The sequence below is a fragment of the Triturus cristatus genome, chromosome 7 (genome assembly GCF_964204655.1).
Source record: "Triturus cristatus chromosome 7, aTriCri1.1, whole genome shotgun sequence".
NCBI classification, from domain to species: domain Eukaryota; kingdom Metazoa; phylum Chordata; class Amphibia; order Caudata; family Salamandridae; genus Triturus; species Triturus cristatus.
The window spans coordinates 1,264,507,725-1,264,579,813 of record NC_140590.1 but is presented as its reverse complement, the minus strand read 5'-3'; positions in this window follow the sequence as shown (position 1 = coordinate 1,264,579,813).

Genomic DNA, 72,089 nt, shown 5'->3' with positions numbered 1-72,089 from the left:
AGGTCATGCACAAATCACTGTCAATATGGTTTCAAGGTACAGCTCATTCACAACAGACTACTAAGGGTCTTTCCCAGCAGTTTCAGGAGTCTGACCTACCCAACTCATGTTATCCTAAAACCCACATGCCACATTACAACAGGAAGGCCCGCGGGTCATAGGTTAAAGTGTCACAGTAAAAGGAAACTAATAAGTCTTTCTTAGTGGAAGGCTCGGTAGGTGGCCTGTCTTGAGGCTATAAATTCTTCTGTAAAGACAATGATGCTGGAACAAAAGAACCCTGGGTGATGATGTTCACCAATAATCCATTATTGGCTGCTGACCTGTGTACCCCAATTCATGCTAATACCCGAGCTTTGCCACAAAACACATATTTGGCCAATTAGAAAGCATCTGGCAAAGCAGCCAGACAAACACACTGATAAACATGCAGGGATGCGCAAGCACCTTGTAGAGGAGACAGAAAATGCAGTGTTAGAGGGGATGAAATGTATAGTCATATGAGTGGGAAGCCTACCCCATATAGAATGTGCAAGGGTCATTCACACCGTTGGCTTCGGCACATCCAATGCCCCAGTGTAACAATGTTTGGCAGACACAGTGACACCCTTAGGAGAGCAAAATGCAAAGATTACAAAAATCTTGTGTTTGGAGCTAACTCCATAATGCGGGACTAAGCTATACAAATAATGTACTATTAGGAACAGTAGAGTTCATAACGTATCATTTGCACTACTTGCTGGAAACCACACCCGAAAAGCTTTAGCACTGTTGAAAGCACCGTGCACAATAGTGTGCCATTATATTACCTCAAATGTGGTCCAATTCTTATACATAGCAGCCAGCAATAAAATTATTGACGTAAATTAAAGTCAATGACACTTCTATGCGGCTGTCCGAGGCCCCCACAGGGGGCCACTAAAAGGGCAGCCCTCTAGTGCCATCGGGGCACCCCACACCCCCATATGGGCCAGGACTCAGGGACGAGTCCCCCCCAGCCTTGTTGCGACACACAAGGCGAGCGTCACTTCCTGTGCGCGAGGACAGGGGGAGGGGTATATATGCCTCCCCCACCATTTGGATGTCCTCTTTCACGCGCCAGGTACTAAAAGGTTTCTTTTAGATCAAAACAGAACCTCCTATATGCTAAGTGGTAGAGTCACCTATTATTTTCAGTAATATTAGTGAGCTGCTGCTGTGTTACCGTATTGAAAACATGTCACCATCCCCGAATATTGTATGCAAACACATTTAGAAATTGGAAGAGTGTGTCCATGCACTGTCAGTAACTTTTCCCACAGCGGGCATGAAAGAGCTGGTCTGTATCAAATTCAAAGCTGTTCCAAACAGGGGCCCCCAAATAGGTTTCTACCAAGGGCAGCTGATAATACTACCGCATGTGCTGTTGCGCACGAGTATGCACTCCTGACCTCAAACCTTCAAAATGCCGTGTTAAACGTGCCAGAGCCCCCCACGCATCCCGAAGAAGGATGTGCATTGTCAACAGAGAGAAGGTATTAATCAATCAATGTGTGCCCAGGCAACATCAGGTACGTCTTTGCTTCCCCAGCCAACCATTAACATTTGCTGCGATACGATAACTAAACATCAAAAGCCGTTCGGTGGCAGTAACCGCAAAACCTTCTCTCCTCCGTAACGAGGATTAAGGGTATGGCTTAACCCGTGCAAGCAAAATTCTTTGCATAGCATGGTGTGTCGCCCGACTAGTATGTTGCTGTTTCTGCCCTTGCATTCCAGGTATATGATACAGCAAGAACATCATACCTGCAACATGTCAGGGTTTTAGGCATTGTCACAGGTTGTTAGTTGCCTAAGATAAATAGGCAGCACTATGGCTTGTATATAATATTGAAAAGCTTTCACTTAAATCCGCTGACACCATGACAATGTTGCCGCTCCTGAGTTTCTAAAATAGAAGGGAAATCCACAGAGAAAATGACTCTCTGCAAAGGATTTCCCTTCCTCTACCGCTCACCTGGCCCCGGCGCATCAGAGCCACCGCCGGGCTCGTCACGACACAACACCCACAGGGGGGAAAACCCGTGCGATTATCGCAGCGTCACTTTTGCACAATATTTCCCCAAAGCCATAAGTCATTGCTTTAGTTGCGCCAAGCGCCGCGTTCAATTCTTCATAACTGCACATCACATGCAAGGCGGCCGCCCTTACTGCGAACGAGCACATCCCTTGAAGGATAGGAGTTAACCTGAAGGCAATCTTGATACTGGTTCTGCAACTTTAACTACCGGACTTACAGGGCACACAATAAGCGCTTAATGGTCACAAACCGGTGCCACAACAAACTGCCCTCTTGTTCCCCCCCAGCAACCAGGGAAGTGGGCGGCACTCTGATGCCACAGTCGCTGTCCCAGCCCAAACACTACACAAACGAGTCAAGGAACCCCAGCAGCCTCAACACTCGACCCGCCATCCAGGTGGCTGGTCGGCCCAAGCAAAGGCCCCTCCTGGCCCGCATTCACTATGCTTAAAATTACTGAGGCTGAGGTGCTCCTTATCTTTCATACCCTTAACGCATGGTGGGGCACAACCCCACGGTACCTGGAGGCAGGAGCCACGCGGGCTAGTAGGTCTCAAAGTGTGCTGCGGTGCAAAAAAGTTTGGTAAACGCTGCGTTAGAGCCTAATGGCGACAGGGTATTATAGACCCTTTGGCATTCCAAATATTCAGGAAAGGGCAGGGATTTGCACAGAATGTTCCCCTCTGGTTCCCACAGGCTTGTCTGCCCCCTGAAAGGGGCATCTTCTGCGACCGGTGTCCCAAACACGTTGATAGTCACCGCTGGGGTAGAGGTACCATGAAGGGCATGATTACTACTTGGGTTGTCCCTAAGTTTTGGGGTCAAACTAGATTGGAGCATTAAGTCCACAGTCCTTAGGAAGCATCCAGCATTCCTTCAATCCAAGTAAGGGCAGTTAGTGATAGATAAGTATCAGCGAGTGGGTAACATACACCGGCTATTCAGCGTCATCGTGCCCCGGGGCACGCGCGCTTCTCAAAAACACATAGCTGCAACCAGAAGGGTGCCATGTGGCAAAAACCAGTAAATAGGTTTAAGATGTGTGTCTCTGGCCTTACAGCTGTGTGATGCCAGTCTCATTGAGAGGTACGCCCAGGTGAAAATTGGGTGCTTCTTAAGGTTCTCATGACCAATGCGGTTTGTGGTATCTCCCAGCGGATCCACTGAAAGTGTACTGCAGCTAACATGAAACTGGGAATCTGGGATTCCGACACTTTTGCGAGTTTAAGCATCCAGGGTAAGAGATGATTAGTAGGTTCTAACTTCTGTGATCCAACGGCAGTTAAGCAAGCGAGGTGCACTGCGTAAGTTGTCACTATACGAAAGGGTGAGGTGTCGCCAATAGCGGACATAATACACATATGGTCAAACCAGATTTCACACCAATATGGTGTTCACCAGGGTTATCACTCAAAGGGGTCTGTGCAATTGTCTGGTCAACGGGGTGCAGTGCACCCCAGAACCAAGGGTAGGTGACCTGAGGCTGCAGTTAAGCTCAAAAGCCCCGCACGGTCAGCTACATTAGCCATGCTTGGTGTGGACGCGGTCAGCCAACATAGTGTGCTGCCGTCTCAATAAATGGGGTAAGAAGGTGTCAAACACAATGGGCTACTATGGCAATAGAACATTTGGCACGTCCAGTGTTCAACAAAAACTAAAATTTAACGGAGCAGGTAATTTTCCACCGCTGGGGATGCTCCGGGTTGGCAGTGGGAACCCCCCCGCCCCCCCTATTTGGCAATATTCAAGGTTGGGGGTAAAGTAGGAATTGGTCAATCTTGAAGGTTAGGCACCATATTGCAGACAGTGCGCACTGTGCAAATCAGACAGATTCTCTAAGCGGGTATTCCTAGGGGGTTTCACCACAGAGGGAGCTGAGCGGGCAAAATTCCCATAAGAAATAAGGGGTGCAGGGGAAGTGCTGGAGGGCAGCCTTGCTCATTGTCACATCCGCCTAGCTATGAACCTTCCTGTGCGTCATGATTTAGCAAGCAAAGGGACTGTACAAATGTTAAGTATAATCCTTCTCGCCCTAATAGCCAAAGTAGGCAGGCGGGTGAAGGAGCGGTCTCCTAACAAATGGGCTGCTGTCCCAGCGATGGGAGACACAGGTGTCCAGGCACACACGGTGCTAGAAGGGCGACAGCTAGGTGAGATCAGCAAATAGATGGGGCAACATGTGCCATAGTGTCTGTATTCGTTCCGCCCAGAGTTGGCACGGGGTGGAGTCATGTGAGGCAGTGGAACTTTCACGCAGAAGGGCGAATAGTTAATTGCACAAGTCACAGGCCAAAGGGCTTTGATTTCATCAGACACGAGCTGATCCAGGCTAACGTCAAGGGCTATCGTGAGATAGATGGGGTTCATTTATCACCGGCAGGGATGTAGCCCTTTCTTTTAGATTTGCAGGAGGCTCTAGAAAGGAGAGGTTGCAGGCAAGACCATAGCTGTTTTGGTGGGGGGCTCTGGCGGCAACGGTGGCCACCTCCAGAGGTGTGGCGGAGTTACAGGGCGATCTGGAAGCAAAGGGGTACAGAAGGGTACCTCTGCGCAGCACTATAGGGGTGCCAGAGCCAAATCCCAGGAGCCTCATGGGAGGTTCCTGGAAAACCATGTCGGCGCCCCTTTAGTCCTTCGGGCGGTTGTGGGCCTGAACAACTGGGGGCTTGCCTTGCTACGCTCCACCCTGAAAGGGGCGTGACTAATAAGGGACCATGTGTCACGTGATCCGGGAAGAGGATCACCAGAAGGGGCAGCACAGATGTGGTGCGCCCCAATGCTGCTTGGCTCATCAGGCGGCCCAGATTGTTGCCTGCCCCGTAAGATAACCCACCATATTACATAACGGTGTATGTAATAAACCTGTAGCAATGTTACCAAAACAGAAAAATGCAAGCTGTTTTCACAATAATACTGTGTGGTTTGTGGTAGATTTTCAAACTTACTACCGCAGTGTACACCAATGCACGTGTTTGACAGTAAGTGTACCCGCGCTAGATTTTGTGTAATATTTCTCTTAGATGTCCATTCGTGCTGCCTTAGTGTGTGAACCTGAGTCTGTTGTGTGGCAGTTCTCACAGATTCGCACAATTTTGCGCCAGCGGATAGAATCTCGCTGGTTTTTCGCAGTGTGCGCTGGTAGGTTTTATTATAGTCCTTCTCTCGTGTTACTTTGGCCCTCCTTTAGAATCGATGGTCGAAGTTCGCTCTTGTTAGTTCAGCGTGTGTGCCGGTATTACTCAAAGTTGCCCATACTTGTTGCATTGAGGCCTGTGCTGTTTTTCCAGGAGATGCCCATACTTATCTCGTGTGTGCGCTGCTTTTCACACAGATACATAGATTTGTTACGTCAGTGTGTATATTGTTAATTCTCCTGAATGATTGCACTTGTTACTTCAGTGCGTGAGATCCTATGTTTTGTAGATTGTCACTCTGGTTATCTTCGTATGTGTGTTGGTATTTTCCGCAGATGCTCACTCTTGCTAGCCCGGTGTGCGAGTTGGTCAGCCACGGCTGGCATGCTCGCAGAAGGGAGGAGGGGGGCGCGACCGCACGGGTGATGAATAATAACAATAAAAAAAAAACCTTAACCAACCGCTCCTGGGCGGTGTGGCAATGGTGCAGCCGGGTCCCGCCGTGTTCTGCTGCTTTCCTGCAGAAACAGGAAGCAGCCAGCAGGCAGTCTCCTTCCCCGGCCCTAAGCCAATCACAACGCTGCAATGGCAGCGTTGTGATTGGTGATGCGCAGCAGAGAGCGCCCCAGCCGGGCCCTTTTCTCTATGTAGGCTGCATGCAGCAGCCTACAAAGAGAAAAAGGGAGAGTGCGCATGACTGGGTTGCTCGGCCCTGGGGGTTTACCGAACAGTCAGTACCCACAACAGTGGGCAAAGCCACTCCCCCACCTGCTCTCGAGCAGGACCGCCTACACGCACGCCCTCAACCAGGCACTTCTGCTTCTCACAGTGCGAGAAGCAGAAATATAAAAAGGTAGTTTTTACCGTTTATGTTTCTGCCGCCACTGGTTTCTAGATAGATAGATGTTGAGTTTAAAAAATAGTCCAATTCCAAATTTGAGCCGGGACGGTTGGTGATATCAGGTCCTTAGTAATTGGACAAATGCTGAAATTGACCAGATGGCCAGCCTCTTTAATGCTGCTCTCCCACGCAAACACTTTGAGGTGTTAGAAAGTGAAAGTGAAAAAATGTATTGTTCAGTTAATAAAAACTTACAGTAAAACACCTTTATACAATTTTCTTACATTTCATACGTAACCAATCCTGTACCCTTATTTATAAAAACAACATAATTAAAAATACTTTTCATCAATTAACCACTGTTAATCAGTTTCCTCTCTACTTTTTCTATGAACTTAAAAAATCTGCCAGTGAATTGTAAACATTCTCGCTACAAGCAGGCTATGACTGCTTGTCGATATGTTCGTATCAATTGACTATTAAAGTCCAGCCTCAGCAGTCGTCTACGTTCAAGTGTTAAAGCTGGGCAGCTACAGATGATATGGCAGATGTCTTCTGTCTTGTAATTACAGAGACGGCACGTCCTTTCACTACTCAGCTTTTTCCAAGCTAGGGTGTCTCCACGAAATTGGCTATTGCCAAATCGGAGTCTCATAAACTTCAGCTTAGCCCTTTGGCTATTCAGATCCCCTAGATAACTCTGAGGTTTGAGCATGCCATAGGAAGCAATCCCTGTCCACGCATGGGATCTCTTTGCCAATACTGCTCTATCCAAGAGCGAAGACATTTTTTTACTGCACCCATTTATAATTTTTGAGGTGTTAGAGAGGTGGAAGGTTTTTTAGAGTAGTGCTCTACTTGGCTCTTTCTTGCTGGTTGTTGAGAAGAGATATTTGGAACAGATGTATTTAAAATGCTTAATTTTAGTTTTTTTGCAGATTTCATTTGGAATCCTCTCTGGCGTTGATGTAGCAAAACAGAAGGCCAGACAGCCAGTAAAGGTGAAGGTAGATCACATTAACATGACAGGTAGACCAAAGCAACCTAAATATGGAACAGTACAGAAGTAACTACCAGATGCACGACCCCCTACCCCCCAGTCTAGAAAAGGACGTTAAGATTAAAGGCATTTCAAGTTATTATCAGGTTCGCCGGTTTTGGCCCAACAGTTGTTGCAAAGTAGAATCAAATGCAAAAACAAAAGTAAGATTTATACTGTAAGATTGAGTACTAAAGCAATCCTCCACAGACAGAGCTTACCTTGCTCCCTGGCTCGTACAGCAGAGCAGTGTTTGCAATGGTCAAGAGTCCAACTTAACTCAGGATGCTGAGCAGGGACAGTGTTGCCAACTCCTCGGGTGTACAACTGTGCCAGAAAAAACTGAGTTATTTGTATTCTAAGACTCTGAGCCTCTGTTTCTCACATCCTAATGGACCTGTTTAATGCTAGTGTGACACTGGCACATTATCCAAGGCATTTGTTTTCAAATCCCACGCATGCCACTGACTTGTCGATGCCAAAGGGATTACTCTACGTCAATGCTCAGGTATCAACACTCCCTGAATAAGACTTAAGCCTTCTCTCACTTTTCCACCACCTAGACCTGCTCTTTATAATCCCTCCTATTCCCACCCTACTCTCTCGATTCTCCACTCATTTTCTATCTTTCCATATTCTCTCCGTACACCCCTTTCCCATCTTGGACCTCCCAATTGCTTTCTCTCCTTCCCCCTTCTCGCTCACAGCTTCCCCATCTTATTCTTCTGCACCCCCTTCTGTGCCCACCCTTACTTCCTATTTCCCTTCTCTCTTTCCTCCGCCCAGAGACCTGTCTCCAAATGTGGCTACCCTCTCTTTTCTATTCGTATCAACCATATGGGCGCATCCTTCTTTCTCTATTAATCTATACTTACAACCGCCTTCCCTGCTTCTGGAACATATAAGACCTCCAACCTGCCCATCAGCCCCTCCCATTCCCCTGTTGTTCTTCCAAAACGGGTGAGATCGCTCCCTCCTCCTATAGAGGGGTCAATCCTTTCTCCCATGACCCACCTCCTTTTTCATCCAATGATCTCATCTCTCAGGTGCATCCTCACAGACGTCCAATCAAATGCCAAGAACCATCATCACATTGGTAACCTAGTCACAGACAAGAGGCCAGATTGGCAACTCTGGAGCCCTGATCGTATGTTTGTTAAACAAAACTATCTGATGACAACAAAGCCCTCAAGAACTGCTCGAAAAGGAGAGCTCCTTTAGAGCCTTTCTTACGTTACTTTCTAAATGTGAAGTCCTTCTTGTTGGGGCAATCTCACTTCCAATGCAAATGTGTTTTCTCCACATCTGCAAGTGCCCTGGGTTCAAGAAGCCTGATATTGCTTGGCTTACAACAGCAGATCACTAATTCAATCATAGTTATGTCAATAGGTCCATGTACTGCCTTGATCCATTAATAAAATCCATAAATGGCTTACTATGCACCCCCGTGTTCATTAAATCCACAGAAAGAAACATTATTAAAACGGTGCGGCCACGTGGCAGCCAGCATCCAGAGCTCTGCTGGATGGTCACCATTTTGGACAATTAGTTCTTTTCAAGATACATTGCCTTTCTTAAAAGTGCAATGTAAATGTGAATTCATTTATTTGTTTTGCGTTTATTTTGCAGCTGTATGTGCACACATAGTCATACGTTTGACGTGTACTGTGAAAAGCTTAACCCAAATTAGCATATCTAGGCCACTATTCCTTAACATGAAATGTATCCTTCCATGCTTTGCGTGTTCCTTCTTTGCAGGTGCATTCTCGTGATTTAATAGATAGAAAGGAGTGTTGTATTAGAGATATCAAGGCCTGAGGAGAACCTTTTAGCAAGAACATTGAGAGCTAACAGGCTGAAAAATACTCCTATTCAATGGTGGGGAGAGCAGAGACAGTGAAGTGTTTGATGACGTAGAATGGGCTACTACTCCTGGAATTTTCTGGTTTTAATTGGTGTTCACACCATTAGGGTGTAGAGTAGATCCCTTCTGACAATGAGACATACAGACCTCTCTGCGTCCTTTATCCTTGCGAGTGTGTAGCTTCTTGCGGAACACTTTTTTCCCCAATGTAGCGGATTTCTACTGAAGCCTTCATTATGCTGACACCTTCCTGTATTTCTGAGTTCCTTTGAGATTTTTCTCCCATGACACATTTGCATTTGGTTTAGAGCTTCTACAAGATGTCTTTAAGACTTGTTCATGTTTAGGAAGGAGGATCTGAGTTTCTTAAAGGAACATCAATTTCTGATCCTTAGCATCTGTCTTGTTCTGACTGTATTTCTGGTATGCTTTATGCTAACTAACCAGAATGCATTTCAACGCCTCAATTTTCTTGTTATAATTCTTTACTTTTATAACATGTTCCTGGTTTTTGAATTTATGGGATTGATTAGTAACTTGTTATAAACCTATTAAACTTTATTTGTTATTCCTGGCCCTCTCTGTGTAGCCAAATGGGATACGCGGAAAGTTTAACTGTCATATTGTGCTTATTGTGGTTAACTCCTTTTGCCTCTCAGTCAGCTAAAAAGGTTATTCGGATAACAAACACTTCCATTCAGCTCTCTCAGATGGTAGCAGTGTAGGATGGTTAGTTACTGAAGTAAGACGAGTTTGAGTATCCCATTCTAGACTTCCCCAACCCCAGTCCAAGCCCATAATGTCCACGGTTCGATCCAGGGGATTGATGGAATTCCAGCAGTTCAGAAAGAGTTGGAACAGTGGAGGAGTGAATATTAATAGGGACGTGTGTTGCAATTGCTTATGTCTAACTTGTGGTGTTTTGGAGATTGTGTGGTGCAATGAGGTAATGTTTTAAGAGTGTACTGCTTAACGCAAAGAAGTTGAAGTTGTTAACGGGTTTGACGTAGGCTAAGATGCCAGGATAGACTTAAAAAGTGTAGATTTCACTATATTGTACTTGTCTGCTAAGTTTTGTGGTGCTAGTCGTGACACGTCAATGGCGGCACAACTGAGATAGGGATTTGTGTGAGAGTAAGGTGTTGTTGGTGTAATAAATTTTAGTGCACAGGGAGGAGCTGCACTGATTTGGGTGTTTCCTCGCTGGTTGAGGTTTCATTCAAGCGTGAGTCAGGGTAGGTCGGAATGTGTTACTCCACACCATTTCTTGTGTGATTGAGTACTTTAATTTCTTTAAGGGAGCAGACACAGTTATTCATTGAAATTGCTTAACATTTTGTTTAGCATGCTTGGAGCTGAGAAGAGCGCATTTAAAGAAATTGTAAAAGGAGGGTTAGCCGCTGCAAGGAGTGAGACTGAGCATGAAGCACTGGGATTTGTCAATTGGTGTGAGCCACATTGTTATTGGTTGTCTGCATCATAGAGTGTTGTGCTGTTATTGGTTGTTGGCACCGACCGAGAATTGTGGGTGAAGGATTAATTCCTGATTTCAAACAAAATTTATTTGTGATTCCTGATATTATTGTTTGAAAAATGAACTGTTTTAAGGCCATATGAGATTTAATTATAGGAGATGTTAGTATGCCCGTTTTTTTAAAGGAGAAGAGGCTCCGCCCAAAAATAAGCCAGGTCATGATATAGCCATAAATGTAGGGCTTCACACATGTATTTGGCGGACCAATGACATACGATCACAGAGCAGGAAGTTACATTAATGTTTCCACGCTATGGCACATTTAATTTGAGAATCATTGAAAATTTGAGGAGAGTATTGTCTGAGATGAAACCACAACCTGGATCCGCACAGAATGAAGCACTTAATGCTTGGGAGTGTGCAGCTCATGCTAGACAAACGGAAAGATATCAGGGAAGAGTCAATAAATCAGTGATTACTTACGCTGATGCTAGGTGGGATGCAGAACAATAACGATGGAGGACTGATATGACAGAGGGAGCTAAATTGTACTCTGCACTGACGAGTGAAGAACCTGAGAAAGAAAAATGAAAAGACATAGGAAAAGACAAACACCTCTGGGAGTACAGAGGAAAATAGTGATAGTAACTCCAGCGATGATTTCTTGGATATGTTGTTATCGGTGTGTCCACCTCCATATAATGAGACCCAACTTGAGAGAATGACTGGTGCAGTTCCCACGAAGAATGCCTTCTGCGCCAGTAAATACGGGAGTGAATACAAGTCCTAATATGATGGGAGAGAGTCCAGATATTAGTGCCCCTGCCAATTCCACTATTCGTAATACCTCAGATGCAGTAACTGTCTCGGACACTATTGGTTCTGTAGTTCCGTTATATAAACCTGGATCAACAGGAAACATAACACATAATTTAGAAGTTTCTACTGGAGTAGGTGCCTCACGTAACACTCCTACAGACCCGAGAATGGGATGAATGCCTCAAACTCCTTTAGTACCGACTCAGAGGAATACGCCTTGTGCTGCAAGTGCAGACCCGACTATGAACCAGACTGGGTTTTCCCTGATAGGAGAGCTTGCCTATAGAGCGCCAAATTCTGATATGTCTATTTGGAATTCACCTCTGGGTGTTCACCATAGTACTCCCAGAGAAGGGATAGTTTCTAATGCCCCTGAAACGCATATTTGTCCTAGTACTAAATAATTTGATGATTGGCGTAAAGGCTTTGTTGATACCTCGAGTGAAGGTGCAAGTTCAGAATCGACAGAGAGATGATTCAGTCCCCAGTGAGAGAGAATGCAGTGGATGCGGTTAACTAAAGTTAGAGTTGGATTAAATGAATTTAAGACATTTTTATTTGTCACAATTAGATACCTACCAAGAGAACAACATTTTATGTGTAAAGTTGTCACCAAATGTGCAGGACATACTCATGCCAAATTGTCTGAATTGGCTCAAAAATATGATGTAGATTTAAGTAGAACCAGGTAATTGCAGAGAAGGTATTGCATATGTTTTGATGAGAATGACATTTGCAGCATGAAAACACCAGGAATTAAAACGCAAATTAAAAAGCTGATTCATAGCATTCGAAAATGTAGCGAGTTAGACAAATGGGAAAGTTGGTGGGAGAAGAAGAAATATAATAAAAGGAAAAAGGGAGAGCCACCTCCATACACAAGAGAGGGCATGCCAACTTTCCCATTGAGGGAAGTGCCTGGCTGAGGTTCTGTCCATGTGCTTTGATGCAGAAGTGATCTTGCGTCATTCACAAATGATTTCTGCAAATTGAGAGAAAAGCCAGTGGAGGCATACACGCAGTTGAGCGGTTTGAGAAGATTTCACAGGTCTTGTGGGTGGATTTGAATACTTTTTTTGACTTTGTGGTGGCGAGTGATTTATGGGCAGAATGCACAGTGGCTACAGAGTGGCTGGAGAGAGCGCCACCAAGAAGTACAGTATCAAATGCTCCATCACGAATAGTGATAAGAAAGTATCAACAGGTGAAGACCTTTTTGAAAGGGAAGATACCAACTAAAGACATTGACTGGGTTAATTTTGACAGGACAACCCAAGAGCCCAAAGAGCCAGTACACGCCTTTTATGAGAAACTGTTGTAGGTGTTTAAGCAGCACAGTGGAATGGAGACTATCAAGACAAAATACATGGGAAATGTTGTGTCTCTATTTGCAACAGGATTTAGACCTGAAACTAGTTTGATGATTCAACAGTATTTGATTTATTGGCAAAATAAGTTAGTTGTGAAGTTCTGAGATACGCAAATATTGTAGTGATGAATTGAAAATGAAGTAATAGAGACTGAAAGAGAAATTGATGGTAATTGATCTGCTGCAATCTTGGACTCCCGCTCACTTGAAGCTCTTTTAAAGCATTTAACACCAAGGTTAAGCTTCGATATAGACATCAAACACTGTTACAAATTGCCACTATGTAAACAATATGCTGAAACTATTGTATATAAGAAAATGCAACAGTATATTTATTTTAACTTAAAGCAGGGAGTCAGGCGAAGCATTAAATTACTCCATCTCGGGATACTTCCTCTAAAATCATTCACCTTTAAGTGGTTCCCAAAAGAAAAAGCTAGTAGTTCCTGTGATCTGTGTAATGGCGGGGTGCAAGACTTGGAACATGTGTTATTCGTTTGTCCAAATCTGACTGTTGTAGAAGCTAGTAAGAGGTTTATAAAACTAATTCTAACAAAATGTAAAATTAACTCAGTTCAGAACCCGATTTCTCTTTGTAAGGCACCGCCAAATGAATTTGTGTGTTATAATTTGTTTACATTTTTAAAATCCATTTTAAATTTGTACTAGAATGACATTTTATTATTTTAAATATAATTTTATTCTTTAATCATTTATTGTTCTCAGTTGAGAACTAAATCAAATAAACTTAAACTTGAAACTTGATGGTGGCACAAATGAAATCTGCACAGAGAGGAGGAGATCAGAGTCGAGGAGATCAGAGTCTGTCCTTTGCAGGAAAGGGTGGTCCTATTCAAGGAATGTATCAGCATGGAGCTCCTATAATGCAAGGTGAAAATGGATTTCCCCAACAGGGTAGAGGTTGTGGTGTTCTGATTGATCCAAGTACTGGGATCGACATGGCTACTCTGAAAAAAACAAATACTTGTCATTATTGCAAAATGTTGGGCCATTGGAAGAGAGAAAATTGTGTCAGTCCTGACAGAATGGTGAATGGGAACAAGGTCCAGGGTTCATGGTTTGCACAGAAGCAAAATAATAATACTGTACAGACATAAAATGTACAGAGACCTAGAGCGCACAATTTTAACGTGCCCCACGCTCAAGTAATGCAGGTATCACACAACCCAATGACACAACAAATTGCTAATAGACCCTGATTTAATTAAAATCAGGTCCTACATTTTAATCAGAATTCCTGTCAAAGTCAGAATCTATTTCAGCAATTCCCTATGTTTGATACGGTTGAGAATTACAGCTCTGAGCTGTCCCAGTGATGGTGCCTGAGGAGGGAGGAAGATTGCGTACTTGGCGCAACCCTAGAGGTGGACCAGCATGGAAGGTGAGGTAAATGGCCACCTGTATCATTTTTAATCGATACTGGTGCTACCCACTCTACTGTTAGAACAGTGGAAGTTCCAAACCTACCCCTCTAGGGAAAAATAATCCAAGTTGTAGGAGTTCCAAACAAATGAATGACCAGCGCTGTAACAGAAAAGGTAACTGTTAAATAAGGTCCTTTGAAGAGAATCACTAGTTTGTGGTGTGCAATTTGAGTCATGTTAATCTGCTAGGATGTGATCACACACCGAAGAGTATTGAGTTTCAAACCCATGATGAGGACTTTGTCTCTAAATTGGCAAATCGTGGCCAAGATATTGGATTGTTCCCTTTGACGACAAGTGGTGATTTGCCACTGGATCTTAGAAATACGGCGAAGCCTGAAGTCTGGTACTTTTCAGGAAAGGACATGGGTCTCATCAAAGAAGAGGAGTCTGTCCGTATACAAGTAAAGGCCAATGCTGAATACCCAAGAATCATCGCAATACAATCTGACCCCTGAAACCATAGCTGGAAATTCTTCAGTGATTGAGTCAATAATACAATAAGGCATTTTTAAAGAGATAATGGGGAGTCTATGTAATTCACACATTATGGGCTTATAGAAGCATAGCAGTAAATACTGCATTGTCCAGGGTCTTAGAAAGATAACATCATAGTTGCGTCCTGTTGCCCCTTGGTACCGAATCCAGCTGTGATTGTATTCTATATTCCATGTGAGGCTGAATGGTTCACTGTCATCAATTTATGTCAGCCATTCTTTCCCATACCATTGCATGTGGAAAGCCAATTCAGCTTGGCAGTTCAGTTCCAAAGCCATATTTTGGCATGGTGCTGAGTCCCACAGGGGTTTACTGAGAGCCACTCAATCTTTAACCAGATCCTTAAAAAGAATCATGAGTTCTTAACCATTCCTTGTAACTCTGTCCTAGTTCAGAATATTGACGACCTATTGGTTGTGTCAGACATACAGGAAGCCTGCAAACAAGACACCATTGCCCTGGTGAACGATTTGGTGGCGAATGGATATAAAGTTCCTTGAGTAAGTTGCAGTACTGTAAAAAAAGAAGTCCTGTATCTTGGACATCACATTTAGAAGGGGGCAAAGATGGTATCATAAGTAAGAATCTTGCCAACTCTGAAATTCATCCGCCAACCCCTCAGAGAGAAGTCAGGATGTTTTTGGGATTGTGTGCTACTGTCGTCAGTGGATACCCAACATTTACCTAGTGGCTACGCCTTTACAGAGGCTGACACACAAGGATGTGTCAAGTCAAAAACAACTTTATTCAGTTCAACTGAGCCATACAAATGTACAATACAATCATCACAGTGTATTTAACAGTTACAAACAATAAATTAAGAGAAGAATAAATGATAAAATACCAGAAAGATAAAAATTCTTTACACACAGTAATTACATTGAAACGACATGGTAATATTTCTCATTTTATGGCAACATACAGAAAAGCCCTTCATTATGCAGGAGCACTTATTTCATATCGTTTTCTGATAGCCAAGGAAACTTTTATATAATTAGCTACAGCAATACAAATATCAGGGGCATCCAGTAAATGCAAAAAGTTAAAACCATCAACATATGTGCATGGGCAGATTTTCCTTTATAATGGAACTAGAAGTCTACTCCTCGCCGTTTCATATAAAGTGCAGAATAAAGTAAAGTGCATAGTGCTTTGGCTCGTTAAATTGTCACACGGACAGGGTATGAGCTTATCAGCCCACCCTCCTTGACGTGGAAATGCCAATAAAAAGTGCATACACGGAATCTAGTTAAGTAAAATCTAGTCTGCAAATCAGTAGTAAAAGTTACATAATATTGCAGCGGGTCAAGGGGCAACTCTAGTGGGCATATCTCGTCTTGGAGAAGATGGCGCAAATTGGCCCTAGAAAAGAACGCCTCTTTAATAATGGCTTTAGAATTTGATGGGATATTTCCCGGGTTGTCATAATATTGCCGTATTCCTAACTCATGATAAGTGTCCCTCGCAAAGCAAAGCCATGGTATTTTTTGGGCATTAGCCAGATTTTGGCAATCAATAATTATTTCGTGTGAGAACATGAACTCTTCTGAGAGCCAGATTTTTGCCCATAGAAACATCTGAGCACTAGATATGCGATCCTTTACAAACTCTAGACCCAGTTCCTGATGGCATCGACAGTTGAAGGCACAATTCGGGGTCATAAATAGCCTTTTGGTAAATTTATTTTCCAATGTTTGTAGCTGGCGGCTTATGTGGTGTCCCCACATCCCTGCCCCATATGTTGTAATTGGAAGACATGTTGCTTTATATACAGTGATTAATTCCCTCACTGGCTTGTGGCCCAAACTGTGCGCAAACTGATATAGCCCATTAACAGCCCTATTTGTAAGATGGGCTCCTGCTGTGACAAGTGTTTCCCAATTCAACTAGTTATTTTATAGATTCCCCAGATACATAACATTGTCTACTTTTCCTATTTTCTTGCCCTTCAGGACAAAGTTCCTAGTTCTTGTTGTCTTGGGGCCACATACCATTATATATAATTTAGTAAAATTAACTTTGAGGTTGAGTGAGGACATAAAATCAGTAAAAATATTGAGGGATTTGTGAAGACTATTGGCTGTCGTTGTCATTAACACTGTGTCGTCTGCATAAGTTAATAAGGGGACATATTTGCTACCAAGTTTAGGAAAATCAAGATTCCTACTTAATAAAGTGGCTTCCAAACTGTTAGTATATATTAAAAACAAGAAGTGGTCTAAAATACACCCTTGGTGAACGCCCTCTGTTGATGCAATCAGCTCAGGTTTTTCCCCTTGGGTGCCGTATTCTGCGACCGAGGTGTTAAGGTGAAACCTGTGGAGATGGGATACCAATGCTTCTTCTACGCGTATATCTTTAATCATGGCCTACAGTTTCTCCTAATTTAACTGTATCAAAGGTTCTGGACAGATCCATGAGGGCCAAGTTGATTGAACCCTTCCTGGTCTTCACGTATTTCTTAATGATTAAGGAGAGCTTAATGCATTGCTCGGTCATGCCTAATCCCCTACTAAACCCATATTGTGTTTTAGACCGGACCCCTTCCAGTGGTTGCCAAGGTCTCCAAACGGGCAAGGAGCACTCTGCCCAGCACCTTAACCATGGCATCAATGGGTGAAATTGGTCTGTAACATGTAGGGTCACTTCTATTGCCCTTTTTAAAAACAGGGACCACTAGAGCCTCTTTGCAGTACGCGGGCCTGTGACCAATGATTGTTGCCTTAAAAACATTTGTCAACAGTGGTGCCCACAATTTTGAATTGGTTCTAAAAAGGTCAAGGGGCACCCCATCTGGGCCTGGCACTTTCAAATGGATCCCCTGTGCTATCGCCTCTACTAACTCAGGTACTGTGATTGATAAACTAAGTTGAGTGGCTGAAGATAAATCTTCAAGCCGATCACTTGTGATATTTTCTACCCTCTTGCCTAGTGGGTTAAAAATACCGGTAAAATGAGCTACCCAAGCATCTGACAAAATGATTGAGTCTATCTGACTCACTTTTTCGGTAAAAAATGGATGGTTAATGACTTCCCAGAATTTTCTTGTATCTTTTAGGGCTCCCACTCTCTCCAGATCTTCCCATGCTGAGCATCTCATATCAGCTTTTCTTTCCCCAATCATATGTTTATACTTATGCCTTGCAGCTTTAACCCTAACACTATTGCGCGGGGTGGCATGGAGCACCCTTTTTAATTCTTTATGTGCTCTAGTACATCTGAATTAAACCATCAGACCTCCTGAGGTTCCCTGTGCTGGACTCTCCTGGTCAATCGCTTAGCTACATTGTTGCACATTGTGCCAAACTCCCAGACAACCTCCCCTGGGGAAGAATCTAACCGCAGACATGATATCTTCCTCAAACCTTTGTGTGTTGATCATACCCCAATTTATCGTGACGCCTTTGTTTACATGGTAATGAATTGGGCATTCAGCACGCTCTTTACCCTGAATTTTTATATTAAGAGAGGCATTGAGGGGGTTATGATCGCTCGCACAATTGGGTTCCACCCTAAGCTCATGGACAAGTGAAATAAAATTCCTGATATATCAGCATAAAATCAATAAAACTAGCCCTGCCACAACCAGTATATATGGGACACTGCCGTAAAGGATCAGTAACCGTGCTATTCATAAAATCCAAATTGTTCCCTATGAGGATAGAATTTAGGGCTTCACCCTCGTGCAAATGAGCAGAATGGGGCTGGGATTGATTCTCACTATCCATCAGACCGCACACACGTTGGAAACTATGGTTACACATTGTACAATTAAAGTCCCAACACCCAAAGGATACATAGCGGTTGACACTTCCCAGTGGCTTGTGTAATCTCATTTTGTAGGGATTCAATGACCTGGCAATTATTTTGAACAAAAATATTATGGTACTAGTTTAACAATAGGACTTTTACCTCAATTAAGTTGGAGTTCATGATTAATTGGAACCAACATGATGAGCTAAAACAGCTGACTTTTATAGATCCATGTTTTACCGCTATGAACATCGCAATCCCCCCCTCTGCTCTCCCTGCAACCGAAGGCAGAGCAGGAATACAGAAAGAACGATACCCATCTATAATAACATCATCTCTGGACCATGTTTCTTGGAGGCAAATGATATCAAAGCCTCCAATAAACCCTAGACAGTCCTCGTTCATAATTTTAGAGTGAATGTCTGCAATATTCCAGGTAATGATTTTAAAAGATGGGGTAATGTTTCCCTGGCTTGCTGGTCCCCCGGGTGTGTTAGTGGGTGCATAGGGTATAGCAGACACTGGGAGTACAAGCCCTTCAGCTACATGTTCAGCATCATCCTTGGCCTTCCCTAAGTTGTTACATGCCTGTTCTTCACCTCTCACCACTGTTACATCTCTAAGGTGGACCTGCAGTCGATCATTATTATTGAGACCTGAGAGACTATCAAAGGATGTGTCTGTGCCGGTACCTAGAGAAAACAACTGCTCTTCCTAGAGCTGAGAGAAGTCTCTGTCATTCCACGGCACTGGAATGCCTGATTATTTCAAAGTGTCTTCACTTTCTTGCAGTAAGAGGGAAGGCTGCGCTCTCTCTAGGCTTACACAGATGCATGAAAATACCTGAAGACCTGTGGCTTATTTTTCTGCAACACAAGACCACGCAGCTGCAGCGCTGCCTAGATACATTAAAGCGGTGGCAGTCTTAGGTGTCAGCATAAAGATATGTGAAAGTATTGTGATGGGTCATCATCTTACCATGTTTGTACCACACTTAGTGGAAATATTGTTAACTCATACCCACACCCAATATCTGACAAACAACAAGTTGACCCACTATGAGCAAGTCATTTTAGCAGCTGAAAATGTTCTGGTGAAATGTTGCGCTATCTTGAATCCTGCACTTTTTTCCTCCTTCCTGAAACTGAGGATGGTGGTGGGGAGGTAGAGAATGACTTTTGATATCACAAAACTGTGCACTAAGCCAAGACTAGATATACGAGATGAGCCACTACCAGAATCTGATTTCATACTGTTCGTTGATGGGTCTTGTCTGAGAGATCATGAAGGAAATCTGAGAGCTGCCTATTGCACAGCCTCAGGTGTAGTCAAAGCTCCCTGGCTTTGCGGCGTGTTCTCTGGACAAGTGGTTGGATTGGTTGCCTTAAATAGAGCATGTCCTGCTATGAGCCAACTAAAAGTGACGCTTTTCACTAATAGTCAGTATGCCTTTGGTGTTGTCCACATCTTTGGACACTTATGGTCACAGAAGATATTTATGACTTCTTCAGGCTCCCCCATCAGGAAGGGGGAGCATGTAAGCAAATTGCATGAAGCATTACAATTGCCTGCCCAGATTGCGGTGGTGAATTGCTCTGCACACAGCAGTGGAGATGACTATGTGACAGTGGGTAACAGGTACACTGACTAAGTTGGAAGAAACTGGACTCGTGGTGGCTCAGTGGTGGTGGATCAGCCACTGCCGCACCGGCGAACCGACTGTCCGGTTACAACTTGGCAGTCGGACCACTGGCTCTACCAGGGAACCGGCATTCGCTGGCATAGGAGTGGTGGTCAGAGGCCGCAATATGCTTGGCAGGACTGTCACTGCCCCGTCAAGCATATTACGATTTTACTCTCAGCCAGGGTTTTCATAGCAGTTCTACAACCATGAAACCTTGGCGGAGAGGAAACAGGCCCCCGCTATGCCTCAAGCATATGTGGATGCACACAGGGGGGCATAAAATGTGCCCTCCTGTGTGCATGAACATAGATTCCCTCACAGCATTGACTTTCGAGTCCATGCCATGCAGGAACCTTGTGAGGCGTCCCCATCGCATTGCCTAAAGGCACCTCTGCCTTTAAAAGGGCACTGCAGAGGGAACCACCATGCTATCCGCCCACCAGACCACTAAAAAGTAGTAATCTGGCAGAGGACGGTGCAACCTTCAGCGGAAAGGTGGTGCTGTGGTTTGCATATCCGCACCACCGCTATACTGAAAGGTCACAATAGGCCCCTAAGAGTGTATGGTAATCTCCACTCCGTAGGCTGAGTTCACGGAGTTTGCCGTTCCCCACTCCACTTGGAGCACGGAGTTCAGCAAGATTTCTGCAACCACCGCGTAGCGAGTTTACCGCACACCCCTTCCATTCTCACGCCTCGGATGCCCTGTGATTTTTTCTGCATCAACTAGCTCTGGTTCGGCTTAACAAAAAATGTTTCGAGCATGCGCAGAAAAGAAGCACTTCTCTTTAGAAAATTCTCCAGGTGACACATTCATCTAAGCGAGCATTCCATGATGGTGCAGGCGCATGTTGTCTGGCTCTGTAAACTCTCGAGCATGACCCATCTCACTGCGCATGCTCACTGTGAGAATGTAAAAGCGAGGGATTGTTAAACCGAAATCCCGCTAACTATTTCCCTGCACTCATTTATCAGAAGCACGATCTCCCTCCTCCATTAAACTTTCTTGAGGGTCGGTAACTGCGTTAGATGACGGTAACAGAGCAGGTGTCCATAGGAGTACCAACACCAGCGAGACTAAGAATATGGTGCTATACTGTTTCTTTATTGTACATTTTTTTATAGTCCAGTACACTAGGGTACTCCTGGTTGTGGTTGCTCCCTTTTTCACCAGCTGTCTCCCAGAGGAGGGGGGGGGGGAGGCCGTCCTGGCTCCACCGTACTTCTGAGGTCCTAGCACCGGAAGATGACCGAACCCAAAACAGAAAGAAAATGATAACAGGATCAGTGGGGGGGAAGCGAAACACTTCCTGACGCAGGGTAGCGGGAGTGAGGGATGAAACACCAAGACGCCAACACCGTATGGACCCTGTTGTGACCTCCCTCTCGATCACCACCCTCCCCTACCCGTGCCCTAGAAATTCCTGAAGTTTCGCCCATACCTTGTTAAGCCACCCTCCTCCTGGAGGGTGGCGGGGCGGAACACGGTCTTGTTGGCCTCCTGGCTTGACGTCTTCATCGGGGACAGCGGTTCCTCTCTCGTCTCCCTTCAGTTCTTCCGCTCTCTGCAACCTTCGCGTTTCTGGCTCTTCCAAGTGGTGACTGGAGACTGTTGGCCAGGAAGGGAAGAGATTTGAGTTTGCCTGTCGAATGTGTGCCCCACACTATCCCAGAGGACACAGAGGATTCTGGCCTGAGTGACAGTGAAGATGAAAAGCCTGCCATAAGGAGGTCAAAGAGAACATGGGGACTCTGTTAAATGTATTTTTCCTCTGAATGGACATACTTCGCTGCTAATACAGGAGAGAAAGAGAGTTTTGGAATTTTTGGGATAACCTTGCAAATCCGGCTCCAACTGAGCCTCCTAGAACTGAACGTTGTGGCTGAACTGTGTTTTGAATTACCTTTGCCACTTTATCATTGAGATAATTTTCCATTGAAGTTGAATTGTGAATCTACTAAAGGCATTTAAATAGGCTTTTTGAAAGAATAAAGAAGAGTACCTAGGCCTGAGGCTGCTAAAGGAGCGTAAGGTTGTCATTTAGAAGAACAGAGTAGGGCTAAGGAAGACTTACAAAGAATTTGTAAATAATTTAATTGCATACCATTCGAACTCTGTTTTGATATTTGCACAGATCTTGCTATTTTTCACCCAATGGTCTGATTTTAGAGAAGTCATGGAAACTAATAACCATAGTGGGCATAGGTTCATAATAGCAGGGGTGTTATTAGCTGTTGTTGTAATATTCATTGCTTTGCTTGTAGGCTTGAATTCCCCTATAGCTTCTAGTTTAGTGGAGGCTAGATCCACAGTTGCCCCTAAACCTTTTCTGCCTATTGATGGTAGTTGGTATTCACTTGATAACTGAGAATTACATGTAAACTCATCTAGAGGAGATTTTTCTCCAAATGCTTATTTTAAATTATTCTATGAATACATAGACATAATGAATGCGAGGGATTGCTATGTTTGTACACATTTGCCTCCATCTGCTTCAGAGGGTATCACATACCATTACATCCCTTTGGTGTACGGTGTTATTTATAGCCTTTTGGTGAGCCTTTTCTATGGACAGGGTCATTTTCAGTATTTTTTTCAAATTATGATTTAGTTTTTTCCGAACATCTAATCCTTAATGGAAATTATGCATACTTACAGACAGGTCTTCAGCTGACAATAAATTCATGGTGAAGAATGTTCACTCTATTAAAGTTTAGAGAAGATCCCTTCAAAATTTTGGAGGTACAGACCTCTTTGCTTCCTTTATCCTTGCAAGTGTGTAGCTTCATGCTAAACACTTATTTCCCCATTGTAGCGGATTTCTACTGAAGTTCTTCACTACGCTGACACTTTCCTGCATTTCTGAATTTCTTTGACATTTTTCTCCCAAGAACCATTTGCATTTAGTTTAGAGCTTCCATTAGATGACTTAAAGACTTTTTCATGTTTAGGAAGGAGGAGCGGAATTTCCTAAAGGAAGAAGGATTTCTGATCCTTAGCATCTGTCTTGTTCCAACTGTATTTCTTGTATGCTTCATGCTAACTATTCAGAATATATTTCAATGCCCTAATTTGCTTGTTATAATTCTTTACTTTTTTAACATGTTCCTGGTTTTTGCATTTACGGGATTGATTATTAACTTGTAATACAACTACTAAGCTTTATTTCTGATTCCTGGTCCTTATTGTGTAGCCTAATAGGCTATGTGGTAAATTAAATTGTCTTATTGTGCTTATTGTGGCTAACTCTTTTTGCCTCTCAATCAACAAAAAAGATAAATCGGATAAAGACTGACTTAAGCTTCCGTTCAGCTCTCTCATTCTCTTAGTCACATATTACAGAGAGCTTGGCCATCAAAAAGAGATCAAGAGGTAGGTAACACAGACAAAGTCATAGCATCTGTGAGGGAAACTTTAATGAGCCAATCTTAACAGATGTGAATATCAGTGGATTTAGCGGTTTGACTCAATAACAAATAATTTAACAGTTTGGTGGAGTGGATTTCACTAGTCACACAATATCTGCATGAGGCCAATTCTGCAGTTCAAGTCATGAAGTCACCTTCTCAGATATCATTGTTACATATAAGATTGCCTGACAATTAATTTACACTTATATATCCTGTAACCTGCTATTTGGATCCACTACATCGATTTGTCGTAGCATCATACAATATGTGCATTATGTCACTGACTTCCTGAAAGCTCATGCATCTATGTAACTGCTAATGGCATTATTCCTCTGCAATGGCCATGTATGTTATTTCCCATTTCTCTTTGATGAAGTTGCAATTGGAGCGGGTCCCAAAGCAATACGTGATCTCTTGAATTGGTCACATAATATCTTGTTGGGAGGTCTTGCCACACTGCTGGTGAGTTTCATGTAAAGACTGATGGTTACCACTTTTAAATGTAGTTTGCAGCTACCTAAGGGAGGTATTAGATATGTGGCCGGACAGATTACCATGCCTGTTTCCATAGCACACTGTTAAGACTTCCACACAGCTCCAGTAAAGCACACTTTGGGATGTAGGTTTATTATTATGTAATTGAAACCAAAATGTCGAGCTAGTTTACACTTTGCCCCAGTAAAGCATTATGCACTCCAAGTCAGTATTAGCAACAAGCGATAGGCTCCTGCATGGATCTCGCCACCAGCTCACCGCTATTAGGGTCCCCAGTCCCCCGCCACCTTTGATTGACTCACTGACACTGTCAAGTGTGGACACGAAATGCCTCTGGAGCAGAGTAGATTACACCCCATCCTTGCACATTACTGAAATGCAGTTATGTACTGGGATGGGACCTTATATTTACTGTGTGCCTTAACCCTATTAAAGTGTGTGAAACATTAAACGTATTGATGGAATATATTTACTATAGAAGTTAGAAATGTATATGTATGCACTAATGTTCTGCTTATCATAAAGACATATATTCTGTATTCACATTTTCAGTTATGTTTTGAGACATGTTCATTCTGAAAGTATCTTTGGCTATTGAAAATATATACCTTTACTCGTGTTTGCATTTATTCTTGAGTTAAACATGCACAAGTATAACCATGTATTCAAAATACACATATAAAAAAACTAGTTAAGGATAGCCTGCCTACAGGCCTTAACTGCAAGGGTTTGTTGCTTGCCAGTCTGTTCTTTCCCGTTGCAGGTGCGGTCTCATGATTTCATTCAGTTAGAAAAGGCGTAGTGCTATTCGCATTAGGGTCTTTGATAGCGAGGCTTGGAACGCAACGTCTTGGCAAGAAGCTTGAAGGCCAATTGAAGATAGGAACAACAACTATTCATCTTGTATCAGGAACGAGAAAAGCTCAAGGTTGCAGTAATTTTCAATGTTCTGTGGGAAAGTTTGGAAATGTTGCATGTGTAGCACAGGGAGCCAACTAATTGCCTCCCCCCTCCCCCCAGTGAGGTGAAAGAGATAATACAAATGCTGGAGTGGTGAATTTGAATTACTATATTCCTTCTATTTCTATTTCACGGCAGATTATTTTAGACTTGCTGTAGAGCAGATCTTCTTTGACCTGGAAGGGTTCAGACTTATATGCCTCTTTTATTCTCGCAAGTGCGAAGCTTCATGCTAACATATTCAAATTCGGAAAGATTTCTACTGAGGTCTTTACTACGCTGACATCTTCTTGCAATCCTTACGCCCTTACCTTACGACCTATTCTCAATTAGACTTAGAATTCTTGAATCATTATCATTCTAAATTTCAGCTTTGTTTAGATGACTTTGAATTTGTTCATGTTTAGGAGAGAGAAGCGGAGTTTCTTTAAGGAACGTCTGTTTTTGATTGTCAGTTCCTGTATAGTTGTGGGTGTGATTATTTTATCTTATTCTACTGAGACGGAATTTAATAGGATACTTTACAATACCAGCTGTAATTCTGTATAATTTTAATATTCTGCTGACATGCATATATAATGGTTTGATTATTGATTGGCAATACAACTTCTTAATTCAAATTCTGATTCCTTTTCCTAATTATGGAGCCAAATGGGCTTCATGAAAGTTGAATTGTTATATTATTGCTAACCCCTTTTCCTCTCAGTCAACTGAAAAAGATCCATCAGTCGAGTCATTGTAAACAACGGTCCATACATGCTTGCGCCTCTTAAGATGAGCGGGATTTCCAAATTCATTTAATGCGGTCCGCAAACAGGTGCTTGTTTGTTCCACCAAACTACAGAGGTGTGTCCTGCAGCCAGAGACTTCCATCATGGTGGATTACCCTACCCTTGTCCACAACTACTCAACTCCACCAAAGAGTGACTCTGTGAGTTCTGTGGCTGCCTGTTCACGATGGATTACGGAGGCTGATAAACCTGACTCCTTCCCATCTTGTAATCGGCAGCCCAGCGTCACAGGCCGTAGTTTCAAATAGGACAAGTCATGGAGAGACCTCGTGTGATGGGCACAAGTTAAAGGCATATTATTAACCAGGACGCTCCTGACTACCTCATCCACAAAGATGTTCTGGTTTAAACTTTGCTGGAAGAAGGGTAGAGCTATAAATCAGACTGAGATACATGCAGTAGCCAGCCATATTTAATGAAAAAACTGTAGGAACTAGACTACTCTTTCCACTGCCAGACCTCTGTACTGCATGAACACTAAGAAACCCAGTAGGCATATTAGGTGTGTGATAACCTTTCTCCTACAAGGAAGATGAAATCAAATGACAGTCACATTAATTTCACAAAAACAATTTTGTTGTCAGTCCTGTCTCTTGCGTCCATCACCGTACACTTCCTGACACGTCCTGTCTCTTTAAATGACTTTTGTAGGTTCTTTTTGATGTTTGCTCTCTCTTGTGGTTGAGCCCTTCCTCCTTATTCCTCACTTTTCTGCATTTCTCTCTCATGCTTTTGATTTGCAGATAGTTGAATACTCTGTTGCTTCCCATGACAGTAAGTCTAAATTCCCTATAACTCCTCCATGTCTAACAGCCTAAGGGCGTTCCGTCTCCTAAACCATGTGATAATGGTATGATCCCCAACCAAATCTGAAGTAAGAGTCCCCATACTTTCTGACATTTCTTTTCCTTCTCTTCCATCGCACATTAAAGTTCTTCCATGTGCAATACTGCCCAAACCTTCTGCAAGCACATATTATAGATGAGGGTATCTACCTTCACTTCACTCATCATGTTTTGGTGCCATCAGCAAGAAGGAAATCCCCTTCCCTTTAGCATTATGAGAGGGTGTTACACCTAGCATCCTTGGCATTGTTATCCTCTAACATTTTACCTTCTAGCCTCCTGTTTTGCTGACTTTGTTTTTGCTGGGTTTTAGACGTGGTAAAATTGACTTACACTCAATTGGCCTATTTAATTTACATGTAAGTCGCTAGTAAAGTGGTACTTCATGTACCCACACTCTGTGATTTAAATACTACTAGTGGGCCTGTAGCATTTATCGTGCAACCCACTTAAGTAGCCTTTTAAAACTGTTTAAGGTCTACCTTTGCAGCCTGTGTGTGCAGTTTTAAACTGACTATTCAACCTGGCAAAATAAACCTTTTGGTGGGTTAAACCTTCCTTTTTCATACACATATTTAACCCCTGGGGAAGGCCCTAAACAGCCCATAGGGCACGATGCGTGTATTTAAAAAGTAGGACATGTACTTTTAAGTTTACATGTCCTGGTTGTGAAAAACTCTCACATTCGTTTTTCACTACTGCAAAGCCTGCCTCTCCTATAGGATAATATTGGAGATATCTTATTTTAATTTAGTAAGCTGTAGCTTCCATTTGGTAGCAAGTAGACGAGACATGTTTGGTGTCTAAAGAGTCATAATTAAAAGCCCTCTTTAATGGTAAAGTCAAATTTTTTGACACAATTCTGAAAATGCCACTTTTAGAAAGTTGTGCAATAAAGAGCCTAGCTGCCATTTCGAATCCTGCTATCCTCTTAAGCAGACTGCAGACCACAAATTTGATTTCTTTGATTGCGGTTATTTATTTAACCATTACTGCATTTGTTTAATTATATAATTTTTGCATTTCATCTGAAATAAGGGTACACTGCTTCTTACAAACAAGCAGTGGCGGTGCGTCCATGGGGGCGCTAGGGCGTTACCCCACTAATGCCACATGGCCCCATTCACGCATAATAACTCTTGCAGCGGCGGCAGGGCTCGCAGTCTGTCTCACGCTGAAACCGCTAACCTGTAACACTCGCGCCCGAGGCAATAGGCCGTTGAAGGGGGGTGGGGGCGGGGCTGCGGCAGCACTCAAGGGTTTGAGTGACAGCGGCGCGCACTAAGCACAGCTGAGTTGCAGCAGCAATAGTGATCATGTTCAATTTTGGGCTGGTCATTTTTATGACTAGCCCGAGTATGCACACTACAGCCAGTAATACTTTCCAAGTAGGAGAGCGAGGGGGGACCCGAGAGGCCGAGGGTTGCCTCATGCAGCAGCCCCCGGTCTCCTATTGGGCGGGCCGTAAAATGGCTTCAAAGCCAGTTTACAAGACTGACAGTGTCATCGGTGGTAAAATCGAGCTAAGAACAGTCAATGAGTCCGCCACTCGTGATTCGCCGTCATTATCTGTCCCTGACCCACTAACTCCAAGGAGGTGCCTTGTTATGTCACCCCAAGAGCCGAATTATCACCCCCCGATCCAACATGCTCACTACATTGAATGAAGACCAATACTCCCTCACATCCAATCATCAGTGCTTCGGTCAACAGTTCCATCTGCAACACTGGAAACTGGCCGCCAATTAGATTAGCCTATTATTGACCCTTTGTCATCTAATCTGCATATCGATCATCAAGGGCCGAGCTCGTTATCCGCTTACCATCCCCAGGTAGGACTCGTGCTTCTTCCCCCAGCCCATTGTCACCATTCACTAGCAGCCTCAATATTCTTACGTATCGTTTTAGTATAGCGCTAGTGCACAACTTCCCAGCACATTTAAACATGGTGGAATCCAGGATAGCAATGATGGTTACAATAATGTGGGAGTTCTGTGGAGAGTGAGGTGTCCGTTTGCGTTTGGGTGCATGCGTACTGGGTGGATGGATGAGCCACAATGTGCGGTAAAGGAGACAATAAGATTGGAAATATGCCAGGCTGATGCCCATTTCAGACAAAGAGTAAAGTGGGTTTTGATAACAATGGGGTAACCCAGTATCCCTCAGAACCTGGGCAATCATATATAAAAATAACAATTGGTTCTGTCGGGTATAGATTATTTCTTAAACCATTAAACCAGTGATTGGTTTATTCAAAGGAAAGACAATTTATCATAAGTAACACACATAGAGACCATAAAAGGTATTCAAAAATTTTATAAATTGCGTCATTTATAAATACCCACATTGAATTGCATTGCTGTCAAGACATAAGAGTGAATTATAATTTGTGACAAAGTGACATGTGGTGCTCAGTGCTGTAGTGATGGTGCGTAATATATACAAAGTGACTTTTTGCGGTATTGACAATTTCAGAAGCCCAGAAAAACAAATATTTAAATCGGTCTGCAGACTGAATAAGTGGGTCTTTATGCAGAGTCTTTCAACTGGTCCAGGGGATATATGTCGACGTTTCAACCCAGGGGGGGGGCACTACTATCTAGTCAATGCGGGTCTTCATCAGGACAGGGGCAGTGGGGTGACAGCCTAAAAAGAGCCCAATGTAGCTCAAGGGGCGTGTTAAATATCTTCTCGTTTGGTGTAGTAAATACTTGCACAGGAGCAGAGTCTACTGCGCAGCGATGGTTCTTCCCCAAACGTCCTGTCTCCTCCTATCCTATCACAGATAGGATCGGAGGAGACAGGACGTTTGCCGGCGCCCTCCTATTTGAAGTAGCTTGAGACTCTGGGTCCATTTCTAAGAACCTTAACATTATCGGATGAGACAGGACGTTTGCCTGAGCCCTCACCCCGCCTTAACTATACTGAGACCCTCTGGAACCAGTATTGGAAGAGGTTAATCGAATCTCATGACTGGGAATCCCCATTGGGGAAGAACCATCGCTGCGCAGTAGACTCTGCTCCTGTGCAAGTATTTACTACACCAAACGAGAAGATATTTAACACGCCCCTTGAGCTACATTGGGCTCTTTTTAGGCTGTCACGCCACTGCCCCTGTCCTGATGAAGACCCGCATTGACTAGATAGTAGTGCCCCCCCTGGTTGAAACGTCGACATATATCCCCTGGACCAGTTGAAAGACTCTGCATATAGACCCACTTATTCAGTCTGCAGACCGATTTAAATATTTGTTTTTCTGGCCTTCTGAAATTGTCAATACCGCCAAAAGTCACTTTGTATATATTACGCACCATCACTACAGCACTAAGCACCACATGTCACTTTGTCACAAATTATAATTCACTCTTATGTCTTGACAGCCATGCAATTCAATGTGGGTATTTATAAATGACGCAATTTATAAAATTTTTGAATACCTTTTATGGTCTCTATGTGTGTTACTTATGATAAATTGTCTTTCCTGTGAATAAACCAATCACTGGTTTAATGGTTTAAGAAATAATCTATACCCGACAGAACCAATTGTTATTTTTATAAAAGAGTAAAGTGGGAGCAACTCTGCCACCCATATGAAATACAAGTCGCCCCACACGCACAGTGGATTACACACATGCGCATCCCAGGGTGGGTTCGGACTGGCTGTAATGCTTTACGGGGGTGGTGCAATTTTGTGTTTTTTAATGGTTGCCTGGTGGTCAGATAGGTATTTGTGGAGGATAACATGAGACCACCCCAGAAAGTCTTATGCCCTGAATCTGATTGGGGGTAAATACCGAATAGATTGCAAACACCAGTTTTTGCCCGACTCTTTCTTTGACCCTGGGCATTAAATGCACATTCTTGAGGGTTTTGTCCCCAGGTCAAGCCTGGCGCGGTTCAGAGCAGATCAAGGAGAGTACCTGTCCTGTTGTGACCTCGGAATGGGCTCTTTATTTCCTATTCTTCCTTAGTAGCGAGCAGTGAGTATCGGTCAGAGAAACAGGCTTAGGAGGGTGATTGTTACCAGATTCACAAAGGCCAGTCGGAGTTGGTGCACCCCTGGTGAAGCTGGGGAAAACTATGGGCATCCAGTGACTACAAAATGTATGGAGTGGCTTTCTGTACTACATCTCTGTAAATCCGAAGTCTTCATGCCATCCACTCACTGCTATCCAAAGTGCTCGAAAGGTAAACATGGTGCAAGACAGTCTGTGTTCCTTGTGAACTTGTTGATGGAGTCTTCTAAACGCCAAGTTTCTTTGCATTAAGGTCTCATGTTAGCGGTATGTGACTACGTGGACCCCAGGTACTTCTTGCGTCTTTTTAGTGACTAGTCCTCAAACTGACTCAAAATATGTACAGTAACTAATGAAGTGCAGTCCTGAGGGCACCTGTGAGCAGCTATTTACTTATCTGGTGGAGCTGTTTAATTGGCAGCAGATTAAGCAAATGTTTGCTCAGCTCCGCAGGACTCATGTGATTCTGCATTGCTTTGTCTGCCATGAGAGGGGAAGGGATTCTGGTATCACATTCTAATGGAGGAATGATACGAAAGAATATTTGGAAGCTAAAGTGTGGTGGGCCAGACCTTTCGTATCACTTGTGTGTTAATGGGGATGTACTTTTCTTTCCTGCAGGCTGTAGAGGCTACAATACTGAACTACACCGTGAACCCTTGTACTGTTTTAACAGGTTCAAAGTTCTGTGGAACTTTTAATGACATCGGTGTTTGTTTTACTGCGCGGTGCATAATCATTTCCGCAGGTTGTACTGGGAGAGCATTGATGGTTGATGCAGATTCTTTCTGTAGTAACATGGTTTTCTATGCATATTGTACCTGGGATAGTATTGATGTTGATGCAAACAAAGAATGTTTCATTAGCTTTAAAATGCACCATTTGCCAATCTTTTTTAAATTTCTTTCTCAGGAGATGGACTCTCCCTAGACCCCAGGTTTGTCCATTGAACTTGTTCACATCGCTAACTAGTGTTTTCTATCGGAAAGGGTAGAGCCAAAGCAGTCTTGCTTAGTACCCTAGCCCTCTTCAGAAGTCACACTTGCTTGGCAACCCAGAAATTCTCTGAAATATTGTACGAGTTTTCTTTTATGAATGCCTAGAAGAACTGAAATTTTAGTCCATTTATCACAGAAATAGTGCTGAAAATCACACCAAAAAAAGATGTCAATTTTTTAAAAATTTCTTCACGGGGGGAGAACCCCCTCAAACCCCCTTATTGCTGTTGGGCTTGCTCGCTGCACTTGCTCGTATACGTTGATTCCTTCTGCATGCGCCACACCAGTTTCAAATTCCACCAGCCGCCACTGCAAACAAGTAAAACAGTTGTATACAAATATAAACAGAAACACCGTGTGCATAATAGACAGCTGAATAATAGACAGCTGAAACCAGTAGTGCAAACAAATAATTTCACATTAAAACACAAGAAATAGTACACCAGTCGGTTGTTCCTAAACCATTAGACATGAAGCACTCTTGCTACATAGGCTTTGTAGTTATTTTAGAGAGATGCTCGCCTTTGGAAATACACTTAAAGCAGTTGAGGTTAAATCAACATTGCATATCCCTCAGCTCTGTCTCAGTTCAATGACTATTCATTCCTCAACGGAAGAAGAAATAGTGCCGACGTGTTTCAATTCCCAGATTGATTCATGGGGCTCTCTTCAGGGCTGTGACATGGTGTGATCCGAATGGTGTGAGCTCATTTTCCTAACCTGGGTTAGCAGTTTTATTGTTCTCTAATTGCAGTCCAAGCAAGTATTTCCCCAGGAAGCACGGTCGCTTAAGCTGTAACACTGTGTTTTTCTTTTTTCAGGTGCAGGAGACCCTTTAGTTTTCCAACCGTTTCCTTTTTGGCAGCCGAAGAGCTTCACTTTCTTCTGGTCGTCCTGGATTCGGGTCAGAGTCATGTCTAATTCCAGGTCATAATGTACATAGTCATTTCCGGTTGCATGCTGCCTCTGGTCAGTTTTCTTTAAGAAAAACAAGGAGTAATGGGCAGAGTGATTACTGGATGTTGTTGTACACGCGTGTACTCCTCGTTTTCTTAAAGAAAACTGACCAGAGGCAAAATGCAACTGGAAATGATTAATGATACTAATCCGAATGCAGACTGCCGAATTTTCGCTACGCTACAAAACCTAACAGAATAAACTCCTTCAATTGAGAAGTTGCTGGGGACTCGAAATTTAATTACACCGTCCAAAAAGCACCAGAGTTCAGTTACCTGTATCTTTTGACGATTATTCACCTTAAACAAAAGCTACAGAACGACGATTGATTTGACATATACGTATCAATTGTGTTCTATAATTCTTGAATCTTTGGAAACACCATTCAGGGGTCAACTGTTAAATTTATGATAGTCCTGAAGATGATCTCATGGACAAATGCATAGAGACCGAAATGTCGACACTCACACTCTCTTCTGGAAAATAATGTATCATGAGAAGAAGTGTTTACAATAGTGACATTGAAGGATTATACAATTGTATTTATTTTCCTCTTGTTACACTGTTTGTATAACTGTGTAGTACCCTTGATAAATTTCAAAAGATAACCGTGTTTTAAAGATTTATTGTTTTGTGATTGGTTCATTGGTTCTTATGTCCTCACAAGGAACAAAAATATTTCTTAGATAAAAGACATTTGAATAATATCTCTCTGGCGAGTTTATCAAAAATTCTTGCAGTTAAAAATATATATCAAATGCTTAAGAGGAAAGCAGCATTCGAAATGGTAGTTAGGCTTTATTGCACTACTTTAACTAGGTCCTTCCTGGATATCTACTTTGAGCTTATCCCCTACTTTTTTACTTTTAGAAAGTTGGCATTTTCTTCTCCTAACACATTTGGTGCCTGTTCGTGCGTCACATGACTAGGTGTACCCGGCAGTTGGTCCTTGCGTATTGCTCTCAGACAGGGAGATAAAGGGAAACTAGGCATTGGCAGGATGGGCCACTCTGAGTTATCGAGGGGAAGAGCCATTAGGGTTCAACACAACTGAAGCATTTAAATCCCACTGGGGGAGAATCACATGGAATAGGGTTCAACACAACCCTTCCTACCAGATACAGATCAACAATATTCTCACAGACGAAGAACAAACTGCAAATAGAGTGCATCACAATACTTGTAGCTTGTCAATAGCATTTGGTACTAACATCCAATCTGAAACATAGAGATTCCATCCACACTTAAAACACCAATCATTTAACTTCATAGGACAAACGCCAGGTGTGTTATTAAAAAAATATATGTTTCAAGTGGAAACTAAAACAAATTATTCTTCCTTAAAACAAATACCATTCAAATTCAAAACCTTTAAACTTTAAACAAAAACTGCATAGGATAAGCAAGTGTGTATATTTAGATGAAAACAATTCTAGATTAAGAGATGAAGTATGCCAATAAATATACTCATTGCATTTTATCAACACTGTACATAAAACAAAACTTTTTATATTGAAGAGTTCAGCTTGTTACTAGAAACCTAAACCTACCAATAATTCACACACAGTCTCAGGTATAACTGTCTTTGGGTAGTTGGAACAATGACACAATAAAGGGTTATAACACATTATCCAGTTCAAGTTTTTAGGCATGACCAGGTATTGAGATATTGTGTTTAACCTTCGCAGAACAGTTCAGCATTTCATAAGCACAAGAAGTGTCATTCATAATTTCACAAAACACAAACCTTAGATTAGTTTACTTCCTACTATTTGGATGTGCTGCACAAATTAACATAAGGCACAGTTCAGGTAGTAAAACTGCAAGAAAAATTCCGAGGTTGATGGCTGCAGAGAAATCAAGTTCAATACATCGTGAATTGTTGAGATTGCCATCCCGGAGGATGAGTGGGTATTACATTTAACCCTGGGCGTTATACTACGCTTCGCCCACGTAGTGTACGTAGCGATGCCTGCTTTGCAATTTTTGAAGTAGGCGAAGCAGGCAGCGCTACGCACACGCCAGGGCGAAGCATAGCTGCCTGCCACCCGCCACCCGCCTCCCGCCCGCCCTCCTTTTAAAATAATATCATGCATGATAAAATGATTAAATGTAAAGACTTATCTGCAGCACGGCGTCTCCAGTGCTCCCTCTTCCTCGTTTCCAACTTCTTGTGACAAATGCGCGGACGCCCGCGCATTCGCATTTCTCACATGATATTATTTTAAAAGGAGGGTGGGCGGGAGGCGGGCGGCGCGTAGTGGGGCTACGTGGAGCTCGCGAGTGTGCGTAGATTTGGGCACACTACACGCTGCTCCACGTAGCCCCACTACGCCCACTACGCCCAGGCTTAATTACATTACTCTAAGCTCTACACTAACCAGTCACTAGATGATCAAGTGTCGGTGGAGATAGAGGTGGATTTAGAGCTCTTATCCTCTCGAAATAATTTTAGAATGGACTTCACTTTGAGTGAGGTCAATATGGCTATTATGGCCAGCATGGATGGCAAGGCACCGGGCCTGGATGGTGTCTCGGTTGACTTGTTTAAAAACAATGTAACAATATGGGGACCACTGCTTACTCAACTTTTTAATGCATGCTGTTCACCGGGGCTGCTAACGACATGGTATGAATCCATTATTGTCCCTATCTTCAAAAAGGGCGATAGAACAAGTCCAGCTTGCTATCGTCCAATATCTTTATTAGATTCTACTGTTAAGATAATAGGTTGTGTGGTCTTAAACAGACTTCAAACGTGGACGGAGGAACAATCAGTATTCAGTGATCTCCAGTATGGTTTTCACAAAGGTTTGGGCACCATTGATCAGGGCCTAAACCTCCACATTCTTTTAGACAAATATACGAAAGCTAAAAGGGAAAGGCTGTATTGAACTTTTGTTGATTTGACATCAGCGTTTGATTGCGTCGTTCACAAGAAGCTCTGGGCAATTATGGCAAGGCTGGGGGTGGATGATCATATAGTTTCCTTCCTTAAGCAGCTCTATTCAGGGGCGAGAGCGAGGGTCCGTTTTGGACAGAATGGGGATTGTACTAGGGACTTTCAAATCTCGAGAGGAGTGCGGCAGGGCTGCGTCCTTGCTCCATTCCTGTTTACTTAATATATCAATGGCTTAGAAGGCACTTTACTTAAGGAGTGCAGGGATCTGCCTTCTGCTTCTGCCCGCCCTATCCCTGCACTCCTTTATGCAGACGATGCGGTTTTGCTGGCCCGCACGCCTATTGGTCTGCAAAGGGTCGTAACATCCTTCTCACAATTTATGACAAACTTGGGCCTGACAATTAACTGCTCTAAAACATTCTCGATGAGATGCGGGCCAGGGGCAAATAAAAAGAAAAATTCAATTTTTATTAACTCGAAGGTTTTAGAGAATTCTAATAAGTTTTCCTACTTAGGAATTCTGTTTGATCAGTCTGGCTCTTGGAGTAGTGCAATTAAGACTAGAAGGCTCTTATTTTGTAAGTCATTGATGGCATTAACGAATTTTAGCAGGAAAATGGGTAGACGTTTGCCAGGGGATCTATTATGCATTTACAGGGCAACATGCGTAGCGATTGCTACCTATGGCGCAGGCATATGGGGGTATGTTAATGTTAATTCGTTACAAATGGCTGAAAATATTTTCCTTAGGTATCTTCTGGCAGTACCGGACAGCACGTCTACACTTATCTGTCATACAGAACTTGGATTGCCTTACCTTGAGGACGTGATTAAAATACAACCCGTCCTTTTGTGGCACAGGGTTTGGACCAATGAAGAATCTGCATTTAATCGCCTAATTTTAAAGGATGCATTGGGTATTGATGGGGTTAACAAGATAAGATGGCTACACTATTTTAAGATGTTTTTAACTCAAATGGGACATAGGGAATATTTCAACGATCCTCTCTCTATGTGTCAGGTACCCAGAAAGGATTTAAAAGATTTATGTATGTCATATTTGAGTGAACTCTGAATTACCAGTGAAATGACTAGATCCACGGTGGTGGTACATCACCTTACATTGATCACTGTTAATATACAGCCATACATCCTGTTAACTACTAAGGATTTTGACAGGTTCTTGCTAACGCGCCTTAGACTTAACATCTTGCATAGAACCTTGAGCTTCCCCGAGGTAAATGACTGGTCTAGATCACTTGGTAACTGCCCTTGTGACGATATATCAGCCCAGTCATCTATACATATCTTGTTTTTCTGTAAATTGTATTCCATACCTAGAAAAAGATGGATAGTCCCAGTATTAAAAAGAATGGAACTGAGACGCTGCCGTCCGGCATTTTTGGTGTTACAGAATTTAGATAATGTATTTACTGTTGCTTCTGTCACTGCCTTTTTAAAAACCATTTTTAAATTTCGTAAATCAATTGTGATATGAATTCTTATCTATTTGTTTTTAGCTGTATTTATCTGTTCTATTTTAATTATGGAAGTTGTTTGTGATTTATAAATTGTACTTTTATGGTTATTTGCACTATTCAATAACCGAATAAAGTTCTTTGAATTGAATTGACATCGTGAATGAAATATAACTGTCCATCAACACACAGTCCTCGACGAAATGAGTTCCGGTGGCACACATTTACGTAGAGCGTCTCTACACAGCTCGAATGGCTCACTACAGCCCTGCCAAGTACTATGCATCAGATTCTTGGCAGGGCTAAGTCATTGCCAAGTACCTTTAGTCACCTGTGCTTCCTTCCTCCCCCCGAGGGGTGGATATGCCTGCATGTGACTCACCACCCCCCAAAATACCGCCTGGCACTGCAACCTGCCCTAAATTGTCAACACACTGTAAACAAACCCCACAAAAAACCTCCAACAACTTGTAGGGTGGGAGGGTGGTCCTCACTAACATTCTTTCAGTACAGTGCACAGTCATGAACATAATCTGGATCTGCCTGCAAACAGTGTCCGGAAGCGGTGACTTGCCTGTGTTCTGGCAAGGCATCTGCCGCACTGTCACCACGCAGTGCCTGATTGGCCCTGACAGCACAAAGAGGCAGCAGTTTTGTTTTTTCATGCTGCCGCCTGACCATCAAAGGAGGTTGTACTCACAAATTTAAATAGATCCGAAATTAGCTGATTGGCCCACTGCGCACACAACTTCGAGCATCGTGTCTACCTTTCAGAGATAAGAAATGTGAGTTTTAACCTTACTGTTATTTGCTTATGTGTATTTCTAACCTCCCCTTCGAGACTTGGGAATGATTGTTTAGCCTTTTACATTGCATTTAAGGTAGTTTAATAGCTTTAAATATATCTGATATAAGCCTTGTCAAATGCACTGTGGAACCGCTTGCGTCAATCAGCCAACTGATGCTAGGGGGTTTGGCACTCTGAATGGGGACCCACAGAGTCCCTCTCACATTAAACAATACAGAAAATGGAAATGGTGAGACCGAGGCTGTTCTGTGAATAGAACAAGAGCATAATTTACTGTATCTATCAAGAGTCAAAGTCAGGATAACAAGCATTTGCAATGCAATAGGTCTCGCATTTACGCGAGTTTGAGCTATTGGCATTGTAAATGGCAGTACCTTTTATTTATGTGCTGGTTTTTAAAACATAAATAAAAGACATTGTAATTTACAATGCTAATGGCTTAAACTCTCGCAAAAGTGAGACCTATTGCATTGCAAATGCTTGTTTAAAGGACGCCCCAGACACTACTTCCCCAACCTACCAACCTTCAGCGATAGGAAAAAACTGCAAGCTTATCTTAAAAAGACATTTTGCACCTGGTCCCACAATGTTACCTCCGGAGAGCTAAAACGAAAGCTCTACCCAACACTACCAGTCTTTGAACATACAGAAGTAACGAACCCACCAGGTCAGGCATAGCCTCTTGTCCTGCAGAACTAGTTTGCGCTATATAAAACTCTAAAAAAAAAAAAATTTGCATGTGACAGGCTAACAGTTGTTCCTTTTAGCTACGTGTGTGCCTCTGCTTCTACACTCACTGAACCCTCTCCCATTGTTCTCAGGATCAGATGCCACAACTTTTATATACTTTCACCACTGCTCCCAAATCGGTGAACTGCTCATGAATAATAAATACACATATTTATTTTATCTGTGCAGCACATCCCAGTAACTCACCAAGGAATGCTGCACAGATAAGAGGCGGGTCCGAGTCCTCCCAACAAAATTTAGCAAGGACGGCTGGGGGCAGTTCACGTCTCGCTGTCTGGCTTGCAATCATACCTGCAGGAAGAACCGATCCCTTGCAACAGCAGAAGCGTGGACATCGCTTGTCACAACCTGCTCCTGCAAGGAGCTAAAACGAAAGTGCTGTTCGGCCCGTTCCATGGAGGCTAGTGCATGAATTGTGCAACAGACAGCCATTATTCAATTAAAAAAGTCAATTAGATTAAAAAAAAAGGGAAGGCTGTTTAGACTTCTTTTTTTAGCAGCCAGTGTGACAATAAACGCTGTCTGTCGCTATGTATGTTACAATATGTGCCCTCCTTAAAACTCACTTCTGTTGACGCCACAAGTCGTAATTCAGGGTACCCTGGTACGTGAAAACACCTCACGCAATCAGAAGAACCTTACACATACTGTTGTGCTTCCACGTGATACTTTCTGCCTGCAAAGCCGTGTTTAGTAAATAAACCCCGTCAGTGTTTATCAGGTCTATAAAAGTATCACCATGTACAAAGCATTGTGTGGCTAAATTTCGTATCACTGTTTTGTTGTTATATAGCCTTCCCGCCTGGCTGCTGGGGTAATATCTTCACCCAGGATAGCCATTAGTGTCTGTTGCCAGGGTGGTGGGGTTTTACACTAAGGTGCCGATTAGGATCCTGGAAAAAATTTCCCCGTACGACTCGTATCCGGTCTTTTTACCGTACGAATCGTACAAGTGCCGTACAAACTGCCAAGTACGATTCGCATGGGAAAAAGTCCATACGAATCGCATTGGGAATAATTCCCCACACGTCCTCGGGTCGGAAAATGTGTCCGACACGTCCCCGGACGATTTACCATACAAATGTGAAAAGTGAAGTCCGACCGCGCAAGTACAATCCATCCCGTGCGTCCGATGTTACAACCGTATGGAAAAAACACCGTCCGCACCGAACTCCCATAGCAACCATGGAGACATGTGCCCGCATACGCGCCCAACACCCCCCCCAGCCCCCGTATGTACGCGCCCAACACCCCCCCAGCCCTCGTACGTACGCACCGTACCCCCACCTGTGTATGTACACCAGTGTACGTACGCACCGTACCCCCACCTGTGTATGTACACCAGTGTACGTACGCACCGTACCCCCACCCGTGTATGTACACCAGTGTACGTACGCACCGTACCCCCACCTGTGTATGTACACCAGTGTATGTACGCACCGTACCCCCACCCGTGTATGTACACCAGTGTACGTACGCACCGTACCCCCCCGTGTATGTACACCAGTGTACGTACGCACCGTACCCCACCTGTGTATGTACACCAGTGTAGGTAGGCACCGTACCCCCACCCGTGTATGTACGGCACGAACCCCCAGCGCTACGCGCTGGGGGTTCGCGCCGTACATACACGGGTGGGGGTACGGTGCGTACGTATACTGGTGTACATACACAGGTGGGGGTACGGTACGTACGTACACTGGTGTACATACACGGGTGGGGGTACAGTGCGTACGTACACTGGTGTACATACACAGGTGGGGGTTTGGCGCGTACTTACGGGGGCTGGGGGGGGTTCGGCGCGTACTTACGGGGGCTGGGGGGGGGTTTGGCGCCTATTTACGGGGGGTTCGGCGCATACTTACGGGGGCTGGGGGGGGTTGGCGCGTACTTACGGGGGCTGGGGGGGGGTTGGTGCGTACTTACGGGGGTTGGAGGGGGGTTCGGCGCGTACCGGGCCCCCAATTCCGCTCGCATCGCGCCGTACTTCGCTTTTCCGGCACTTTTTGGGTGCCGTAAAAATATTGCCGTCCGGCCTGGTGTCGGTTCGAATCGTACTTCCGTGTTCGTGAGACGGAGCCTGACTGCGTCCCGACGTCACGTCGGCGCTTTCCCGGATCACATTTGTATGTATATTTTCGTCGGTCGGTGTTTTTTACGATTCGTACGGAAATGGTGTTTCCGTGCGAATCGTACTTCCATGTTTGTAAAGTTTTTTTACCGGGTACGAGTCGGACGGAGAAAACCCTCCGACCGACGGTTCGTACCCGGTTTTTCCAGGATCCTAATCGGCACCATAGTGTCTGCCTTTGTTAAAAAAACTAAACAAAAGCAAAGCGATAAACCAAGACGATTTAAACAACCGGGTGAGAGCACCTCAAAGCAAGGAAGCAGACTTTCAGGCGCAGTCTAGCGTTCGAGATCTCCGTGCGGATGGAAAAATAATTTTAAAAAACATGGCTGCTGGGTGCTTTGCCTAGTATAGACATGATGACATCAGCCTGTTTCAGTCTACCACGACCACTTCTTTGTTAAAATGCTAGAACACAATGTTGCAAGTAACAAAATGCAGCCCATGTGAAATCCCAGCAGAAGAGAGGCCAGGGAGGGGTCAGATTAAACAGAGCGGGTGTGAAAGCACAGCGGGAGAGAAGCCAGGGAGAGGGTGGAACAAACAGAGTGGGAAGTGTATAGGCGAGCACAGACAGTGCCACACAAGCAGTCTGCACATGCACTCTGCAACATAGTAAAAACAAAAGTGCCATGAGTAAAGATTAAAGCCGCCGCCTCACGCCGCCAGTAAAACATCCAATCCCAGTGGGCGTGGCCTAAAGCGGACAGGGTGGCAACCAGAAGGGACTAAAAACCCTCCTGTGCAATCAAGGAAGCATGTTCAGCATAAGTAGTGACGAAAAACGACGCACGCCAATTACAATTGCAGGCGGAGCGGACACAGGACTTCTGGAACCGTATTGATTCCAAGAAGCCCTCGCATGGCGTGGGCAGCGCCTGCGCGCTGCTAACACCAGGCGAGACCTAAAAAAAGAGTCACCTAGCCAGTCTCATAAATGAAGAATGTGTGTGGGTGTTAAGGTACTAAAAGCCTCATTCTGGCTTCTGCAGAGAAGGCTGCACAGGAGCACACCATACAGTCTCAGACATTTACAATTTAGATAGGATGCTCCCGTTTTTTGTTCAAGCTATAATGCATCTATACTTAACAATTAAACCATTCAAATGTGGGTTAATGATGCTTGGCAATTTCCAGCTCTATGCTCCGGTGCCCTACATTAAAGCCAGTCTTAACTATCTGGTGAAAGTAGAAACTGCCGAGTGCATAAGGCGTAAGTGGGCTCGTACACCCAATGCAGCCTAGGTCTCGCACTAAAACCGAAACAAGGAAAAATATTTTATATCTATTTTGTTTTTCTTTCATTTTAAGAAACTACACACAAAATAACCACACAACTTAATGGAAAACTATAATTCATACTCATTTCTACTAGATAAAGAAATGGATAGGAAATATATATTATTTTATGTAAATGTTATGAAAATCAAACACTGCAGGGATTTTATGTGTAACACGAGAGAAACAGAATTAAATCCTTGTTGGCGCAGTGAGGAATAGTGGCTTCTGTACTATACAACTGGAGGCATAGTAAACAAGCACAATGCTTTAACATTCTATTACACACTGTAAGATAGGCTTTCACAGCACATACAGATATCCTGGGTCATTATTATGCAAGTGTCGACCCATTTCAGTGGTTTTGCTGCAGATTCAATTTTATTTTATTGCCTCACATTGCTCTGAAGGGTATACATTATAATGTTTATGTTTCCTTGCACTGCATTACTCAGCAAGAAAGTGTCACTCTAAATGTCACTGAAATCATGGAAATGTCACATATAAGCAATCTGAACACTTGTCAGCTATGTCACTATACCCGTGAGAGGAAAGAGCTGATTTGGATTCGGGGGTGGTGCTGGAGGCCTGGATCTCTTCAGGAAAGACCAGAGGGGGGCCTGCACCGACCTTACACAAAGCTGCTCTTTAGCTGCCAAATGTGTAACTTTAAAACCTGCAACAGCTGCTTACAGAATGAAGGGTGGAAAAAAAACAATTGAATTGAGTGAAAGCAGCGCCTACCTGTGGCCATAGAACAAAGCTGTCCTGCAAAGCGTGGAGATTTATGAGAACAAGGCTCACTGTTAAACTCAGTTTGTAGAAATTATTTCCACGCAATGCAAATCCATTCTTTCGCTACAGTATGTTTTCTTTTCAGTGTTAAGTTCCCGGTGTTTTTTTGCACAAAACGTGTTTTTCATGGGCAAACATCTATCTGCAACAGCTCTCTTCAGACACGCTTGTGAGCTTAGACGCATTTAAGCGTTATCAGCAATTGATCGATTAAACCATCGACAACGTGACAGTTACAAAGCCTCAAGGATATTGAAAGAATAGCCCATGGTGCCCGGTGCACCTTCAAAGCTCAGATTTTTATATAGACATTTTTCTTAAACATGTCTGCTTCCTCCTTTCTACAGGGCTGCCAGATAGAACGGCACTGGTGAGGTAGAAAGGCACCTCTCTTAAAGGTGGGAAGAAATAGGCTTTACACCGCTAGGAACCCTGAGGCTTGTCACCATTGTAGTGATGCATGTTGGCATGTAGAAATACACAGACAATGGCAGTCGATTAAGAGAGGGTTTATTGTAATTTGAATGGATACAGAAATGACCCCTCCGGGTGCAGATGTAGTTATATGCTCAACTCTGGTCTATCTAGCTCAACTACCCTCTAAGGAATCCTCATAACCATTACATTCTATTACATCATTGGGTAACCCGAAAATCAGGATACCACACCCCACTAAAAGTCAGAGTCTCAGGAGCCCGACTCCAACTATAATTAAAGCCAGAAGTGTTCCAGGGCTGAAATTCTATATGACAGGCAAGTTCGCTCGGGCTGTCTAGCCCTTTTATTTGTCTTATCTGTACCAGCAGGACCTGCATGACCGGAGTCTACAAAAGTGCCCCACTCAGGAGCGTGGAGGCTCCAGCAACTGTCTCCAGTGAGTATCAATCATGTGTCCCTCCAAGGGCAGTGGTCGGAGGTCCTCGAGTTCCTCACAGGTGGACTGTGGGAGCAGCGGACAGGTGTCCTCAATGCTCCTCCGGTGCCTGTAAGTTTCCTTGTATTCTTCCCACAGGTTTAGGGTGGGCATTCTATGCTCCTGGTGCAGATCCTCAGTCGGGGCTCGGGTCTGCATGGGTTACCATAGTGGCATCTTCCTCTCAATGACGGTCTTGGCCAGACAACTCTCCTTGCCTTTCTCCCAGCCCCACCTGGCAAACAGGGATGTTGACTTCACTCTGCACATGGGCTATGGTCTTTTCATCATGTCAGCAATATTCACAGCAGTCCCACCTGGCATACAGGGTCGTCGACTTTCTTCTACAGTGACCTAATTGTTGCAAAAGCCATCTCCTCACACCTTGTTTCAGAGATCCATTGGCCAGGATCTCCTAGTGGACTTCGCACTCTCCAGCGCTCTCCTCTTCCTCAGAGGGCACCCTGGTTTTGGTAAAAAGGCAGGCACTGATGCTCCAGGCTCCAGGGGCAGGTGATCTTGGATTCCCCTTACCCAGCTGGGAGACTGGCAGTCCTGGTCACAGGCAGAAGTCTTGCAGAGCTTCTCCTCCTCGCACAGCCCTATTGGCTGTTTCACAGTGGACAATTTAGGGGGCCTCTGGAGCCCCTTCTTATACTTCATTTCCAGACAACAAATGTGATTTAAGGACTGAGTCTTTCAAGGTTATGTTGTGAGCCTGCTTCTTTTTGAAGTGCTCGCTCCTTTACTCTGCCCTTCCTACATAAAGGAGGCTATCACAGCAGGATCGACTCCAAATCTTATAGTTTCAGAACATAGGCCATGGGAGTGACTAGAGGGTCACACAATGGGTGTCAGCCACAGTGATATGTGTATCAAAAGGTTACCCGGGGCCTCAGCCCTACTCTTTATGATTCAATGATCAGCCCCATCTCCTCCCTGAGATGTGCCCAGGCCCCGTCCCAGTAACCTCTCTCTGAATCAAAGAGCACCCTTCGAAGTGTGCTGAAGAGTTTGTGTCTCTCTTCATCCAGTGTGTCCCACCCAGCTCACAGGCATGCAGCAATCCACAACTCTGTCTGGGGGATCCCCCCCCCTCCTCATGCTCCTCCAGTTAGCTCTTTGTCTCCCGAAGTGTAACCCAGAATATTCCATGTATTGTACCATTCACAGGCACACATACATCCAGCAAATGCATGTAACACCCATGCTTCATACAGCACTACATTTGCCATGTATTTTACCATTAACAGACACACAGACATCGAGCACATGCATATAACACACTTGCACTGCACAGCAATACATCCTAGCCTGATGTAGGCCAAGTGTGAGTTAAGCAGACAGCAGCGGAACTTTACATGTGTGAACCTGTAGGCCTCACTCCAATGAAACAGGTTATAAGGCCTAATCACTACACAGCATGCTGCCACCACCTCGCTCGTTCAGCTTAACTCCTGAGAAAGGCAGTAGCCTTTCACCGCTATGATGGTAGAGCTTTGAGCGTCTCTCTTGGTCCAAGAAGACTGAAATTAGTCAGATGGGATGATGTCATGGCTTACAAGAATGATCGGTCATTACCCATGACAACAAACAAAAATCAATACCAGGGATCCAGAGATCATTGCAGTTGGGGTACTCAGGGCAGGGGTACACATCCATCACTATGCAAGGGACTTTTCCACCCCAACAAATGGCATCTAGCAAGCGTAGGCTCTTTCATCAAGTATACAACCGCCAACACTTCAGTCGTGGAAATGATCACAGGACATGAGTAAGCATTCCCTGTTCTCCACACCCTCAGCAACAGACAACCGACAGAGGAGTATTGAATCTGTGCAATCAGACAGGAACGGAATACCACCAGTCTAGTGTTTTAAAGAGCACGTCCTTCCTCCGTATTAAACAAAATAATTATGCTACTGAAAGATTTGCTGCCCTTCATCCTCCTCAAGGGTGAGCCAAAGCTTCCTTTCCCATTGCTCTGAAATGGTCGCTTCTTCGACGCTAGTTGTTTTGTTCAGACCTAATACACAGGAGATCTTGTGTAGGTTTGTACAGTGCGTATTTTTTAACAAGAGTTTCAAATGGCATCAGTGATCTGGCCCCACTTACCCTAACCTGAGGTTGCATGACCCAACGTCCAACTTGAAAATAGTAAAGCCTCTCTTCTTCTTATTGGGGGCCAAGTTCCGCCATGCTAGAGAGATTAAATGAACACCTTGGTGAAATAGATCTCCCACCCTAACACACCTACTCTGACTCCAAGCCTGAGAAGCTTGGTGATACATCCAAAGGCAGAGGTCAATATTACTAAGAAATAGGGTGAGGCCTGAGGAGCAGTAGGTCACATTGGGCTCATTGTACCCCAGACTTTCATTATGGCCCCCTAGTTAGAGTTAAAGACAAGGGTCCTCGGGATTCCAGATATTCATGGTACCTCCCCGTGGCTCTGCCCGAAACCGTGTGGCAGTTACAGGATCTCAAGGAAAATGACAAGGAAAATGACAGAGTGCACACCTCTTATTCACAGGTTTTAAGGATTAAATGTAAAACATAGTGTCTGACGTTTGACTGTATGAAAAGGAGTTACGATTCATTAAAAGTGGATTAACATGAAATAAAACTTTACCAGAAGATTGGATGAATTTGTGGCATTTTTTGATGTGCCCATTTTGAACGCTGTGCGTCCGAAGTGGGGTGGAGTTCCGTCCCACATATCTTCACTAGTTACAGGATCTCCACATTACTCTGCTCCAAATGTCCACAGGTGCCAAGATTGGTAGTGTCAGAGAAAATTGGGGGGCCTGGCCCGTCTCGAGACTTACGTGTCCTATTTCCCCACCCTATCCTTGCCTTCATACCCTGTCCAATTTACATCATATTTTGTTACACGGTCATTCTCACCGCTGCCATCCCCTCATCCCACGAGATCTGTAGATTACGTCTTCTGAACAGCTGCGCCTCAACCCAAGAATGCTTCCTATTGGCTTTGTTCCACAACACACACTCCAGACGAAAACAATTTCCAACCTTGAATATACCAAAATGATTCCTTGCTCAGTAGAAGATGCCATGGGCTCTGGTGCGATCAAGGAAAATGGTCTCTTTGCCTGCTGCTTGGGTCGCCATATATGTCAATAATTATGGCTCAATGGCCTCCCCAGGCCTTTAGGCCTTGGTGCTACTGAACCTGCTGCACCAACGGTAGCTACGCCCCTGGTCATAACTTAACTGATAACATTATCAAATTTGTAAGCGAGGGTGAGTTGAAATATTTACTTGCATCTGATTGCTCTCTTATGTGAAAAATAGTGCATTGCTGTTTTTAATTTCGGTGGAAAGGTTAGTCTCTTTTTACTGCAATACCATCCCGGTGACTGAGCACAGGTGAGAGGAGGCGAGCACACAGGCATCGTGAGGCGGGGCTGTGGCAGCTGAAGGTTGTCGGCCACACCCTTCACCCTCATAAGAGGATTGTGGCTGAGAGCAGAGTCCGGGTGAAACCGGATATCGCCATCACTGTTATCATCCTGGGACTGTGGAATAAGCTCTCCTGATAAGGCTGCAAGGTCCGCCCAGACCCCCGTCACCCCAGGGCTACGATACAAGAGCGTCTCACTGGGCCCACAGTCTCCTAAGAGATCTCAGCCATTCACCATTCCACCGGCCTCATTCACTGCACAGAGGAGCTCTCATTCTCCTCCTCGCTGGCATCCTGTCCTTTACCATGAGTCTCACTAATTCACCTCAGAATGGAAGTGTGCTTTCACACAGTCTCACTCATTTACCTCAGAATGGAAGTGTGTGCTCACACAGAGTCTCACTCATTCACCTCATAATGGAAGTGTGCGCTCACACAAAGTCTCACTCATTCACCTCATAATGGAAGTGTGCGCTCACATGGAGTCTCTACTCATTCACCTCATAATGGAAGTGTGCGCTCACACGGAGTCTCACTCGTTCACCTCATAATGGAAGTGTGCGCTCACACAGAGTCTCACTAATTGACCTCAGAATGGCAGTGTGCACTCACACAGTCTCACTCATTCACCTCATAATGGAAGTGTGCGCTCACACAGAGTCTCACTCATTCACCTCATAATGGAAGTGTGCGCTCACACAAAGTCTCACTCATTCACCTCATAATGGAAGTGTGCGCTCACATGGAGTCTCTACTCATTCACCTCATAATGGAAGTGTGCGCTCACACGGAGTCTCACTCGTTCACCTCATAATGGAAGTGTGCGCTTACACAGAGTCTCACTCATTCACCTCATAATGGAATGGGGGATTACACAGTCTCACTCATTCACCTTATAAAGGAAGTGTGCTCTCACACAGAGTCTCACTCATTCACCTTATAATGGAAGTGTGCGCTCACACAGTCTCACTCATTCAGCTCAGAATGGAAATGTGTGCTCACACAGAGTCTCACTCATTCACCTCATAATGGAAGTGTGCGCTCACACGGAGTCTCTACTCATTCACCTTATAATGGAAGTGTGCACTCACACAGAGTCTCACTCATTCACCTTATAATGGAAGTGTGCGCTCACACAGTCTCACTCATTCAGCTCAGAATGGAAATGTGCGCTCACACAGAGTCTCACTCATTCACCTCATAATGGAAGTGTGCGCTCACACGGAGTCTCTACTCATTCACCTTATAATGGAAGTGTGCACTCACACAGAGTCTCACTCATTCACCTTATAATGGAAGTGTGCGCTCACACAGTCTCACTCATTCAGCTCAGAATGGAAGTGTCCACTTACAGTCTCGCTCATTCGCCTCATAAAGGAAGTGTGCGCTCACACAGAGTCTCGCTCATTCACCTCATAATGGAAGTGTGCGCTCACACAAAGTCTCACTTGTTCACCTCATAATAGAAGTGTGCGCTCACACGAAATGTCACACTCATTCGCATTCTTGCTGCTGTCAAATGCTGGAATCATGGCTAATGCTCTGCGAAGGAGCCAGTCAGCCGCATGGAGTGTCACCAACACTGAGGCCACAGATTTCCCTAAAGAATGAAATATGTCTCTGTTTCCAGGGCCCGGGGCAGTAAAACGTCCCTTCGCCGTGAGTGCCATTATTCTTGGACTGGTCCTCGCAGCAGTATAGGGTCCCACACGTCCTATCACTAGTATCTTGAACTTTAATGAGCACCTCTTAGCCCTCGTTTCCCAGCTTTAAGAAGCGAGCTCTTCTTTTGGACGCAGGCCGACGCCAAATAACCTATTAGAGAAGTTTGGGAAAGTGGCACGTACACAGACGTTGTCAAAGCCAGTAGGTCAGTGCTTTTGTATAAGTCAATCATACAAAGACACTTAACATATGCATAAGTATTACCACAGATCACACATGCTGCAACAGATGCAGACCGAGCAGAACTTCTGCAGCCATAATGCACACAGACCAGCAAACCTACAGAAATCCAGGCACAGAGACCACCAGGCATGCAGTCCCTCATGCACACGAACCAATAGACATACAGATACACGTGCACACAGAACAACACCCAGAGCCTCACACACACACAGATGGCACAAATATGTATAAACAGGCAGCACGCAAGCAGGCGCACGGAGACAGCGTCGCACAGACAGATACACTTAGGGATAAACATACAGATGTTGGAATGGATGGATTTTTAATTGTTTATGGGCCAATTCAGGCTCATATTGAACCCCCGCCCCAAAATCGAATACGAGGTGGAGAAAGTTGTTGAGTGTGACAGCGTGAGAGATAAGGATGGTGTTTACACAACGCAAACTTGACACAAACTGGAAACTCAGCTAATATCCATTTGGATGGATCTTTGTCTCCAACTGAAGCTAAAATCATAAATTTAGTAACATATCAATGACAGTGAAACCGATTTTGCCCCACAGTAATGACAGAGAAGGATAGAGTTGCAAACCATAAAGGTTTATTTACAAATTAGTAAAGTTACGATAAAAAAATCGAATCAGATTAATCATAAATCGATACTCACCTGAATGCAACCTAAGTAAATATAACCCAGGCAAGTCGAATAGCAAACAAGTTATTAAAAGTCAACATATGCAAAGTGAGACACATTTATATTCCCATGAAGGGAGACTCCCTAATGCTAAACTAAGTTGAGGGTGTGTTGGGGAATTCAGAAGCAGCAGGTGTCAGCAAATCAGCATTGGAAGTAGAAACAAATGAAGGTTCTGAAAAATGTGCTTAGTCTAGAAATGAATTCTGTAACCAGCAATATAAGGAGCACGTGAGTCTCAAAAGAGGGCAAGGGTCGTCTGCCTACAAGGTGGACCGGGGCAAGCCCAACTAGGGCCTGAGCCACACAATTAAAATATGAAATAACCACTAAAAAGATACATTGTACGAGTTCTCAAAAAATAGGAACCAATCAAATTTAAGCTTTCATGATGATCTGTGCTTTGGCCCCTATCACGTGATTAAGGTAACAAGCAACACCAGCCCCACGGTCATCAAATATATCAGACAAAGGGAGGCCTTCTTCTCCTCTGACTCCTTCCCAGGTGCAGAAAGGTGGCATACAAATCATTCGTTTTGAGAAACGGCCTTCACACAAAATTTCAATAACAATATTTCAGATTAACGAGATCATGGTAGCTCTTAATGCCTGGGATGAGAGAAAGTTATGCACAGCTAACAAGTACAGGTTGTATGACGGATCCCCGCATGCATTTAACCCGCATGCCTTTACAATGCAGTCACTACCCCAACTGCGATGTTAGCACGCGTTACTTTACCGCGCAAGTTGTTACAACGACTTGCCTTAAGGGGGTGCTGGACTTCGGAATAGTGTAAATTACTGTTCCAATTCCAGTCTACACAACAGTAGGGAAGGTGTTAGGCTTAAAATCCAACACCAGTTCAACAACGCGCCTCCTAAATCAAGTTGTTGTAATGACTTGTGGGTTAAAGGAACGTGTGATAACGTCGCAGTTGGGGTAGTGGCTGTGTTGTAAAGGCAGGTTGTTGTCCTGACTGCGGGATGAAGGTTGATTCCCAAGAGAACACATTTCTGAGATCAACTGGAACGTGATGCCCTCTGAGCTCACAAATGAAATGAACGAGATAGCTTCAGAAAAATGCTCAAAACATGGTCCTACTAACCTTAAATAATAATTGCCAAGAATCTCGCAAGTGTACGCTATGACTCATTCAGCGCTGGGAAGCCTCCAGGTAGCTTATTCGCACTATAAATTCGCATAGCATATCATCTAACTAAAATGGAGTCATTCATTTTGGGGCATACCACTACTCATGCTAACTTAATATGACTATACTCTAACTACAATTAATAGTTTATGTGAAATGTATTCATTATTGTAAATCTAAAAGTCAAATATCATGTGCATAAAATCAAAACGTTGATTTATATGTGTTATTGTAATATTTCATTAAATGCAAATAAAATAATAGTGACGTGTCACCAAATGTCAACTACCATTCAGTACTTGGCCTCTGGTTGGAGAAATCACCTCTCTTTCAGTCCCCATGTCCAATTCCATTCTAGACCTCATTGGATTAATTGGATATCTGTAATAATAGGACGCATTCAGCACTTTTCACTTTTAAACATTTCCAAGCGTTACATTTTCAGATCATTCAAGCAATATATTTAGTCCTTCATTGCATTAAATATGGCACTACAAGTACATTTATTGCACATTATGTAGGTGCCCGGTGCTCTGGATAAAAGGAAACCTAACATTTATCCACTTGAATTCTGTATAGTGGTTTGGCTAGAAACTCAGGCCTTAAGATTTACTGGAGTCTACATTGGGAAAAAGCCTCTACAACACAGTCATTACCATGCAATACCTTTACCATTCAATTAATAAAATCTTTATTCGATCTCTTAAATACAGATCATAAAAGCACAATTTAAACATTGATTAACAACGCGCCCCAGTTCATAACAAGTTAAAATCCTATAGCAAGTAGAATTATCTAAAAAGTGCATAAAATAATCTTTATAGGACATTTTAAAACATAAAGTGCATTATGTGCCTTATAGACCGAATCCAGTTAGTTTACATCAAAGTACTCATTTCTACATATAATTGTTAGTTAAAACCATTATATTCTCTGTCAACCTTGCGCCTTTCTCCTTTTTATACAGGCCCACAAAAAGGTGGCTACCGAAAAACAGACAAAGGGATCAGGTAGAGATTTTAGGAAGTAATGTGCAACCCGGCATTGTTTAAAATTGTGGCGCCTTAAAATCGGAAGAAAGTCTTCTCTTTCTGTCTTATAAAACTTTACTATTCATCCATTACCACGCATATGCCTTTACCATGCATGCCTTTACCACACAAAGTTTTACCATGTACCTATATTTACCATGCATGCCTTTATGACACAAATTTATGTATTTCATAGGTATATTTATATATATAGGACCAAAGTTTCCATAGGTAAAGCTTTTTAGGGCTTGCGCCCTAGCGTTGCAGTGCGCAGCCCTGCTCGCACAGGCGAGAGCCCTTTTGTACAGGGTTTTAAAACAGAGCCTGGAATCGCACACGCTCGTGCGTGTGCTTTTCCTTTTGGCTTCCGCGATTGGCATTGCTCCGCCCATGGCCTATTGGTGTCTATTACGAGCACCAAAGGCCATGGGGTTTCAATTATCGTGCCCAGACACGGGCGCGATAATTGAAACCACATGTTCGCTGTGGCGCGGCCACCATTCGCGGGAGTCTTTTTTTTTTTTTACAATAGCGATCGCAAAATCGCTTTCACTGTCGCTTGTTTCTTAAGAGTTGTGTAGTGTGCCAATTGCGCATGGCTCATATATATTGCATTGAATATTCTTTTTCTGGAACAAATGCATAACATATTAATGCAGTACTAAGAGCGGTACACATTGCGATCTTTTTTATTACTTTTGAATGAAAAACAAAAAAATAAGAGGGTGGATACTGTGACTGCATGTTTTGTTTAAATGTTGATTTTATATTCGTAGAACTATGCATCATTAATGCGGGGAGGGGGTCTGTCCAGTGAGTGACGCCCTCACTATCAGCCATAGCATGATGCAGCCAGCATGCCAACCATTCCCGGGGCGGTGCCTTGTATGCTGTTTTCCAGAAAAGACACAACCCGCCGGCACCAGCACAAGTACAGATTAATTGTAGTGACAAGAGTGTCATGGTGAGCACTAGTGTAAGTGAGGATGGCTTCCGTTCTGGACTCCGTTTAGGATGGCGTCAGAGCCACGCATCCTAAATAAAAACATTAATAAATACAAGTCCCGGTGTGGTCCTCGTGTATAGTATGAAATCACAGAGTTCCCTAGAACTTGAAAGCATTAAGTAAGAGTGCCAAGAGGGGCCCTTCTTCAAGCCAGGCACATGGGCCCCGCTGCCACGGGTTGGCTAGGAAAAGGCCGACTTCATTGGGGTGCCACGGGGCCTGCCACCTGCTGAGGTGCAGGGGCCGCCGTAGTGAGAAAATCCGTGCCCACTGTCCAAATTGTTCCCTCTATTCCACTGGAAAGTGTGTACGGAGCCAGTACTTGGCCTAAAACTGCACGAAGAGCAAAGCAGCAGCTGAATGGGGAAGTACAAGCCCTGCATTGCAGCGCAGCACAGTGCAGCGCAGTACAGAGCAGCGTGGTGCAGTGCAGCACAGTGCAGTGGCCTGCACACTCCTGCAGGTAACGCTTACAGTCAATGTATGTGCTGTGAATATCTCTACGGTGCCAGGCTGGCACTGTGTATGCAGTCAATAGCACCCTGATGCCTTCCTGATAATGTGTGTTCAGTCAATATTTTCTTGATGCCAATCTGATCATATACATGCGCTCAACTGTACCCAGATGCACCCATCTCACGCCCCTGCCAAATGCACCTTCTCACCATCCTGGTAACACATGAGCAGTCTGTTGCTCGCCAATGCAGTTACAGCCAATTGCACCCTGTTGTTATTCTGTCAGTATATTTGCTGTCGATTGCACCATGCTGCAAGCATGAAAACATACGCGCAAGCAATTGCACCCCGGCGCCATCCTGATGCTCCACGTGCAGTTGATTCCCCTCTGTGCCATCCTGACAATGCACATGAAGCCAGTTTCACTCAGTGCCATACTGACAATACACGTGCAGTTGGTAACACCCTGGGACATCCTGGCAAAGCATGTGCAGTCGATTCCATCCTGATAATGCTTGTGCAGTCAGTTGCACCCCAGGTGCCATACTAACAATGCACGTGCAGTGAGTTTCACTCCGTGCCATACTGACAATGCACGTGCAGTTGGTTCCACCCTGTGCCATCCTGACAATCCACGTGCCATCGGTTCTATCCCAGTGCCATTCTAACAATGCGCGGGCAGTTGGTTTCTTCCACCCAGTGCCATCCTGACAATCGAGGTGCAGCCGGTTCAATCCCGAGGCTATTCTGACAATGCACGTGCAGTCAGTTGCACTCACTGTCATACTGACACTGCAGGCACAGTCAGTTGCACTCACTGCCATACTCACAATGCATGTGCAGTCAGTTGCACCCCATGCCATCCCGACAATGCACGACAAGTCTAGCAGTTGCACCGCATCCAACCAATATGTGTGCCATCACTTGCACGTCATCATCGGTCCGTAGGCTCTGGTTTTGTGCAGAGGCGGGTGCAGTGAACCGCCTGGCTGAGGAACGTCTGCCTGGGATTTGCACATTGCTTCACTGCACAAATATGTCTGCATTACTTCCCACCCACTCTCCAGTTGCTTCCACCCCCCCCACAAATTTCCCCCACCCTTATCCTCTCTATTCCTTTCCCCCGCCCTTGCACTCAATGTTGCTCCAATCACCAGCGTCCTTTGTATTGCTCCCCCAACTCATGCTTAAAAAAATGCTTTTTGCTACCTTTTTTAAAGTTACTGATTGAACTTGATAAATAAATAAAAACATGTGCGCCATTTTGTAGGCTCGAGCATGCATATTGCATACGCCTACAAAATGATGCGACAGCCACATCATAGTGCCTTTTTTACTTTGTTTTCTTTAGCCATGCTGCATAGCACCAGAAATGCTGTACAATGTGACTAAAAGACACTGGCAAAGCCAATAGTTCCCAAAGATCAGAATTATTGGCTTTGCCAAAGCAGATTAAAAGTGACATTTTAAATCCCAGAATGCAAAGTGCTGTTGGCTCTGAGCACAGGATTGGATGAAAGTGTCACTCATGATATTTGCCCTTACCTTCTTGTCCGCATTAGTCCATTCTAGTACAGTATGAACGTGGATGTCAACAAAAGTGGTGTGATATTGTGAAAGAGAAATGCGCCCTGAACCACCACTTCTGTGCACTGTGACATAACTTAGTCAGACACATGACAAAGAACAATGACTCCTTGCTCTAAGGGTCTGATCTGAGGACGTGTGTGTGATGCCTCATCCCCAGTATAATAGGACTTTATTTGTTTACTCGGATCAGCAGTTCCTTACAATTGGCTTCAAGTGTGTACTTTGGCTGGAGTTCTCATGTGAGGGCCAGTTAAACAAGCATTTGCAATGCAACATGTCTCGTATTTATGCGATTTTAAGATATTGGCATTGTAAATGACAATGCCTTTTATTTATGTTTTAAAAACGAAAACAAAAATAAAAGGCATTGTTATTTGTAATGTCAATAGCTCAAACACGCATAAATGCGAAACCTATTGCATTGCAAATGCTAGTTTTGTTTTGCCAATAACTTTGGCGCCGCTTGACGAATCTTCACAAAATGTTCACAAAACTTTCCCTTTTTGGTTCAGCTGCTGTGTTGAAAGTTTTGGGGTTATCCATCAAGCAGGGGCCGAGGAACAAGGGGGGTCCCAAAACGCACCCTATCTCCACCACTCTGCAAGCACACCTGCTGGCATGCTGCTAGTTGGGAAATTAATTCCACTTTACTCCTGAGTTCCTCAAGACTAAAGTGGACTAAAGTGGACTGGTAGTGAGCCAGGTAGTGCATTTGCAAAGGAATGGCGAAAGGGTCGTGTCCTCCAAGTTCTCTAAGCAATCCCGCTGTCTGAGACTTACTGGAGATAACAGAAGGGGTTCCTGGACCCCAAGGACCCTCAGCATCTAAGGCGACTTCATCCCCCAACCACCACTGCGCCAGGAGGTGTGTTTCAGAGTGGTGGTGAAGGAGGCGGGACTCCCAGCGACTTGCCGGACCTTTTTTTCCTTTTTTAGGTTAAGCCTAGCAGCATGCGCTGCTCACTCTGCGAGACTGCTAAAGTAGAGTATGGGAGAGAAGCTGCGCCCACTCTCCTTCCATATTTGTTATTGGCTTGTGTCATTGTCTTTCATAAATGCTGCCTTCAGATAAGTTAATAGGCATGTTAGTCTCTCCTTAGTACGGTCTACTCTTCATTTGTACCCTCCCATGGCGACTGGCCCTTTTACCTCGGTTGTTACACGGGACCTCATATTTAGTCTTTAAGCACTATTTACTTTATTGAGTGTCTCTTACAGCAGGCCGGACATGCGCTACTTCAGTTGAAAGCACTTGTGTTTTTTTAGCAGCACGGCCGCCCCCGTGACAGGGGTGCCTGCTTTCAATCACTTTAACCCGCCATTATCTCTTGTCTGTTTCAAACCCCCCACCCCCCCAAGTGAAACTAATTTAGAAATGATTAGCGAATTAAGTCATGTGAATTCCAGGTAGCACATACTCCGGTGCTAATGGGCTGCAGCTGACAACAGCACATCTGTGTTACACGTCATCTGTACTAAAGCCACCTGACAGGCTGTTTTCAATAGCCTGTTTTATTAACAACACCACCACCACCAATACCTTCACCACCACCAATACCACCACCTCCACCAATACCACCACCACCACCAATACCACCATCAACACCACCACCATCAGCACTACCAATACCACTACCACCACCACCAATGCCACCACCACGACCCATACCACCAATAACACCACCTTCATCAATACCACTACCTACCCCACCACCAATACCATCAATACCAATACCTCAACCACCACCACCAATACCACCACCACCAATACTACCACCACCAATACCATCGCCATCAATACCACCACCTCCACCGATACCGATACCACCACCACCAATATCACCACCAATAACACCACCACCATTACCACCACCACCAGTCCAATACCGCCACTACCAATACCAATACCACCGCCAAATACCAATACCACCACCAATACCACCATCACCAATACCACCACCACCACTAATACCACCACCACCAATACCACCACCAATACCACCACTAATACCACCACCACTACCAATACCGCCACCACTACCAATACCACCACCAAAATAACCACCACCAATACCACCACTAATACCACCACCACTACCACCATTACCACCACCACCAATACCACCATCGATACCACCACCACCATCACCACCAATATCACCACCACCAATACCACCACTAATACCACCACCACTACCAACATCGATACTACCACCACCACCACCAATACCACTACCAATATGACCAACACCACCAATACCACCACCACCAATACCACCACCAATACCACTACCACCAATACCACCACCAATACATTACCAATGCCACCACCAAAGCTATCACCAATACCACCACCATCAATACCACCAATACCACCACAAATACCACCACTAATACCACCACCAATACCACAACCACCTCCAATACCACTACCATTACGACCACCACGAATACCACCACCACCAATACTATCGATGCCAATACCATCGCCAATACCACCACCAATGCCACCACCACCAATACCATCACCACAATACTACCACCACCACCATCACCACCACCACCAATACCTCCACCAATACTACCACCAATACCACCAGTAATACCACCACCACCAATTCCACGACAAATATCAACACCAATACCACCACCAATATCACCACCACCAATACGACCACCCCTACCACCACCAATAACACTACCACCAATACCACTACAACCACCACCATCAATACCACCACCATCAATACCTCCACCATCACTAATGCCACCATCACCAATACCACCACCAATGCCACCACAAATACCACCACCACCAATCCAATTCCACCACTGCCAATATCAATACAACCGCCAATACCAATACCACCACCAATACCACCAATATCACCACCACCAATATCACCACCACCAATACCAATACCACCATCACCAATACCACCACCACCTACACCACCACGGCCAATACCAACACCACCACCAATACCACCACCACCAATACCACCACAAATACAACCACCATCAGCACCACCAATACCCCTATCACCACCACCACCTATACCACCACCACCAGTACCACCGCCAATACAACCACCACCAATACCACCACCATCATCAATAGCCCCACCTCCGCCACCACCAATACAACCACCAATACCACCAACACCACCACCAATACCACCAAAAATACCACCACCATCAATACCACCAATACCATCACCACCAATACCAATACTACCAATACCACCACCACCAATACCACCGCAAATACCAACACCACCAATACCACCACCACCAATATCACCGCCAATGCCAATACCACCACCACCACCAATGCCAATGCCATCACCACCAATACCACCACCACCAATACCACCACCACAAATACCACCATCAAATACTACCAGTAATACCACCACAACCAATACCACCACCAATATCACCACCACCAATCAACCACCACCACCAATACCACCACCTCAACCACCACCAATACCAACAGCAATAACACCACCACTAATACCACCACCACAACCAATACCATCAATGACAATACCATCGCCAATACCAATACCACCACCAATACCATCACCACCAATACCATCACCACAATACTACCAATAATACCACCACCATCACTAATACCACCACCACCAATACCACCACCACCAATAACAGCACCAATACTACCACCAATACCACCAGTAATACCACCACCACCAATATCACCACCAATATCAACACCAATACACCAACACCACCAATACTACCACCATTACCACTACAACCACCACCACCAATACCACCATCAATACCACCACCTCCACCACCACCAATACCACCATCACCAATACCACCACCAATCCCACCACCACCAATACACCACCAATACCACCACAAATACCACCACCAAGGCCAATACCACCACCACCAATACCACCACCACTAATACCAGCCCCAATACCACCATCACCAATATCACCACCACCAATACCACCATCAAATACCACCAGTAATACCACCACCACCAATACCACCACAACCAATACCACCACCAATGTTACCACCACCAATACCACCACCATCATTAATACCACCACCTCTACCACCACCACTACCACCAATATCACCAGCAATAACACCACCACTAATACCACCACCACCACCACCAATACTATCACCAACCAATCCAATACTGCCAATACCACAGCCAAATACCAATATCACCACCTCCTATACCACCACCACCACCACCACCAATACCATCACCAATACCACCACCACCAATACCACCACCTCTACCACTATCAATACCACCACCACCAATACCACCACCACCAATACCACCACCACAAATACCACCATCAAATACTACCAGTAATGCCACCACAACCAATACCACCACCAATATCACCACCACCAATAAAACCACCACCACCAATACCACCACCTCAACCACCACCAATACCACCAGCAATAACACCACCACTAATACCACCACCACCACCAATACCATCAATACCAATACCATCGCCAATACCAATACCACCACCAATTCCACCACCACCAATACCATCACCACAATACTACCAATAATACCACCACCATCACTAATACACCACCACCAATACCACCACCACCAATAACACCACCACCAATAACAGCACCAATACCACCACCAATACTACCACCAATACCACCAGTAATACCACCGCCACCAATATCATCACCAATATCAACACCAATACCACCAACACCAAGACCAAAACCACCACCACCATTACCACTACAACCACCACCACCACCAATACCACCATCAATACCACCACCTCCACCACCATCAATACCACCATCACCAATACCACCACCACCACCTATACCACCATTACCAATACCACCACAAATACCACCACCAAGGCCAATACCACCAATACCATCACCACCAATACCACCACCACTAATACCACCCCCAATACCACCACCACCAATATCACCATCAAATACCACCAGTAACACCACCACCACCAATATAACCACCACCACCACCAATTCCACCACAACCAATACCACCACCAATGTCACCACCACCAATACAACCACCACCACCAATACCACCAACATGACCACCACCAATACCACCACCATCATTAATACCACCACCTCTACCACCACCACTACCAAGAATATCACCACCAATACCACCACCACAAATACCACCACCACCACCAATACTACCACCAACCAATTCAATACTGCCACCACCAATACCAATACCACAGCCAAATACCAATACCACCACCAATACCACCACCACCTCCTATACCACCACCACCACCAATACCACCACCAATACCACCACCACCACCACCAATACCACCATCTCTACCACTATCAATACCACCACCACCTATACCACTGCCACCAATACAACACCACCACCAATACCACCACCACCAATACCACCATTAGCAATACCACCACTAATACCACCACCACCAAAACAACCAAAACCACAGCCAATACCACCACAAATACCATCACCAATACACCACCATTTACACCACCACCACCAAATATTACCACCTTCACCAATACCACTACCACCAGTACCAATACCATCAACACTAATACCAACACCACCAATACCACCACCAATACCAATACCACCAGTACCAATACCATCACCACTATCAATACCACCACTACCAATACCACCACCACCAATACCACCACTAATATGACCACCACCAATACCGCCACCAATACCACCACCAATACCACCACAACTAATACCATCACCACTAATACTACCACCATCACCAATACTACTACCACCAGTACCAATACCACCACCACCAATACCCCCATCACCAATATTACCACCAACACCAATACCACCACCAAAACAATACCACCACTACCAATACCACCACCAATACCACCACTAATGCGACCACCACCAATACCACCACCATTACGACCACCACCACCAATACAACCACCACTAATATCACCACCACTAATACTACCGCCAGTACCAATACCACCAATACCACCACCAATACTCTACCACCAATACCACCACCACCATTACTACCACCAATACCAATACCACCACCACGAATACCACCACCAATACTAGTACAACCACCACCAATACCACCACCACCAATACCGCCACCGCCAATACCACCACCTCCACCAATACCACCACCAACAATGCCACCACCACCACCAATACCACCACCAATACCAGTACAACCACTACCAATACCACCACCACCAATACCACCACCAACAATACCAATACTACCACCATTACCAATACCACCACCCCTCGCTCACTAATAATAGCAGGGGCACTGTACGAGGCCAGAGCTGCAGCCGTGACTCACCCTGCACCAGGAGGTGAAGCCAGGGCCCTAGTACAGCTGGAGTGTTTTTTATTATGCCAAAGATAGCAATGACAGTACTCAATGCCACACTGCACACTCAAATCATGGAGAGGGCAGGAAATAACCCCCCTCCCGCTCTTCCTCCTGAGCCGCAAACAGTGTATTCACAGAGCAAAAGGTGTTGGAGCGCTTTGTTAGTGTTTATAGCTCGGATCATATGTAACTCTCACTTCACACTTTGTGTCTGGGTAATTTACAAACCTTACACATCTTCTTCACTGCACTAGTTATTACTACTTTGAAGACGTTGCAGGCTGGTCTCTTCCTCTGGTATTTATAATCTAACGAGCAGTCGAGAAGGCCCTTTTTTGCAATGCAATAGGTCTCGCATTTGCGAGAGTTTAAGCTATTAGTATTGTAAATGACAATGCCTTTTATTTATGTTCTAAAACCCAAAACATAAATAAAAGGCATTGTGATTTACATGGCCAATAGCTCAAACTCGCTTGAATGCGAGACCTATTGCATTGCAAATGCTTTTTTATTTAAAGGGAGGGTAGCTGCATGGCCCCTCTTCCCTGGGCCATTTTCAGGCCCAGGGACCTGAGCCTAACTATAACGTCCTTGTAACCTTTGTTTTTTTCTGTGAATCGCTCAATTTTTTTTAATTATAGATACCTTAGGGCACGAGTATTGTACTAGTACTCGTGCCCTAAGGTAACTATAATTCACGACCCTGCCATGCACTTTTCTGATCAATAATTTCACTGCTTTTCATTCTTTTCCATCAATTATGGACACCAAGACCTTTTGTGGTGCTAGAACAACCGCAGTTTATTTACATCAAAAGCTAATGCATAAGTTATCACAATGGCATCAGTCATTAACATGCTCAGCTCTTTGCGTATCATGCACTTCATTGTAACGCATTCTGTTCATAAATGGTCCTGCAGCTTACATCTCATCCTCATTTCATATTAATAACCATAACTTGCATAACCTGCAATGCATCATCCTTGCAGTCATAACGTCTCTTTAATGGTTGTCATAAATCACTTTTTTATCAACTGCCATGACAGCTCTCCTTCTATTGATTACTTGGTACAGCGGGCCGCGGTTTGAGGCTTCCCTAACTACTGAATGTCTGGTGTTTGTGGCCCTGTGGCCATGCCTGAGGTGCAAGTACTGTGTCTGCCCAGCCCTGACCATTTCTTACACCTTTGTTTGCCCTCAAGTGTCCCTGACATGCGGCATCCCAAGGTCCATGTTCGGGCAATTGTCCTTATGTGAAGATATTTATTATTATACCTTTTAACTCCCCACCATGCAGACTGTGGTTTACTTACCTCTGACAGCTCCCCCCCTCCAGACTAAGAGAAACCCAGCAGCTCGAGTACCCCTACAATGTTCAGGAGGAACATGTCGATCCCTACACTAGACAAGTGAACCATGTCGTCTGCATAATAGACTGGCATCCATAGGTTGATGAGATCATGCCTCACAAATTCCCAACCCATGCTCTTATAGAACTTGCTCATTGTATGTTTTCTGGATTGCCAAGCCATATAACCTTGGTATTGCGCAGCCATATGCCACCATACTGCGCCCTAGAGCCATCCCATTGCTGCGCCATGTTGTACGAGTGCCCTACTATCTCCATCGCTTGTTTCTCTGCTCCGTTCCCAGTGATGAGAGAGTAGACCCACGTTAGTATGATGAAGGCCTGATGTATAATTTATATGCTGCAGATTTCCACCACCCTGTGCGCCTGATCCCTTCATCCACTGTGTCATGTGCCACCGCAGTCGTGGCTGCCCTAATGCGGAATGAGTTTGGCCCAAGTGTGCTGGTGTGAGGCCTGCATTCACCAGAGCATTGCGCAATTTTTTCGGTGAACTGAAACCTGCTATGGTAGCTACCGTCCTTGTTTATGAAAGGGGGGGCACCCCCTGCCCTGACCTGCAGGTAGCTGCCTGTTATGCATACCAGGCCATGCTCACTTGTCATGAGACACGTCAGATGTGTGTTTCATTTTCCCTTCCTGGTCGGCTTTTGACCTCCTCAGGAGCAACACCAAATGCATGTCCCCAATGTGTTGGTCCTCCAGATGGCGGCACATCGAGCCTGGGTTTGCCCTTGGTGGTGCAACTAGCTTGCTCACTCTGAATGTCCCAAAGAAAGTTCAGGGCGAATGCTGCTTTCAACAAGTGTGTCTTTGGTTGCATGCAGCCTCAGCCCTTCATTGCCGCACAGCAGAAAAATGTGTTTGTCGGTTCCACCCCTGCACAGTTTTGAGTGGTATGCAATGGTGCTCAGGTGGGATTGCACCCAAGTCCTGGAACTGCTCTGCCCGAAATCCCATTGAATGAATTCCTCCACCTTGACGCTGATGCAGGTTATCACGTCCCATCGTCGCCCTCCTGAAACATTCCAAACACTAGTAATGCTAGGCCGTGTCTCAGATGTCTGCTGACAGTGTTGTGTCTAACCCATACAGCCACTGCCCACGGCATCAATTGAGGGAACTTCTCCCACTGAAAGTGAGCAAGAGCATCAGCAATGGAGTTGTCGCATCCTGACACGTGCCTAGCTTTAATTGCTATGTTGTTCTTCAGCTGACAGCGTACCATGCGCTGGAGCACTCTCGGTCAGAGTGCCGCCCCTAGGTTTATTGCTTGTTCCAAACGCATGGTTCTCTGACCATAATGTCACCTGCTTGTTTGCTAGGGGCTCATGCCAAAGTGTAGATGTCACTACCATTGTGAATAACTCGAGCAGTGGCGCATTCCTCGTGCCACCTAGCAGTGCACCAGGCGGCACCTAGAATGGCACTGAAGCCTTCATTACCTGCCACATCTGCTCAGCCAGCACCCAAGGTTCCCTCCATACCAAGGTCCCATTGAACTTGTTCAGGAAATTCTTCCACTGTTGCAAGTCCCTCTTGACCCCCATGGTCAGTCTGACCCTGTGATGCTTCCTTGTGATGCCCTTCATCAGCCAGGCCAAATGCCTACCGAGCATGCATCCTCCAGTGATAACCCTGGCAGCAAAGTTAAGCTTCCCCAGCAGCTGCTGCAGTTCTTTGAGAGTTGCCTTTTTTAGGGCCATTAGCCCCTAATATCCTGCCTTAGGTCAGCTATTTTTTGGCCTGGGAGCCTGCTTACTCCCTATGGTGAATCCAGCTCTATCCCTAGGAATGTCAGTCATGTAGTGGGGCCCTCCGTCTTTTCCTGTGCTAGCAGAACCCCGAGCTGTGCTGTCAAAACTTTGAATTCTTCCACTATCATGCTGCATTGCTCAGTGTCTAGTGTACCCACAAACAGGATGTCATCCAGATAATGTAATTTCCCCCCTCCAGGCACCTGTTGCTCAGTGGCCATTCCAGGCACTGCGGCTCGCAAATTCTAACACGCTTGTGGCAGTTGCGGGGTGAGACACCCAGCCAGCGATTGCACGAAGGGAAAAGGGACTAGTGAGAAAAAGGTCCCTTTCAAAAAGTAGCAGCAAGTCACCAAAAGGGAACATGGGGTAGGGAGACTGGCACCCAACCCAATTAAGTGTCAATATCTGCTCAAGTTACTTAACCAATACCATAAGCGTACGATCGGAGCTGCTCCTTGCTCCTAGAGGTAGAGCCCTGGGCTGGCTTTCTGCCAGGTGACTGCTTTAGGCAAGCACGCTCAATTCCCCGGCACTGCCTATTGTTCCACCTTACCGCTTGGAGCTCACTGCCGCTAGTGGCCATGCTATCTGAGACCCCACTGTTCCCACCTCACTCTGCCTTCGGGAGCCACGCTCTCATCCTTCGATGTTTGGGGGTGGTGTTTCCCCGGTGCCACCCTTGCCTCTGGAGAGCCTCCATGCCTTCGCTGGTCACTGCAGTCATCTCTCTACACCTCTTGCATTAGACAGTTGCACGTGTGGTGCTACGACCTTCTTCTCCTCCTTCAGTGGCAAAGTTCTGAGGGGGGCAATGCCGCCTGTTCTTCTTCCAGTGGCGATCCAGTGAACAGTTTTTCCAGGCGACAATGCTGGTGACCACTTGTCCCGGTCCTTTTGGCCATGTTCGCGACCACATCCCCTTTCATCTGCTTGGGCCATTTGAACCATAACTTGTCTTGGTCACATGTTGACCATTTGCTTTGGTGCACTTTCGTGCGCTGCCATGCCCTTTGTTTGGCACCCTCATGGGGAGGGGAAGGGGGTTAGCTGCCATCCATCTAGGATTCCGGTTGAACTATATACTATTTCCTAACTATAACGTCCTTGTCACCTTTGGGTTTTTAGCGAATTTCACTGGTTTTTAAAAAAATATATAAATTACACTACAATTTGACCCAAAAGTTCAATTTACTAATATACATTTTCACAAGTTTATAAATGTATTGTATTCACACATTTATTCTTATTATATATTTTAAAAACAAAAACATTATACATTAATGTATGGTAACTTATGTAGACTTTCTATATATGCAAAGCAGTGAGTTTTTCTTTTGTTAAAAATTCCTTTTATGGATCCACAGTTCTGTTGGGAGTCCTAAAACAACAACACATTTAATACAAACATATGTTTTTGCAATTTCTATAAGTGTATCACTGCCTGTATGTGGTAGTGGGAGTGGGTGTGTGAGTGACTGTGTGGGTGTTTAAGTGGCTATACACATGTGGCTGAGTGGGCGTGTAAATGGATGTGGGAGTGACTGTGTAAGTGTGGGAGTGGTTTTATGGGTCAGTGAGAGGGTGTGTGAGTGTCTGTATGGGTGTGTGAGTGGTTGGGTGGGTATATGAGTGTGTGACAGGGTATGTGAGTGGCTGTGTGATTGGCTGTGTGAGTTTGTGAGTGGGTGTGTGAATGGTTTTGTCAGTCTGTGAGTGGATGTTTGAGTGGCTGTATGGGTGTGTGAGTGGTTTTGTGTGGGTGTGTAAGTGTGTGGGTGGGCGTGTGAGTGGTTATGTGGATGTGTAAGTGGGTGAGTGTATGAGTGAGTGTGTGAGTAGATGTGTGCATCTGTCCCTGGGAGTACGTGTTTTTTTAAATTGAGGTCTGAATCCGTGTATCCACCTGAATCCGTCCAAATCCGTGAGGATCCGGGTGAATCCGCAGATCTTCACGTGCTAAAAAAACATTTTTGGACAATTCTTGTCTTCTTCACAGACCCCTCCATCAGTCCCATTGAGGTCAGGGTACATTTACCCTGGCCCCTTCTATCATTTTCACATTTTATTTTCCCCCATGGGAACCATGTCCTGATGCACAAAAGGGCTGCCTCATCTTTCCTCTCAGGTTGTGGCCAGCCAATCATGGTATCGCCTTTGGTGCATGGATCCACGAATCCGTCCGAATCGGTGAAGGATCTGTGGTAGATCCGTGGTGGATCTGTGGCGGATCTACGTCTCTAGATATACATAAATCTTTTTACTTTAATAACTCCAAAACTACTGAACAGATTCCAATCAAATTACAAAAAGCACTCTTTCTGGACCAAGCTTTAGCTTTATGCCAAATTTGGTGCAATTGTGTTGAGCAGATCGTAGTGTTTAAAATCTCTATAGGAAATTGCATAGGGAAAACGTGTTTTGGTACCCCCTCTTTTTCTTGGCCACCGCTTAAAGGAGCACATCAAAACCTTTTAGTGAAAGGGTGTTCTTAGGGTTTAGGGGTGGGTGATGGTATTGAGTGGCGAGGCTGTTTTTAGGGTTTAGGGTGGGAGAGAGTATTTGGGTGACAAGGATATTTTTAGGGTTTAGGTTAGATAAAGGTATTTGGGTGGTAAGGGTATTTTTAGGGTTTATGGTGGAAAAGGGTATTTGGGTGGTAAGGGTATTTTTAGAGTTTATGGTGGGTAAAGGTATTTGGGTGGTAAATATATTTTTAGAGTTGAGGGTGGGTTGGGGTATTTGGGTGGTAAGATTGTTTTTCAGGTTTAAGGTAGGTGAGGATATTTGGATGTGAAGCGTAATTTTAGGGTTTAGATCGGTAAGGGAATTTGGGTGGCAAGAGTATTTTTAGGGTTTAGGGTGGGTAAGGGTTTTTGGGTGGTAAGGGTATTTTTAGGGCTTAGGGTGGGTAAGGGTATTTGAGTGAAGAGGACCTCCAAGATTTTAGCACGTCCAGTACCTGAAATCTTGTCAGGTATTCACTAAACCAAAGGCTCACTCATAGCTCTCTTTAAAGATCTACCTTTCCAGCGGTCAGTCAGTGCAGTGGAACTGTTTCTTCAGCAGTACCACCTGAAATCTTGGCAGTTCAGCTGTGGTTCTGTGATCACAGTGCCCACCTCTCATCCTGTCATTATGTCAAAAGGATGGGGTGCTTCACTTTTTCTGGCCTTTAACATGAGAGTCGTGGGCCTCAACATGAGTAGCATGGGAAGGGCTCTTTATAAGGATTTATATAAGGGCTTTTCTGAATTCCTCTCTAGCCCGAGGCCTTTTACAGGATCCCAGATTTGGCTAAATAGCCCTGAACACCCAGTGGCGTAGCAAGGTCAAGTGGTACCCGGTGCGAAAAATTTCTTGTCACCCCCAGCTTAACGTACAAATACAAACAAATAGCTTGCATCATAACATTTACGTTACTTACCAAACTCAATATCATAGAGAAGAGAATGATCACAATGAATCAATGAACTAAGAAATGTAACAAAAATGAATTCAGCACGGCACTTATAAGCTCCAGTAATAATGCACAACTAACTCAACAGAATGACGTGGGGTGACTGACCGGCACGGCAGCGGATAGGATTGGTTGTGGGTTGAGTGATGATGGGTCACCGGTTGTTTACATCTCGCTCGAATACAAACTGCAGAGACAGACTTCGGTGGATAGAAACACCTCCTCCCCTTCCTTATCCATACGCTCTCTTCTACGCAGCGTCGAGTTCAGCCGCGTTTTGTTGAGTTTGTTGACTGGACTCAAATGTTTCACTACATATTATGTTGACTTGTGAGGTTAATTAATTGTCAGACGAAGTTATTAAACTCGTTTTAAATAATATATATATATTTTTTTTAAAGTGTTGTGTGCCCAAAATCTTTATTTTATTTTAAAAACACATATTTTGGCCATTTTGTCACCCCCTTCAGGGATGACACCCGGGTCGGCCCGCACCAACCGCACCCCCCTTCCTACGCCACTGTGAACACCTTGCCTATTTTCCAGTTTCACTCCAGTTTTCAACACCTGCCACAAATTAACAGCCTCACTGAACATTGCAAATTGATGTTCCAGGCACCTTTCTTTCAGGCTGATGTCACCAACTCCACTGCAGCACCATGACATAACATAAATATAAAATAGCACAAAACTCATCCTTAAAAAACTGCTGGTCAATGGACCTTCCCCACATCAAAACCACACACAGACCAAATCTGCAAAAGACTTTTCTGTTTAATCTTTCTCTGATATTTTTCCAAAGGTTTTCATGTACCATGACCAGTGGCCTTTGAGATCCTCCAGTCCAGTAGATGTTGCTAGGCTCAGGCATGCATAAAATGCACCCCACCCATGCTGGAGGATGGCCACTACCAAAGATGAGGCTTCAAAGGTGGTCTCTGGGGGTGGGGAGCCCCCTTATAATGTCAGAGTAGGGTCATGGCCTGGCAGTATGTCGGGCTGATTGGCTGCAGCAGGAGTGGCATTAATTCACTGTTGCTGCAGGCTGGGTAGAGGTGGGAGAGCAGACTGCCTAACTGGGATAGCTGAGCCAGAATAGAGCAACTCTCGGGCTTGGGTCTAACAGCCGTGCACGAGGCACGCCTTGAAAATATTAAGCATGTAAATCTTGCAACAAGCATCAAGTAAGTATTTGGTAAAGTTGCTTACAGATGAGTCTTTTTTTTATCTGCTGAAACGTTTCACCTTAATACATGATATTATATCAGTGCATTGAGAAGTATTTGTTGAAAGTGGTAGTTTTAAACCATGAGCTTGAAAATGTTCATGCTCCTCTCTCCGCCCTGATGACAATGTCACTAGTGAACTCAGAGGTAAGTCAGTTGTTCTGTGCAACCTATATGTGGAGCAGATTCTTATTATAGATGGAGTAAAATTGCAGTCTTGTGAAATCAAACACAAGGTTTTCATGCAGCACACTTTCCGAACTCGCGTATTTGAAAGTACTGTCCGTGTGACAAGAAAAGTTGGGCTCGGTGAAACAAAATATTTGCCTAGGATCACAAAATTTGTTAAAGTAGGGAAGCCGAGATTGATACCAGATTTTCTGGTTTCACATTGTACAATTTAGCCACTATATGAATATCTCTTTCTTTCTCTTGCCTTTTTAGGTCGGGCCTGAGCCAGCGCACAAGCGCTGCTCTGGCGATCTATTGTAGGTACCGTACAGAGGAGAAGCCCCACCCATATTTTTATTGGCTTGTGTCTTTGTCCTTTGCAAATGCTGGTGTTTGATTCCTTAATAGGCTTGTTAGTCCCTCTTTAGTATGACTATGTCATCATTTGTATCCTCCCATGGCTACTGGCCCCTTTACCTGGTTGTTACATTTACGTGTACTTTTTTCTTTATTGAGCCGGGACAATGGCAGCCGCTTGTCACTGCTTGTCACTGCTTTGTCAATTATTCTTGACATATGAGGTTAAAACGTGGGGGCAGGTAGAAGCCACATTGGCTTAGGAGTACAAGAGGACATCCAGCTGAGCCAGAGCCAGGCATCTGACTCGAGCCTACCTCTAAAACTGGGTCTGGGATTGCAGAATGTCCTACGAAGGTGTGTGTGATGTGCAGGGATAGGGCATGGACCTAATTGGCCCTTGCCTGTTACTCACTCCACATCAGTGTAGAGCCCACACAGCTTTAAGTGAGTTGGGTCCTGCCTGGACTCAGATACGGCAGTACGTAAAAAATGTCTTTGAGATAGGTCACTATTGGGTTCTAAAATCATGGCCTTTACAGGGAAAAGCAATGCTCGAATTACTAACAATCATACAGAGCCTTGAGGTAATCCATAATATTAATGTAATCTTTCTTTACATTTCATTTTAACTTCCTCTTGCATTCCCTAAGAGTATTTTGTTTTTTACATGTGCTGTGTTTCTGTAGTGAGATCCTGTTGTGAGCGAGTGGTCTTGAGGGGGGCAGAAGTGAGAACTCTGTAGCAGAGTCTAAAGGTAGTGTGAATTTCTCACAGTGCCAATCAGTAGAATATAAAGATGTTCATAAATGCACATTCAGTCCTTGGCGCCTCTGAAGATCGCACAGAGCACAGTGCCAACTGTGATTTTATAGGGAAGTATGAGAAGGTGTTACAGAGCTGTCAAAATATTGACTGTGCCCAAGGGAAATAAAATGAAATGTTTAAATCTATGTTGGTGTACTTATTTTGTCAGATGTTGGTGAAGTCAGGAGATGAACGGAAGTACGTGCAGAAGATAAAAGTGACAAGACGATCTGAAGAGGCTTTCACAAAGATGTATGGAGGAAAAGGGAGTAAGAGTCTAACATAGTGAGAGACAACTGAGTCAAGTGGCATTAAGTGGTACTGAAGTGATTGAGACACCTCCCTATCGACAGATCGTTGCCATGTTTATTCAGTCTGAAATTTTCAGAATTGAAATAGTTTCAATTCCAATTGTTCACAACAAAATTATCATGTTGGTATTGCTAACAAGCATTGGTAAAGCCATTAGGTCAGGCTTGTGTTTAGGCATATGACTGTTGTTGTATTACATGTCTGGATGCAATCATGTAAAACTAACAGAGAGATACCCAAATACCGGCCAGTTGTAAAACACATGAGTTTAGTTTTGAGCCACACCCTTAATTACGTAGGTCGCGCTTCTTGGAAAGGGTACGTAGTTACACTTCTTTGCCAATGCCCTTTCTAAGGACCCCTCAGCCTTTTCATACAACTTAAAACACTAGCTGCCTGAAACAATGACCAGAGTGATTCGACCAACGCACAGCGTTAGAGATCCATGCCCCTCTCATGCCTTGGGTGCGGTGCTTGGATACCTGGGACACGGTGCTTCAGCAAGTGAAGTCAGCTCTTAAATGATGTGTTCTACACTGCAGCATCAGCTCTCTCCATCTGAGGCCCCTTGTATGTATGAGAAGTATCAGGCATAGGATCAGCATGCCACATAGAGTCTTCAAAACCCTTAGAACTACACCACTTGCTTCCCTTAGGCCACGCGTGGTCACCCATGTGCCCCTGTAGTGTGGCAATGGATCGCAGGGCCAATGTTTGTGGTGGTTCCATATCTACTCAGGTACTTTTACTGAAGTTCATTAGCTCCCCAATGATTAGTTCCTATGTCACTTCATGTTGTGTCATTCTGAAGCACTATAAATACTGAATGTTCTTATAAATCTTGGCACAAGGCTAACACAATTACAGGAATCCCAGTTGCATGTGTTACATTAGAAATGGAACATACATGTCAACATGTTATACATCATTCTGATATTCTTTCAGTTATCAACTTCTCTGACAGCCAGCAGTGGCCAGGTCACAGTGTCAAATCAATGACATCATGTTTGTCATTGTAGAATCTTCTATTATTGGGGTATGATTCCTCAGTGCACATAAGACAAGCTCATCTCGCTCTGCTTTTATCAGGATTTTTGATGAGACTCAGTAACAGTGCTTTGCCCATCACAGAGATTGATTGTGATTCATTGCCCAGGTAGGTGTACATGGCCTTTAAAAGTCAATAGTATATTTCACAGCTGTTTGTGCACAGGAGTAGCAGCTCAAAACACACCTGCATCAAGGTGATTTGTACACGTCCATCCACATCCACATACATGTACGCACAAGACCCAAACATACATATACGCACCCATACATACATACGCACACCCATATGCAATGGTGTGCCGTACTTATTCTCTGGGTGAGGGAAGCTTGTACTGAAGCTGCCTCTCCCATATTTATAAAGCATTAATCACATCCACAGTTATGT